This window comes from Schistocerca serialis, chromosome 6, assembly GCF_023864345.2.
Source record: "Schistocerca serialis cubense isolate TAMUIC-IGC-003099 chromosome 6, iqSchSeri2.2, whole genome shotgun sequence".
Taxonomy (NCBI): Eukaryota; Metazoa; Arthropoda; class Insecta; order Orthoptera; family Acrididae; genus Schistocerca; species Schistocerca serialis.
The window spans coordinates 310765934-310838022 of record NC_064643.1 but is presented as its reverse complement, the minus strand read 5'-3'; the positions used below and the strand labels follow the sequence as shown (position 1 = coordinate 310838022).

Genomic DNA, 72089 nt, shown 5'->3' with positions numbered 1-72089 from the left:
ATTGTTGGTTTGCCTTTATACTTTATATGGGGCGACTTATTTTTGTTTGTAAATACTACCACAATGCCACCTGGTGGCTGATTGTAACGTCTATGATATTTACTTGACAATCTCAGTCTTCATTCGGCTAAGTACGAACATGAGCTTGTATAATCTGTGCAATATGTACATTGTTTTATGTAATAGTTATTTTATGCTTGACTTGTTGAAATACTGTTATTCTTTTTGTGACTGTGGTTCCTGGCTGGATGAGGAAAGAGTGATATGATAGATGAGTGGCCAGTTTCCTCTCACTACAACACGGAAGTGCATACGCGGTTAAAATATACTTTATTACAGGAACCAATTGAGTACTTCAATGATGTTCAATCTGAAGTTCTGTGATTAAGAGCAATCAAATAATATGTACTAATGCTCGAATCTTGTCCGTGTCCACATCACAACTATATACGACGACTAACGGTCCCTCACAGCTAGCCAAGGTGCGAGGCGACGACTATCACTGTGGAAGACTAGAGCACAGTGCGACGTATTGAGGTGTAATGTGTGCTGATTCCCGATGCGACGTGGCGAGTTACTGAGGTTGAGAGATTGAGCCAGTTCGGTCAGTGGCGGTGACCAATATGCACGCTGCCCAGGGGGCGTTATAGGCGCATAGCCTGGGGGCGTGTGTTGGCCTTCTCTTGTCATGGGAGCGCTTGGTTCAGCGCGTGCTATACAATGTTTCCTAGTGCCGACCGATGTGCTGGCGAAGTCGTACGCCAGCACCGTTCTCATGTTCATGAAGTATCGTTCTGTGAAATGAGACGGTAAAATATGGATATGCTCAAAATTCAGTGAAATGTACGACTTCAGAAGGTACATTATATGCCATAGTACAGTCCATGTTTATGGAAAATTTTATTATGCTCCTTTACATCTGATCCCAATGTTCTTCAATACTTTGATCTATTCTTTATAAAATGCAAACTTATGGTAAGATCTTATGGGACCAACCTGCGGAGGTCATCGGTCCCTAAAGTTACACACTACTTAATCTAACTTACGCTAAGTAACACACACACACACACACACACACACACACACACACACACACACACACACACACCCATGCCCGAGGGAGGACTCGAACTTCCGACAGGGAGGAGCCGCGCCCGCCGTGACGAGACGCCTCAGACGGTGCGGCTACCCCCTCGGCTATACTTTATAGATTGAAGAGGAACTTATGTCCGGAAACGCACCTTTCCATGTTATAACCATTTTGAAAACATGTTTACTGGGTAGGCATGCAGCAAGATAGTCACGATGGGGGCTGCTTACGTCGGATTGGCTGATGTCATTTGATGTCTGTCCTGTCTTTCTGATCTAGTTAGAGCGTCGTTCCCGAGTCTGTGAGTGTTTTAGCAACATGGCTGAGTACAAGTTTGCGGAATAGACTGGCATGATCATTCTGTATTACGCAGCTCTTGAGAAATGGAAGAGCTGCTCGTCGCTTTTATCAAAATCGTTATGCACAACGTTCGACCCCGTCGTATACCTTTCCACCACAATTACGTAACGGTTTTGAGAGAGGTGTAACTTCGCCGTCAGCCGACATTCCAAGGAGACGCCGCACACCCGAATTGGAAGAGGCCGTATTACATAATGTTGAAGAGAATCTGTCAGTGAATACACTAGCAACTGCGCATGCAGGTGTTGTTGCTCCCAGCATACCTGTATGTTGTCGATGACAACTACGTCCATACTATCTCCAACACTCCATAGCATCTGTACCACACACAGACACGTAAATGAGGCTCGAACCAGGTGAGAGAGGTACGATGGATGTCAGATGATATCAATCAGTCCGACGTATGCACCCTTCCCCCCTCTCCGCCCCCTTCCATCCCCGTGACTGCCTGTTGCAAACCTAAATACCAGATATGTTTTCAAACGGCTGTAGCACGGAATAATACGTTCCCGGACTTGGCTCGTACTATGCACTCACTCAAAACACTCTGTACACTAAACAGCCAGAATATTATGATTACAGACTTACTGTCGGTATATATCCGTCCAGGCGACAGCAGCGTCATCTGGCGAGGAACGAGTGTTACTGAGGCACATGCATGGTGTACTTAGGAGCTCTCCGTGCGCAGAATAGGGAAGTTTGATTGAAGGCAGATTGTGATATCCTGGAGACTCGGCACGAGCATTTCGGAAACTGCATGACTTGTTGGGTGTTCGAGGAGTGCTGTGGTCATGAGTGTCTTGAATACGTGGCGAAGTGAAAAAACGTCCAGGCGTCATGGGGTTGGGGGGCCACCCCTCATTACAGATACTGGACGCAGTAGGCTGGTAAAACAGGTCAGGCGGCGAACTGTGGCTGAACTAACACTATACATTAATGCTGGGCAGAGCACAAGCGTGTCTGAACACGCAGAGCACCGAAAATTTTCGGTACGATGGGCCTCCACAACCGACGACCCATGCATATGCCAATGTTAACAACCCCACGTCGGCAACGACGACTGAAATGACAGTTGCCATAGGCGCTGGACATTGGCTGAGTGGGAGAGCGTTGAAGGATATGTTGAATCCCAATACCTTCTTCATAATGCAGATGGGAAGGCGTGAATTCGTCGTCTTCCAAGGGAACAGCACTTTAACACCTGTACAGAAGTCGGAGACAAGATGGCCGCGACTCCGTTATGGCCTAGTGAACTTTCACGTGGACATTCAAGGGTGCAGTGAAGCTTGTGCAATCCACCACGACGGCCAAGAAATATCGTACACTGGTTACAGACCACGTAAACCCCTTCATGACGATTATGTTTCCCGACGGCAGTCGCATTTTTCAACAACACAGTGCGCCATTTCACAAGGCCAGGAGTATGACGGAGTGGTTTGAGGAACGCAGTGGGGAGTTACAATTAATTTGCTGGCCGCTAAACTCGCCAGATCTGTACCAGATGGAACGCAACTGGAAAGTGATTGAAAAGGCGTGAAAGCTTATCGCCACCCTCCCTCGAAGTCACTGGAATTAGGTGACTTGTGTGTGCAGATGTGGCGCCAACTCCCTTCAGCCTCAAGGCCTCCTTGCTTCCATGCCACGACGCGTCGCCGCTGTTAACCGGATATTAGGTAGGTGGTCAAAATGTTCTGGCTGATCAATGTACCGGGTGATCAAAAGTCAATATAAATTTGAAAATTTAATAAACCACGGAATAATGTAGATAGAGAGGTAAAAATTGACACACGTTCTTGGAATGACATGGGGTTTTATTAGAACAAAAAAAATAACAGATTTCACAAAATGTCCGACAGATGGCGCTGGACAGCAAAACGTTAGAGACTGCGCATGACAATCGTGTATAAAAGGAGCTGTAATGAGAGAGATAATCAGATCACCCCTTCCCTGACACCCTTAGTAAGGCCAATCACTTTGCCGATATCTTTTCCATCCCCGACGATCCCCAGTTCGATTACTCCCTCTTCCCGGATATCCGTGATCGAACTGAGACCTCTGTCCCTCCCCTCGCACCTGGTTTCCAGTACTTGGACAACATTGCACACATGGAACTCAATGCCCCTATCACTACACAGGATCTCATTGCTACACTCCCGACTGCTACGGTCGCAGGTTCGCATCCTGCCTCGGGCATGGACGTGTGTGATGTCCTTAGGTTAGGTTTAGGTAGTTCTAAGTTCTAGGGGACTGATGACCACAGCAGTTGAGTCCCATAGTGCTCAGAGCCATTTGAACCATTTTTTGCTACACTCCGCACAAAACACAACATCGTTCCTGGTCACGATCGTGTCACCTAACGCCACCTTCGTGAAGCTCCTGTCTCTTTCCTCTCCACCCTGGCCAGGCTCTACAATGTAGTCCTGTCCACTGGCTACTACCCCGACCTGTGGAAAACCTCCAGTATCCTGATGTTCCTTAAACCGCCGTCCGCCGTCTCCTCCTACCGTCCCATCAGCCTTACCTCGGTCTTCAGCAAGGTCCTGGAATCCATCCTCACTCGACGCATCCACCAGCATCTCCACCAGCACCGCCTCCTTCCCGTTACCCAGTGTGGCTTTCGGCTGTCCTTCCCTTCTGATGACCTTCTCCTTCACCTCACTCATCTCCTTTCCGAACAGCTTAATTCCCGTCGCTCTGCAATCTTCCTCTCCCTGGACCTCGAACGAGCCTATGATCACGTATGGCATTCCGGTCTGCTCTTCAAGGTCCAAACCTTCGCCCTTCCCATTAACTACGTCCGTCTGATCGGCTCCTTTCTCTCCCACCGTCCTTCCTATGTCACCATCCATAACACGGATTCCTACACCTTTTTTCCCTCCGCCGGTGTGCCCCAAGGCTCCGTCTTCTCCCCCCTTCTGTACCTTTTGTATACGGCGGACATGCCACCGCCGTCACCCCTCGTCCACCTTCTACAGTTTGCCGATGACACCGCCTTCCTTGCCCTTGCCCCCACCCTGCAGCGTTCCCAACACCTTCTCCAATCCCATCTTGACCGGTTCACCGCTTGGTGCAACCACTGATTGCTTAAGCTCAATCCCTCCAAAACCCAGGTGATCATTGTAGGCAAAACCACCCCTTCCTTCCGCCTCCTCGATTTCTATCTAACCACCCTTAAATACCTTGGGGTCACCCTCGACCGTCGCCTCTCCTGGACCCCCCATCTCCGGACAATCCAAGCCAAGGCACGCTCCCGACTCCGTCTCTTCAAGCTCCTTTCTGGCCGTACGTGGGGTCTAGAACCCTCCACCATCCTCCACACCTATAAATCCCTCATCCGCCCTATCCTCTGTTACGCCCATCCGGCCTGGATCTCCGCCCCCCCTACCTTTTACAAATTCCTTCAGATCCTTGAACACCATGCTCTCCGCCTTGCATATCGCATCCATCTCCCCTACCCCACGTGGATCCTGTACGACCTAATTCCGTTCTCCCACCTCCTCCTTTTCCTCGAACAGATGTGGATCCTCTACACCTCCCATAAACTCGATCCTCCTCACCTGCCTGTCTCACCCATCCTCTCCCACCCCCACCCGCTGCCGCACCTGTATTCCCATGTCCCACCCAGTCTCCATCTCTCCACCCTCCTTACCCTCTCTCAAGGTGGCTTCCGCCAGCTCCTCCTCCCTGATGATGCCCTCTTCCCCTCCATCTACCCCTCCTACCAACTTTGACCCTCCCTCCCTCTTCCTGTGTTTGTTCCTTTGGGCACCCTCCCTCCCTTCTCTCCCCCCTCACTCCCTCCTCCCTTTCTCCCCACTCCTTCCCCGGGCTTCCCCTACCCCTGACCCTCTACTCCTTCTCCCATCTCCTCTGCCATTGGCATCTTTGCTCTCCCCTCTCCCTCCCCCTCACGCTTCTTCCCCTCTTGGGAGGTCCCTGGACTCGCACACATTACGTGGACATTCGCGCGCCAGAGACCATCGCCATCCGTTTCTCCTGTGTGCCGTCGTGTTTTTGTGTTTAGTGTTCACCGTCACACTCCATCGTTCACATGTGCCATCGACATCTTCAGTGTTTGTGCGTCGTGTCAAGAGTCTGTAGTGTGGATTATCATCGAGTGTGAATGGCTCTGTGGTTTTGTATTTATGTGTCTACCGTTTTATTACCCTCCATTATGTCACTTCTGTGTATTCCCTCTATATTTTTTATCATTGTATATTCTACGGCTGAAGAGCAGCGTAGAATGCTGCTGCCAGCCTGCCTGTTGTACAGGTATTAAAATAACAAAAAAATGGTTCAAATGCCTCTGAGCACTATGGGACTCAACTGCTGAGGTCATTAGTCCCCTAGAACTTAGAACTAGTTAAACCTAACTAACCTAAGGACATCACACACATCCATGCCCGAGGCAGGATTCGAACCTGCGACCGTAGCGGTCTCGCGGTTCCAGACTGCAGCGCCAGAACCGCGCGGCCACTTCGGCCGGCTATTAAAATAACAATAAAGAAAAAAAAAAAAAAAAAAAAGAGAGAATCAGATGCGCCAGCAGTCGCAGCATCTTGACGTTACTTGAAAAGGCGCTTTTAGTGAAGCTGTATTATCAGAATGGGGAATGCGCTAGTTCAGCGTTACGATCCTATCGCCATAGGAAGGGGATTAGAACGGATAATGGTCCGTTGACAAATGCAGCTGTGGCGAGAATGATTTCGAAGTTCGAAGCCACGGGTTGTTTAGACGATAGACCCCGTAGTGGCCGACCGAACACAAGGCGTAATGCTGCTGAGACAGGTCAGGAAGAAATGGAGACTGTAGCGGGTTCGTCTTTGCACGGGGAAGTCAGCGCTCGTGCAGTCGCACGTTGCACCGGCATTCCACACACTACTATCTGGTTGGCACTTTGTCGTACCCTCCTATGCTATCCGTACAAAATCCATCGGCATCATGAACTGTTATCTGGCGATTTAGTGAAGCGGAGGGCATTTGCGGTGTGAGCGTTTCAAAAGATGGCGAAAGATGACGATTAGTTGAGTAACGTGTTATGGACCGACGAAGCTTATTTCACGCTCCGAGGGTCTGTCAACGCCCACAACTGCAGAATTTGGGCTACCGAAAATCCTAGAACTGTAGTGGAAACTGGATTGCACGACGAGAAAGTCACGGTATGGGTTGGATTTACCACATCTACCGTCATCGGGCCTTTTTTTCTTCGAGGAAATGTGTGATTCTGGTTTTGTAACTGCTACCGTGACGTTTGAGAGGTACGCCGATATGTTACAGAATCGCATCATTCCCAGCCTGGCTGATAAACACCTGCTGGAACGTACGATGTTTATGCATATTGCTAGACGCGTGAAAGATCTCTTGCGCGCGTCGTTTGGTGATGATAGTGTGCTCAGCCGCCACTTTCGTCATGCTTGGCCTCCCAGGTCCCCTGACCTCAATCCGTGCGATCATTAGTTTTGGGGTTACCTGAAGTCGCAAGTGTATCGTGATCTACCGACATCTCTAGGGATGCCGAAAGACAACATCCGACGCCAATGTCTTACCATAACTCCGGACATGCTTTCAGTGCTGTTCACAACATTATTCCTCGACTACAGATATTGTTGAGGAGTGATGGTGGACATATTGAGCATTTCCTGTAAAGAACATCATCTTTGCTTTGTCTTACTTTGTTATGCTAATTATTGCTATTCTGATCAGATGAAGCGCCATCTGTCGGACATTTTTTGAACTTTTGTATTTTTTTGGTTCTAATAAAACCCCATGTCATTCCAAGGATGTGTGTCAATTTGTACCTCTCTATATACATTATTCCGTGATTTATTCAGTTTTCAAATTTATACTGACTTTTTGATCACCCAATATATAAAACATACACCGTAACTGTCGTACAAATTAACTCAGAATAGATAGTTTCGTAATGTATGGAATTACTACAGCCAAAATTTCTAATGTGCAAATTAACTTAGAGTAGATAGTTTCATAATATATCTAATGACTCAAGCCAAAATTCCCATGCATTAAGGACCAGTGGTCTGAGGGCGCGAAGCTGATACTCAGATGTGTTCCAACCGGCTCATATCAGGCGAATTTAGTGATCAAGACATCAGCGTGAGTTCCCTATTATGTTCCTCAAACCGGTGTATCACGATACTGGCCTTGTTATCCCGCTGAAAGATACCATCGCCATCGGGGAAGACACCAAGTGTGAAAGGGCGAAAATAGTCCCAAATATTGTTCATGTAGTCCACAGCAGTCACGGTGCCTTGGATTATTACCAGATGTTCCATATAAACAGAGGTGATTGTCCTCCATAACATAAACGGCCACCTCCTCCCCTTAACTCTGCCCTACCTCTCTTGAGTCCCGCAGTGCGGAGCGTGTTTCGGTCATCCGTTCACCTGGATGACGACGAATATGTACCTGACAATCGACGTGGTGTAAAAGGAAACGTCCAGACAGGTGACACATTTCCATTGGTTCACGGTCCACTCTCGATGGTGCAGTGCCCATTGTAATTGTAATTGACGGGGCTTCTGGGTCGACAGAGGAACCCGTAGGGGGCGTCTGGCACGGAATTGCGTATTTAAATGGTGAACGGTGGTCCCTGAAACGTGCCAGTACCAGAAATGTACTCTGTCATCAGATCGCCGCCTGTCCTGATTTACCTAACTGACGGAAACATCTTAAAGACATTTCTTAGCCTTGTTTACCTGCTTTGGACTACCTTAGCAGATATGACTTAATAATTGTCTAACAGCTTTTAATTTTGTACTTGATAATGGCATAAAATCCGAAATCTGGATAGTACAAAAGATAAATACAATGATACACAATCAAATGGCGGTGTATTCTTTTAAAAACATGCTGATTGCGCAAGTCTTGTCCACGGAAAACCAACCTGACGCGGAAGACCAACATTCGAGCACGGTGACCCCAATAACGCGTAGGAACCAAACCCATCCGAGAAATTAACTACATGCCCACATACGAAGATGGGGAACATCAGTACAAAAACAAAAATCTGGAATCACCGGGAATGAAAAACTGTATTCTTGACAAAAAATGTTAAGTATCTTGACACGTCAACAGTATCATATGCAGTTGTGCAAGTGTAAACTAATGCACCACGTTCCTGCTAGTAACTAAAAAGTAAAACATAAGAGCAAAATCTGTACAAAACTTCTTCAGCAAGTTATATATATGCCATCATTATGGCGTCGCGTCTTAAAAACCAACGAAACTTAAGAAAACGTAGAGGAATACAAAGGCGGAAAGCCACTTTTAAACACCAGGCAAGGACTGTATCCTAAAATGGAATAAGGCCATACGAGATCAAAAACCGAGCTAGCTGGTTCTTTGCGCAATACGCTTTAAAAAAAATATGTACTACTATGAACGGCGAATATGTGAACACTTCCTTTACGCCTAAATTGTTAAGTAGTAGAATTCAGTAGTGAAAATAGGTCAAAATTAACTTAAAAAGAATTTAACAAATTGGAAGTGAAAATTCGGGTGCTACTGAAAAGGACACGTAGCACAATATTTTTAAATCAAGAAAACATTGTATTATATTATAAGATCTATATAGTGCAAACATTCGAAAGGAAATCTAAAATGAATACTGCCATACCAATTCTGTGTCACAGCGTGCATATTAGCAAGTGGGGATCAGTAAAATGCTACGAACCGTGTAGGAAACGGATAACCTACATATTATGCGTCAAACTTCAATCACTCGTGTGTGTCATGTGCAGACAATCAAAATAAGCCAAAAGGACATGGTGGCGTAGTTCTATCTGCCCATTAAGGGTGAACTCCGGTCAAGTTTTAAGGCATTTCATTATTTAAACATCTTCTAAAATATTCACCTGATGGCCTTTAGGTTCCCTGCGTAATTTTTTAAAGATTTTTAGAAATATTCGTCCCAGATTGTCCCTCCGTTCGTAAATGTGCACTGAGTGCTATTTTTGCATTCGTCTTATCAGCGTACTGTTTAAATCGAAAATAAAAGCTTCTCCATGTCTGACCAACATATTTTACCGTGCAAAAATCATAACGAGTACTATAAACACTCACTCCCTTAAAAGGGTCTGACTCCGCCGTCTCTTTGTATCTGACGAAGGCCCCAAGATTCCAAGGTATGAAAAAGGCGGATATCACATTCTTTGCTCGCAGTGCTCTGCTAATTCCCTCAGAAATTCTACCCATATACACGACCCTATGGCACACTCTATGATCCAGCATACCTCTCCGGATGATTATGACGTATGATATTTGGTTTGTGGGGCGCTGAACTGCGAGGTATCAGTGCGTGTACAAATACCCAAACCTTTCACAGTCCAGTCTCACAGCTTTCCACAGTGTGGATGAAATGACGAGGACAACACAAACACTCAGTCCCCGGGTGGAGAAATTCCCTGACCCGGCCGGGAATCGAACTCGGGACTCCGTGATTCAGAGGCACTAACTTCCACTCCGAAGCTAAAATCATAAGTTCGTTAGATATAATAGTTCTTTCTGTGCAGGGTGGGGCAAGTAAAAGTGGCCTCAACGCGTGGATACGATTGGGTGTGAGTGTATGCATATAACCAGACCACGTGAACGCACACCACGTGATCCATACGTGCGGGCTGTATCAGGGACGATGGTACTCAAAGTGGAGCAGCGGGTCTTCGTTGTGGTAGGTTACGTGACAGCGAAGTCGTGGAAACAGTGTGGTCGGTTGTTTGCTGGGAAGTTTGATGGTGTCACAGTGCCACCAAAGAGTGACATGCAACACTTAGTCCGAAAGTGACGTCGTACAGGATCTGTTTTGAACAAATAAAAAAAAAAAAATACGAAACGTGCCTGCTTTCCAGAAACTGTGGCTGCAGTTCGCCAGAAAATGCTTCAGGGCTATCAAATCAACTGTATTTCCTTTTATCAGCTGTGTTTCTTTGTACCCTGGAACTGTGCTTTCCAGGCCATTTTTATTTTCCCCACTCCGTAACAATTCACAAACTCCATGCTGTAACCGTTGTCTTAAAAAATGTACTGGATCACTTTAAGTACCTTATTAGCAGCAGGGGATTGACGTTGGCATCAACTCCTGCGTCTTGTTTGGCTAATATTTTTATGACTAATTCTGAATGTAATTTTAAGACAAGAAACTGGAAGCTTTACGTGAATGACGTGTTACTGCTACATGGGGTTATTAACGATGAGTGTAATGTGTAAAGGTACTTAACACTGTTTGTCATTTATACTGTTTTTCATTCCGGTGATTTTGTTCACATGTTCCTTTAGTCTCCTGCGCGATCATGTATTTCATTTCTCGATTGTGTTTGTTTCGCACCGTTGATTACGAGTGTTTGTGGCCACCACGCTCGTATATTCGTCCTCTGGAACCGGACATGCGCGTCTGAGCTGTCTTTCGTGGACGTGACCCGCGCACTCAGTATGTGCTTTGACTGTATCGTGGTCGCTTCACCTGAGGTTGTTCACTCCATTTCATGACGTGTTGGATCTACTGGGAGATTCTTTTCCATTTTTTGGGTTCGGTTCTTGCCATAATTTTATTTTCAGAGTTTCGTCTTTTTTCTCATGAATATGTGACTTTATGGTTACATAACTAGTATTGGTCGTGTATTTACTAAACAAATTTCTGGCAGCTGTTTCATTAATTGAAATGGACTACCAGAGCTGTGTTTGCCCCATATACCAAGTGATGTGTAAAGTATACACATTCATGCTGAAACGTATAACAGACCTGAAGCAAGGCTGCAGTTTAAATAAAAAAAATCAAAATGGGTTGAAGGTCGATAACAGTGAGACGTTAAAAGCACATTGTGTACAGTTTATTTTCCAAAAATTGTATCTCGCAAACCGGCTTTATTACACATGTAGCTTCAAAGCCTATTTATCTTGTAGCCAAAGGTTTCATTTATCAGATATAATTAATGGTATTTTGGTATTCTCCAAAATTTCAAATTATTGCAAACTTCGATAATACAGATTTCCAAGAACGTTAATTATTATTAACTTTTATATGACGAACATTTTTATATATCATCGTTTCGAAGATATTCCCTTCAAATCTAATGTGCCAAATTTCATTTCAAGGTGAGTTTTACCCCGTAAAAGTGAAACTGGGCACAAAAAAAAAATTACGTATTGCATCACTGTATCCCCTCTCACACCCGCCAGGTTTCATCAAGACCGTTTATTGACGCTTGGGAGTGGATGAAACAGGAAGAGATAGAAGATTTCATCACACAAAACTTAGGACCTATGAATAAAGAGAAATGAAAATTGTCCCACACTAAAAATTATTTTACTTGTGAGCTTCTTGGCTTATTGTTATTGTGTACTGAACCGGGACTCGAACCTGGAAAGATCCATTTAGAGGACGATGTTCTTATCGAATGATCTGTCCAGGCGCTACTCACGGCCCGCCCTCACGGCTTCAGTTCTGCCAGTACCCCTTCCACAAGTTGTTGTCACTTGTCAGTGCAGGCTGGCTATCAGCTAAACCAAGATGAGCCTTCCCCTCAGTGGTTGGATGTGCGCTATTGGCCCTCCATATAATATACGGTGACATATTATGTCGAGATTCCTCTACACTACTAAGTTGCTATTGTTTACTCACTAATGAAAAGACCATTTTATGAGCGTCTGTGAGCAATTGCCGGCCGGGGTGGCCAAGCGGTTCTAGTCGCTACAGTCTGAAACCGCGTGACCACTACGTTCGCAGGTTCGAATCCTGCCTCGGGCATGGATGTGTGTGATATCCTAAGGTTAGTTAGGTTTACGTAGTTCTAAGTTCTAGAGGACTGATGACCTCAGAAGTTAAGTCCCATAGAGCCATTCGAACCATTTTGTGAGCAATTGAGGCCTTCTCTATTTGAAGGAATACCTTATAATGATAGACATGTCAACATGTATGTAATTTGGAGACTATTACCGCCCATGGCGCCAGTGGCAGTAAATGCCAGTTTTATAACATGAGGTAGATAGAGTAGAACTAAGTCATAGGGCTTAAGACGGGTTTCAGTGATTTTAATGGAAGTGTTTCCAGAAGGCCCTTCAGAATGAATTGAAGTCAATTTCACAAGAAAGTGTAGGCCATAGTTTTAAATGTAACGTCCGCAGCGACATTGCTGGTAGCGTTCTCGAATCTGTACTCAGTGCCCTTTTGCACAGTGTATAGATAAACAGTGTGAGAGCTGAATGTTATTTTGTCAGTTACAGTTTAAATGAGTGAAAAATGTCTGAAGCGTCACGAAGCTGTGCAAAAATGTGCAATATTTATCAAGAATACCTTCTAAGGTCCATTATGAAGCTATTCGGTTCGAACGGGGCAAACTGGGTGCTTCAAGAGGATATCGATTTGAATCATCGCAGCTGTCTCCGTACAGTGTGGAAACAACACAATGAGGTATCCTCTGTGGATTTCTCTGCAGTGTCTCCGAATGGAAATCCGATCGAAATGTTTGGTCGTATTTTAACATGAAGCCATTATATTCTTTGAAGCAGCTGTCGTGCGGAGATCGTTACCGAGAGAATATGCGGAAAATTTCGTTAAAATCGTGCCAGAAAGGTGCCAGGCTATAATCGATAATGGCGGCGGTTGGATTAACTATTAGTTAATTGCGCGTTTAGTAATAACATGTATTTTAAAGTAACCATCTATTTATAATAGTGTCTTTACTTCATACAGATAACAGCGTACACTTTCTTGTGGAACTGACTGTAATTCTGTTAGTATGTTTTCTTGACGATATTAATCACAAGACAGTGACCTTCTGACTAAGACTTTGTACATGTAATAAACACCTTAATAACGGATTCCAAACCGCCCTCCATCATCCCTTCAAAGACGACCTAGACCACGCTAAGATGGCCTCCGTATCAGCTGGGAGCAGCCATTGTCTTTGGTGCAAGAGGTGTTACCGTGCTATTATACAGCTAGCCCCATCTTATCTGTCCTCAATCTCTCACTACGAACTAGACACAGGAAATAAAGTACGCTGTGCATTTCCCACGCTTATGAAATCTCGAATTACTTATCTTTCATCATCTATCCTTGAAAAACTAACAACGTTTCTTGCATTCATCCTAAATGGCATACATCCTGTGACAAGACTAGAATCTAAAGTAGTCTTTATGGAAAGGTAGCGCAGTCCCCGTGAGTTCAACCAAATTCCTTTTCTTAACGTGAACAACAAACCGTTAGTTGAATAACCAATATAAAAGACCATTAAAAAGTTGTTTGAAGTAGCCAACTGATAGATTCTTACCCCAGTATCCATTACGAAAGTGGTAAGACTGACTTCTTAATTACAACATTATAAATGTTTAGGGAGCTATGTTCCGTAGACCGAATGTTTTCTAGACTTGTTGAGCTTAACATGCAGTAGATGTCTGTACTATGTCTAAGGTAGACAGTAGCTTGTATTCCTCTTTTATGCATATTATGCCGCCCAGAGTGGCCGAGCGGTTCCAGGCGCTTCAGTCTGAAACCGCGCGATCGCTACGGTCGCAGGTTCGAATCCTGCCTCGGGCATGGATGTGTGTGATGTCCTTAGGTTAGTTAGGTTTAAGTAGTTCTAAGTTCTAGGGGACTGATGACCTCAGAAGTTAAGTCCCATAGTGCTCAGAGCCATTTGAACCATTTTTTGGCATATTATTCTAATATATCTGAAATCGTTTCTGTAAAAAAATGAACAGTTTGTCTGCTAATTAATACCAAATCATTAGTTCTTAGAGAATACTTAAACGCTACGGGAAGGAAAAAAACGCTGGCGAATGAAACCTGCACCTCGCTAGTCTCTCCTCCTTCCCAGAGGAAAAGCAGTCATCAATAGGAGGAGGAGTAGCCATAGCATTCCTGAGTATCCCCAACTACTGCGCGTCAGGTACCGGGGTGCGTGAGGTGATATGACGTCTGGAAATTAACGAGTAGTAACTAGGCAGGAGCATTTTGAGTGCGTGTACCTGAAGGTTCCAGAAACGGCCTTTATCCAGATCGAAATGAGTAACTACACGTGAAAACTCAGCAGTACTGCAGGATACAGATCGAAATTTTGTTTCCGTCTTCTGAGGAATGGAGGCTATCGCTGCTGCATTGATCAGATTTACTGTAGATACTACGGCATCCCACTGAGAGGTCAAATGTACTACATTCTATGACTAGTCCAGTTTGCTTTTCTTACAATCCATTCCGATTCTGGTTCCTAGTAAACATTAGATACTGATGTTTCAATGGGAAGGTGATTGGGGCCTATTGAAAAACTTTCATTAAATGTCTTTTTTCTGTATTAAGGTACAATGATAACAATTCCCTATTTTATGGCTAGCGCGATTCCGCATTCATTGACTGGGCTTCGCTATAAGTCAAGCAACAAAGTTAACAAGTTTTTCAATAATATGCATTATGCTCGGCAATTTTGAAGAAGAAATGTTGCTTTTGTTTGTTTCGTTGTGACAAGGAAATTTATGATGTTGTGGGGAGTTGTGTGTGATTGTCTGAAATGGGTCATAATTGCAGTTCGCTTTGACGATGGACGACTGGGAATCGAAGTACAGTAGAAGTTACTGGAAGTTTTGTTTGTTGCTGGGGTTGCTTGCATGTTGTGGACCTGTGTTGGTGTTACGTAGACTGGGGTACGATTTACCGTCTTCTTTCGAGCACTGAACTGTCTCAAGTTTGCTAGTTGCTAAATTCTAAGCTTCAGTGTGTGGAATGTTGCGCCCAGCAGAAGATTTCTTTATTTGTCTCTGCTTTTGGTACTTTTGACATCTCTTATTGTTTACAATGGACACATGTGAGATTTGGATTTGGGCACCCATCTGCTGAATGATTATCACCACAATTTATACTATGCTCCTGAGAACATTGACTACTAACATGGTCGAATCTTAGGCAACTGAAATATGATCTGACTGTCGCTACATATGGTCGGACTTGACACTTCACCTCGTACACGCTTTACGTATTCCGGCAAATTATGGGAGTTAAAGGTCAAACGCAGGTTTCACATGAGAAAGATGACAAAGAATTACCATTTAAAAGACGCTTAGTTCAGACCAACATTACTGATTACACCCCACCAGTTTAATCTGTGAACTGTAATGTAGGCTAATAACTGTTTACTATGAAACAACGAATATACTACTAAACTGATTGCATATAGTGCGTAAGTTAGGTTTATTCTTATGCTACACTGAAGCGCCAAAGAAGCTGGTATAGGCATGCGTATTCAAATACAGAGATACACTATGTGATCAAAGTATCCGGACACCTGGCTGAAAATGACTTACAAGTTTGTGGCGCCCTCCATCGGTAATGCTGGAATTCAACATGGTATTGGCCCACCCTTAGCCTTGATGGTAGCTTCCACTCTCGCAGGCATACGTTCACTCAGTTGCTGGAAGGTTTCTTGGGCAACTGCAGCCTATTCTTCACGGAGTATCAGGGTTATCGATGTCGGTCGGTGAGGCTTGGCACGAATTCGGCGTTCCAAAACATCCCAAAGGTGTTCTATACGGTTCAGGTCAGGTCTCTGTGCAGGACAGTCCATTAGAGGGATTTTACTGTTGCGTAACCACTCCACCACAGGCCGTGCTTTATGAACAGGTAGTCGATCGTGTTGAAAGATGCAATCGCCATCCCCGAATTGCTCGTCAACAGTGGGAAGCAAGAAGGTGCTTAAAACATCAATGTAGGCCTGTTCTGTGATAGTGTCATGCGGAACAACAAGGGGTGTAAGACCCGTCCGAGAATAACACGGCCACATCATAAAACCAATGCCTCCGAATTTTACATTCGGCACTACATTTGTTGGCAGATGACGTTCACGGGTATTCGCCATATCCACGCCCTGCCATCGAATCGCCACGTAGTGTAGCGTGATTCGTCACTCCACACAACGTTTTTCCACCGTTAAATCATCCAATGTTTACGGTCGTTACACCAAGCGAGGCGTCGTTTTGCATTTATCGGCGTGAAGTGTGGCTTATGAGCAGGCGTTCGACCATGAAATCCAAGTTTTCTCATTCCCCGCCTAACTGTCATAGTACTCGCAGTGGATCCTGGTGCACTTTGAAATTCCTGTGCGTTGGTCTGGATAAATGTCTGCCTATTACACATCACGACCCATTTTCAACTGTCGGCCGTCTGTCAGTCAACAGATGATGTCGGCCTGTACGCTTTTATGCTGTAAATGTCCATTCACTTTCCCCCTTCACTATCACATCGGTAAAAGTAGACCTAAGGATTTTTAGCAGTGGGGAAATCTCGCTTACGGACGTATGACACAAGTGACACCCCACCACCTGACCACGTTCGAAGTCCGTGGTTTCCCCGGAGCGCCCCATGCTCTCTCACGATGTCTAATGACTGATAAGTTCGCCGATATGGAGTACCTGGCAGTAGGTGACAGCACAAAGCATCTAATATGTTTTTGGGGGTGTCCGGATACTTTTGATCACATAGTGTATGTAAACAGCCGGAGTACGGCGCTGCGCTCGGTAATGCCTATATAAGACAACAAGTGTCTGGCGCAGTTGCTACAATGGCAGATTATCAAGAATTAAGTAAGTTTGAACATGGTGTTGTAGTCGGAGCCGAAGGTCCACTCGTGTACTCTTGGTACAAAGGTTTACGCATCGCCTGGGCCTGTCAACCTCGACATTGGTCTGTTGATGACTGGAAACTTGTTACGTGGTTGGACGAGTCTCGTTTCAAATTGTGTCGAGCGGATGGACGTGTACGGATATGGAGAGAACCTCATGAATCCATGGACCCTGCATATCAGCAGATGACTGTTGAAGCTGGTGGAGGCTCTGTAATGGTGTGGAGCGTGTGCAGTTGTAGTGATATGGGACCGGATATACGTCTAGATACGAATCTGACAGTTGACACGTACGTAAGCATCCTATCTGATCACCTGTACCCACGCATGTCTAGTGGGCATTCCGACGGACTTGGACAATCCCAGCAAGACAATGCGACATCTGACACGTCCAGAATTGCTAAGAATGGCATAGGTTGCAAATGCTACTCTGAGATGAAAAAGTTGGCACAGGTGAGGAATTGATGGTGGGGCGCACCATTAAAAAAATCTCTCTGTCTCACCTTAAAAATCAACATAATGATACCTGATTTAAACAAAGAAAATTCCAATTTTGCTATTAATAGCGTTTATTTTTCTGTAACAGACCGGAGGATAACTATCTAGAACAAAAATGTTCCAAACGGTATGCGCCCCTCTAGTTATCCTCATTCACTTTCTACGCGGTTCACTGCTTCCAGTTTCTAGGGGATTCCAGTAGGACGCTGACCGCATACATCAAGAAAGCGATGGCTATAAGCTAAATCCTGACAGGTGTGCTACCCACGTATTGTACAGGTAATGCGGGTTCGAGTTTAACTGGTTACAGCTACTAGGATAACTACGTAATCTATGCTTTCCTCTGATTACGGTAGCCTGCGGTAGTTTTACAGCTCTACTCAGTGTAGCCCGTTACCTTGTGATGGCACTGCGCGGCGCTCAGTTCTTTGACGCTTGCCGTGCTCTGTGCCACGACGAGAACATATCAACAGCCTAGTGACAGCTGCCGAATGCGGCAGGACTTAACGTGTGCCGTGTGCCGCTGTATCGCCGCATATCCTTTACAACAGACAGTTCACACGAATGATTTTAAAATTAATTACTGTTGCGGAAGAATACCAAATGCATTGATAAAAGTTGCAAAAGTACTAAAGACATTTTGCACTGCGCTTCACTGAGCATCCATTTAGATAGCAATTATAATAGCAGAATTTTGCTGTCGCTGCTAATTATTGATATACTTGGTACTGCATTTTGTTTTCCAATTCCTTTACGTGTGTATTATGAATAACGTGCAACTATGCCATAAGAATGCGTAAGTAAATAAATCCTCTTTGATTATAATTTTCAATACAATTTCATGGACCTGGTGCTCAAATCGAAATGAAGTCGGCGACACTTCTCCTGGACGTGAGGTGCTCTAACTTGTACTGACATTCAAATGTGAGCGTCCGCAAGGAGTTCTAGAGATAAAACTGCAAGATTTCCATTTTTGATGTAAAAGAGTTGCCCAGTTTCGAGATGTGTTATTCTACAGCAACTAAATTTGGTCCTATAATTGGGTAAACGAGAGTTTTAGCAGAATAAAGTTGCGACAACGGCTTTCCGGTCTAGGCCAGCACTATTTCGTGCAATTATTTTTTCCACTATGTGGGCTGTTCGTATGTCATAGTCGGTAAGCGGCTTTTAGTACTGCGAAATATAGTACATGTTTTTGGAAAAGAGCCGGCCTATAACTCTAGACGATGGCTCGGATTCAGCGTGCAATTGGTTTAAGAAATTCGCGGGATAGAAAGAGAATTCTCCGACTGCGACGCATTTTCGGATGTTTCGACCGACGCACGTTTCACCTCGGATGTACACAGCTCATGAAGCAGGAAATGAAAGTTTACACTTTTCTCGTCATTGAAAGTTCACAGTTTTCCCTTTGGCTTCTGTATAATGCAGCCAGTGTATGCCAAGTTCAAGCGATGTAGACTTTTCAGCTTATTAAAATGAGCAAAGAAGTGAAACCTGAATTTATTTAGTATTATAGAAACAAGCCATGCCTGTATGATAAGCCAACAAAAGTATTTTTGGAGAAACGTTGAGTGATTCAGCAGCCCCTACCGATGCCGCTTCATGCAACTCGCAATGTTATAACTGGCGTTCATAAACACACACGATATTTTCATATTCTATTAGCCTACAGAAAAAATGAACAGAATCTTTTTGTATGAAATTTAATATAGTTAAATTTTGTACTCGGATAGCCTACAGAAAAAATAAACAGAATCTTTTGTATGAAATTTAATATAGTTAAATTTTGTACTCGGATACATTTTCACCAGAGGGCGTAGTTTTCGAGTTACTCAAGAGAAACGTACAAAATTAACCTTCAAACGTACCCCCACTCCCCCGCTGAGCCCCCATCGGTCAGGATTTTAGTATGTTGTTCGTGGCATTCGCTCCTAGCACTGTACAAACATTTGCGACTACACGAATTATTTCCCACATTCGACCTATTTCGGTCTCCACTGACTGGTCTTACTATGCCACCGGCTTGTCGAGCATTTACGATTTGTAAAACTGACGTTTGTGTAAAATTTTACCTAACAGTTTTGTGAATTGTAATAACTTGAAATATACGATTGCCTCATTGTATTCGTAAGTCCTTCTGACAACGAATCTACTGTACTCGTAAGGGCTAAGTTTGAATCGAATTCTCAACGTGATTAGTTTTAGCGTAACATTTACAGAAGTCGTCCTTCGTCCATTACCCTCACGGTAACGTGTATAATGGTCCTATGGCATTGGTAGCCTGGAGACTCCATATGGGGTAGTTCGGTCGCGTAGGTGTATGTCTTTTCAGGTGATACCACATTCGGCGACTTGCACGTCGATGAAATGATGAAGACAATACCCAGTCCCCGTGGAGAGAAAATCACTGACCCAGTAGAGAATCGAACCCGTGTCTGCTGCCTGGTTGTCAGACGCGCTGATCACTTAGCTAAGGAGGTGGACACGGTCACGCTTCAGTTACTCATGTGAACGAAATAGCCGTCTGTGCTGGTGGTGCAATAGCTCAATCAATAAAGTCAAAATAGGTCGAATTCGGAAATAGTTCGTGTGGTCGGAAATGTTTGTACAGTGGTCGGAGGAGTACTACGAACTTGTGATTTATCCTTAATGAACGCCTCGCCCACCAGACATTAAATTATGATCTTCTTCCGTCCTTTGTTTTTTCTTTATGTAAATCTGGGTTACTGGACAGGGATTTAAACTACTCACGAATCAAGTATAGTCATGCCCACTGACGTATAGGTTTTACGGAAAAGAAAAGTAATTCATTGCTTTAGCAGTGGTACGTTGTTTTATAATGAAAGTAATTTCGATAGATAGAGTATTCCTTTATTTTTACTGAAGATTATCTGATTGTAACTGCCAGTACATGAAGTACTTGTAGGCGTTTTATTTCTTGAGCATTACGTTTCGCTGGGCTGCCAATTTCACCGAGAGATAGCAGATGAAAGTGGGTCAAAGGGAACCATTAATTTAACGCACGTTGTAGAAGGTGACACCGACGCCATGTAGGACAGCATTCACCGAAGGCTGTTGTGTGTACTGGACAGGATGAGGGGACGCCCATCGTGAGTCGACACAGTGTGGACAGCAGTTAACGTCGCTGCCGTCCAAATGGCATCAGATGAGTCTTTGGAATTCTGCAAGAGATCACCACCACTCCCACCTTCGTAAAGCGTTTGCTGCGGCGGGGGTGATGTAATGTGCAGTAAAGGTTCCCAAAGGTGGGCTGCAATGAGCTTTGGGTGGAGAATGCAGAAAAGGCGGCGCCATTCTGCCGATAGGAGAGCAACATAACGTTGGGCAATATGTAACTCTGTGAAAGCCACAGGTATTTGTGGATCTGTGCTCTCGGCAGAGCATGGAGGGTGAGGTGTGAGGATTTCATAAGTGTGAGACCGCAAATTTCTCGTCCCAAAAAATCTGTAGCTGGCCCCTGATATATATAAGGCAGATAGAAATCTTAGGAGGCTCATAGGAACCAACACGCTAATGTGCTTCTTTGAGGCACCGATAGGGCAGAAAACAGCAGCACTGGCGGACAAGTCGACGACACTGTTAAAAGCAATAAATAAAAAAATAAAAAACTGATAAGATATGCAATCGTCTTCGTATAGATTGCAGTACTCAGTAAATGCTCGCATGTTAATGAGTAGGACCCTCTTCTCGCATGCATAATTTTACGAAATCAAATTTTGGCAATCACTGTCGCCGGATCGTTCAAACAGATCAGTATACTAATAATGTAGTAGTAAACTACATATCGGTTCCTTGTCTTGAATATCTGCCAACCTTAGTTACTAGTAACTGTTTCATTTTCTTATGACAATTTGTCAGTGAACAGGATGTTATTAAACATGTAAGTTTTATTTTTCAGTGCAACTACTGAAATCGTTTTCTGTGATGATTTGTAATAAACAATAGAACATATGGTAACTTTGACTTTCATTACATATGTATCTCACCTCATCACAAAATTAAATTACAGTGTCACTATTCCACAACCTTTTTGAAACTGTAGGGCCACAATTTAGGTTTAAAAAATTCTTGCGCAATAAATGATAGTTTCCAGTCTTTATTGGTCATCTACATACCATTGCAGATTAATTACCTAAAGGTGTAAGTAGTGGTAGGACAAGGGAATTGAAAAAAAACATGGATACTTTCGACGAATGACCATCAGGCTGTCACAAAAATACGCCTTAAATGAAAGAAAACGTGTCAATTCACTAAATTCAGTTTTAATGAGTTTCTAGGACTAAACACTATTGAGTTCCATTTTAAAAGACAGATTCAGTGTTTCGATACATAAACACTAAAGACACTGGGCGAATATCACGTCAGCCGCTCTTTGTCTTGCTCTGTAATCGATATTTACAACAGGTACAAAAAGATGGGAAATAGTTTACAAATAAATCAGAAGCTAGCTAAAGAGCGTGCGTAACTTTACGTTCTAGATGGCACTATTTCGACAGCAGCATTGTTCGCGTGTCCTGTGAAATGTAACAGCCCCGGAAAACCCTGTACAAACTACAAATGATATTCTACTGGTATACATTTACATGTCTGATATCGCTAGTACGCGTACCCACAGGAAATTACATTCTTGCATCACAGGAAAAGGAGTAGAGGACAATGGGAAGACGGTGTTGTACTCAAAGTTCTGCAAGCAGACACGACGAGGGTGGGAAAACTAGCGATGTAATAACAGCGGGAAAAACTGGGGGCTGTGTGTTTCTTACGTATTGCACCTTTGGGAAAAAGAAGAGCGCCATGGCGGCGTTTCTCTATATAAGGAGAGGCGGTGCTTCCACCTGCATCCTCAGTGTCCCCTGGAGAGCAGCAGACATGAAGTCCGCCCTGGCACTCGTAGCGGTGCTCGCCGTCATGGCGCTGACTGCCGCGGATGACGAGAAGTACACCACCAAGTACGACAACATCGACCTGGACGAGATCCTCGCCAACGACCGGTTGATGCACCAGTATGAACTCTGCCTCACTGAGGAAGACGACAGCAGCTGCACCCCGGAGGGCAAGGAGCTCAAGAGTAAGTTCCCTGGCACCAGCGACTGATGACTGCTTTTGCTATGTTTGTTGTAATCGTCACTGTTCTGTAAACAATATCCTCTGTATTACACTTAACATTAGCGGGTCAGATTTAATTAGACATGCAGCTGAGCCAAGTAGAATAGGCCGTAAGAGCACAATGATTGCAATTCCTAATAAAGAAAAATGTATCCGACCATCATTGCTGAAGCATTTGTGACATCTAATTCGATGCGCAAATGGGCGCATGGAGGAAATATAACAGTCAGAAATTTCATGTACAATCCAACTACAATAGATAAAACAAATTTAGTAGTATGAGTATTTAACAGAGGGGAAAGGAATGTGTCACATCATGAAGCACCAGTCCGATGTTTGTCAAACCATGTGGAAACGTTCATCACACAACCAATATTAAATGATTAATGTTGTGGCGTAACAAGATTGCTACGCCACACTGTGAAGGGAGCCGAAAGAAAGGCACGCGTACACACACGCCGACTGGCGTCAAGTCTGGAACAGGATAACTATTGAATGGTAGCAAGAAAAGTACGTAGCTGCTTTATACTTAACTTTTAATTATTGTTGTATACATCGTTCTTCTTGAGACATTAATACGATAACTCTCAAACTATGTAAGGCTAATGGCGCCTTGCTAGGTCGTAGCCATGGACTTAGCAGAAGGCTATTCTAACTGACTTTCGGCAAATGAGAGGAAGGCTTCGTCCGTATTGTCGCTAGCAATGTCGTCCATACAACTGGGGCGAGTGCTCTTCCGTATCTCGAGACCTGCCTTGTGGTGGCGCTAGGTCTGCGATCACACAGTGGCGACACGCGGGTCCGACATGTACTAAATGGACCGCGGCCGATTTAAGCTACCACCTAGCAAGTGTGGTGTCTGGCGGTGACACCACAATTAAATTTTCATTCCACTCGGAACTGCTGTCCATCGTCAGCATCTGTATGAGGCGTGACCCCCATAGGCACGAATACACTTTTAAATTCGTTATGGCATTGAAGCAAATGGCCTCAGAATGTCATAATTAGAAATTTGTTACCTTTTTATGAAGACCGTTGGCGTGATGCTGGCATGGAAGTGCATTTTTTACCTACCTCGTCCGAGGCATTCTCTATGGGTGACACAGTAAGGGGCTAGGAGCGCCAATCAAGGATTCGACTATTCCGCTGGGCGTTTGTCGTGTGAAATACAGTGTAGGTTCTTGTATCATCCTGCTGAAAAACCCTGGTCAAGCAGACTATGACGAATTCTTGCCATATAGGACTTTTGGCAAACATTCAACAATTACCAAATGAGTCTTACTGTCACATCCAATAGCTCCACACACCATAATTCCAGGATGTGTAGAAATGTGGGTCGAGATTCCCTGTTGTGTGTGACATCTCACTGTTCCCTGCAAAGACACTTTGGCGTCGATCTAACCACCAGAAACAAAAGCGACACTCACCACTGAACGCCATTCAATATCCTAGTCGACTCTGTTTCATGTAAGTCTCTGTTGTGTCTGTGCTATATCATCAGAGGCAAGCAACGCAAGACAACTCAATATTTCAACCCAGTTACATGCAGTCTTCTCTCGGAAGGTTCGCTGTAAGGACTGCCAATGGATAAGCTACCATCAACAGTGCCACATGTCATCCCTCCGTAAGACATTACGGAGAATTAAGCCAGAACATTGACGCAAAATATAGTGAGCGGGAACATTTCGGGCCACCACCTTTCCTCCACTTGTCATCCAAAAACTGATGCTGTAAATTTCTTCCAAGTACAGTGCATTAGTGACCTCGAGTAAGGAGCGAGTGGCGGGAGACCTAGAGTTTAGCTGCTGCATTATACCATTACTGACATTAAAAATCTCTTCCAAAAGGTATAGAAGACGGATAAACTCCTAAGGCGGACTGAGGACTTTTTTTCGAGTTATTAGCCTTCTAATTAGTTTGATGCATTCCCCTCTCTGCCGACTTCATCTCAGAAGAGCTTTTGCACCCAACGTCGTAATTCATTGTTGGATTATTCCTACATTCCTGCAGTTTTTACTCTCTATAATTCCCGAAATTATCGTGGAAGTTATTCCTTGATGTCTTAACACATATCCTATCTTCCTATCTCTTCTTATCAGTGTTTTCCACGTGTTCCTCTCTTCGCTGGTTTAGACAAATTTCGTATCCTCGCAAGATAATGTTGATGAAATGAAAAATGTGACACGAAATTACGAACAATTAGTTATATATGAATAAGTAGTTACCGAAGCAATCCATTATTAGTGCCAAGATTAAGCAGGCAGTCGTTAATTAACTTTTCACTGTCAATACCGTATTATAAAACTGGAGAAGTTATTTGAAATTTTTCAATGTAATGTTTGTTTCTCCTGTCTAGGAAAGTTAATGTGGTAGAAGCACAGCCCAATTGTCAGGCGTGAGAAAGTCACGTTTAACATATTCTTTGTGGATTTCGAGTGGCGATTATACACTATCTGATCAAGAGTACATAGACAACACTATGCCATGTGGAAGTGACCACCAGATGACACGGGAGGCGGAGCCGCCTGTATAAAAGCAGGCGAAATGTATTGTGCCGTCAGTAGAGAAGCAGTAAAAGCGGAATCGGTCGGTCGGGAGAGCTCAGGGACTTCGAGCTTGGTCTGTTCATTGGATGTCATCTGGGAAACAGATGTATCAGATACAGTTCAGCCTCACTAAAGCTGCCCAAATAAACTGTTCGTGTAGTGATTGTAAAATGAAAAAGCAAAGGACCAACCAAACCAAAACCATATAGACCTCATGTACTGAAAGACGAAGAATCTACTGTAGCATTGCGGATGGTGATTGTATAAAAATCGCATGAAATAGGCGAAATGAGTCTTTTGTGAAATCAAAAGTGCTACCAACAGTCCAGCTTGCACAATGACTGTGCGGAGGTAGTTAAAAGCATGGGGTACAATGAGCGAGGCACTCCTGGGCGACGCACTGCTATAGTTGCCGGTCAGAAACACTTGGGATGATGGGAAGAGCGACGCCACGGGAGAGTGGATGACTGGTAACGAGTGATTTGAACTTATCACCCTGATAATGCTGTGTCACGGTTTGGGTTAGTCGAATCACAGAGGAGGTAGTGGGTGTTTTTCATGGTTAGGGTGTGGTCCTAGTATTGCGTTTACAAATACTTTAATTGCTTAAGAATTTGAAGGCATTTTACAGCATTGTGTACCGGATACGGAACAGGAACTGTTAAGAGACGATGACTGGGTCAGGATGACAATGCACACTTGCATAAAGCACCACCTGTGTCAATGTTTTGTAAACAGTAACATTCTTCAAAATGGACTAGCTTACCCAGAATCCCGAGTTGAACCCAATGCAACACCTTCGAAATGAGTCAGAATTCCCACTTCACTCCAGATCCCAACGTCCAACATCTCTACTTCCTCTAGTTTCGACTTCCGAGGAAGAATGAGCTGCTATTTCCCCACAGACATTTAGGTACCTCGTTGAGAGTTCAAGCCGTCAAAAAGGCAACACACTTCATATTAGGGTCACCTCGTTGAGAGTTGAAGCCGTCAAAAAGGCAACACACCTCATATTAGGGTCCACTAGTATGTGTGCGGATATGTTTGATGATGTAGTGTAATTCGTTTCTAAGCGCTATTTATGCCAAGACAATTATTTTCGTTACTAGTAGTATTTCTTCCTAAAATTGAAACACCTTGAAGAGTGGCAAGCTATAACGAGAGGTATTTCTTTGTGTCCATGTTGTCTAACACTGTATTATCACATTTAATGTTTTTGTAAAGAAACTTACCAAAGAATTTGTGTAATAAGCTTTTATTTTCTCTTCCTCTATTGTATGTCTCTAAATGTGTGACACTATTGTTATTGAGAATTAAAGTGTATATGAACGACAACTGGCTCCGCAAATGGTATGTCCTGTAATATTTTATAGGCTACAAACTTGGCTGCTTAGAGCAATAAGGTTGAATCAAGAATATTTAAGGAGTTAAAGGAAGTTTAAAACCTGTCCACAAGAATACCATTTACCACATTTACATTTGACAAATTAATACATGAATAGGTTACAATTTTACACTGTAATTTCCGATATTCAAAGGCACCGGAGTTTATTTGGATTTATTTTGGCCCAAGTAGCTAATGACAACTTTATTGATAAACTCTTAAGAATGAAGGACTGAATTGAATCATTCTGAAATTGAAGGTGCCATTATGTAATAAATATTGATAGCAAGAGTGATCGTTGTTTCGTATAACATTATTCGAAATTATCCTTTAATAATTAATTTTATCATAAATAGTTCCATTCCGCTGAAGATGTCGATGTTTTTTTTTTTTGCAGAAGACATCCCAGACGCCCTAGAAACTGAGTGTGCAAAATGTAACGACAAACAGAAGGAAGCCATCAGGAAAGTTATCAAGTTCTTGATCAACAAGAAGCCAGAAACATGGGAGAACCTGAAGGAGCATTACGATAAAGATGGAAAATACAGTGAGAAATATAAGAAGCTTGAGGACGAACTCAAAGAATAAACACCGTGTTAACATGTACAGCAGATATAACGAATAAATTGTTAATAGCATATTTATTTTTTGCATTGTATCTGTCGCGCACTCAGAGGTACAGGAAGTCGTAAGAAAGTCGGTTGACAGCAGGTTCCCACGAAGACTGTTTCAATTTTGGTGCGGTTCTTAGTATATAAATAGAAACAACACGAGAATGCATCTTATAGTTTCAGAAAGAATGGACAAAATTTTATAGGCTTATTGGCACCACATATATTTATGAGCATCTGCAGAGAGAAAAATTCCCTCTAAAATAATTTGGTGGTTAACTAGTTCAGCGTCATCTAATTGTTGGCACCTATTAATCCTTCCTTCGCCCTAAACCCATTTAATGTTATTTTGCGTAGATTTCCATCCCATTCATCAAAAGTATTTAGGAAAGAAGCCAACTAAATTGCTAAGAAGAACTGTGACAAAAGCTATAACCAACACAAGAAACCTACAACTTATCCCGCAGATTGGAAAAAAATGTAATTTTGTAATCTTTGATTTCGAATTGCAATCAGAGCGAAATTAGGAGGTTCGAATCTTGCCTCGGGCATGGACGTGTGTGATGTCCTTAGGTTAGTTAGGTTTAAGTAGTTCTAAGTTCTACGGGACTGATGACCTCAGAAGTTAAGTCCCATAATGCTCAGAGGCATTTAATTTCGAAATTAGGAATTAGACTCAAGACCAAGCAGAAAGCAACAAAACTGATAGCATTATATGCACGAGCTGAAGAAGGAGGAGTCTATCCGAAACGCTTTGTAAACATTAAAAACGAATTCAACAGTGATTGGTTTCAAGGTTTTATTTTGGCCCAAAACGATAAAACCTTCAGTACCTTCAGTCACGAAAAGGACCGCCCCATCATTGTTAGATATTTCATAATACCACTAACAAGGTAAGTCTTTACTATACAAGTGAGAATGAAATGGAAGTGGTGTTAATGAGTATCAAAGGATATTATGACCTCACCACATTTGTAATATGTAGCACCATTATTACAGAGAGAATAGTAAAATGTCGAATCACAGATTGTTATATCACTGTCCTCCTCATTCATCGTCATCATAATCATCTTCTTACCCTTATTATTTATCAAGTGTCTATCCGTTAACTGCTGACCTTGATCCACAAGGCAGTATGGTCTGAGTTCATTACCTTTCAAGAAAGGTAATTAGGAAAATTTGAAATGAGCGTTCCAATTTTTTTAAGGTTTTACATTCTTTTCATTCCACACTCACTTCGTCCGAATAGCATTCTTTGTACCATTCGCCGCAGAAGCTTGTTTTTTTTGTGAGAGATTCAAGTTTTCCATTCTTTACTTCTCACATTACCTAACCCTCCTTATGATTTCCTAGATTGTGTTCATTGTGGCAGTTTCCGAGTTTTCTGAGTAGGTCCATATTTAATAGACGCTCAGTTTCTCCGTTTTTGAAAGACAACGCTTCAGTCCTGTATAAAATAACTCTATTTAAATAGCCTTACGTTTGTCAGAATGCTCAGGTGATTTTGGAAGACGTAGAATCGTCTGTTATGAATGCTATGTGTGCTGTTCAACAGTATCTTTGATTGCAATAGGTTCACAGGTATATCAAGCTATTCATAAAAGAGTATCCTGCTCGATTTTGCTCTTCTTGTCTACAACAAATTTTCTCTCTGTTGTATACTTGTGTAAACTGCAATAATCAGTATAGCAGTTACCGCGTTTGATATTTCTGAACGATCTTCGAATGAATCTAATAACACTACAACGTCCACAGCGTACCTTCCACTGTTCAAACATCAAAATAAAGAAGAACCCCTTGATTATTAAAAATATATCACTGCATATTTTCCAAAGTGTTCGCGTTAACAGTACTTCATTCGAGAACAAAACATTAAACCTAATAATCAGCAATGGATTCCACGTTTCCGTGTGACGTAAAAAATATGAGAGCAACATAAAATCAGACTGGCTAGTACAACAGCAATGATTGTCCAAAAAAATTCATTACTAAGGCGATGGATGGAGTTACAGACAATATTAGTAAGAGAGTGTAGACTTGTCATTTCTTCGAGGATTAAAGCTAAGGAAGAAGAACACTAACTCAGTACCTAGTAGTTACACAATGAGCAAAAGCTTCTGTCAAGAGTGAAACATACACGCATCAAAGCTTGACTTAATTGACCAGGAAATCTATGCTAATAATAGGAGTAAATCTGTAAAACTGTCACGTCGGTATATCTATTTTACACGGTTCTCCAAAACTGCTACACGAAATTTCGTGAGGTTTTCGCAGTTAACATGAGCGTAGCTTGGGGTACCCTATACGCTTTAGTTCATCAAAATCTAAGCCCGAAAATAAAGTTTTGCTAAAACCGTCTTATCTCTTTGTTTGTCTGTTTGAACATGATAATCTCCAAAACTACGAGCAACATTTAAATGGGATTTTCTCATGTAACTTAAGTGTAACTTGGGGCACAGTATAGGCGTTATTTAATCATAATCGGATCGCGAAAAGAAAAGGTGTCATTTAAACTTTTATCTAAAACAGTTGGATCTGTCTGTTCGAAAACTAAAGTCTTTCATGAGGTTTCCACAGTTAACTTGAGCATAGCTTCGGGCGCCATATGGGCTTCATTTCGTCAAAATTGGACAATGGCAAAAAAGATAACTTAATTGAAAGTACTAACATCATAACTGCTACTGTAACTCTGTCACGTTTCACGACTAGCCTGCTGAACTAATTTCGACGAAATTTGGTTGGGAGATAGTTTTCACCATCAGGATGAACAGAGATGCTTTAAAAAGTGTGTAGTACAAGGTACTCATTGATTTCAAGAATATTACTCTTTATTTACTCTTTGAAAAAGCTATTTGCTCTTTGACTATTGGTCTTTATCACATTTGTGAAAATAATTTTATTTTTTTGATGTTTGTCATGTGATATGATTCAAAGTAATGAATACAGTGCTAAATGTATACATCCACTTAATTTGTCGCATAATGTATGCATTATATAATGATAGCTACTTCAGTAGCTCGATTCATAGACGCAACTCGTGCCTGTGCTCCTCTGTAAGCATTCCTCGGCAGCGATGCTTGACCCATCGTGCGTTACGACAGCTTAGAAGGGGGGGGGGGGGGGGAGCGTGGAGCACATCACTCGAACAGGCAGACAGCTACGTACAGTAGCAGACTTACTCCCCATTACTCATAACAAAACTACTGACATGTGAGCGCCGCTGTGGATAACAGCTAGTGATTAATCTTTGAAAATAACTTGTTAAATGTGGTGACGATCTTTACCAGTTAGCGGCGTACACTGCAACAATTCCTTAGTTACTGACTTCAGACTTTATGAAGCAACTAAGACAGGCAACCCAAAAAAGCAGATAGAGTAAATATGACAGGGTACAATTTTCGCTGCGTTGTAGTGGATAATGTTTTCTGAATATCTTTGTACCGTTTGTAGATGTAGATTTATGACGAAACCTCTGTATTTTTGAAATGTAACTATGTTGTACTGCTATATGCAGCACTGAAAGAGCCTTCAGAGAGGACCGCAACTCAGTACCTCATCGTCAGGAGAACAACTCCCTCACTCGTTCGCTCTACAGCGCTAAATGTGAGCAAATACATATCTCAGGGATGGTTGGCTTGTTTGTTACTATAACAGTCATATCAAGTGCTCTAAAGATTGTCTCTGAGCTTTGATATACACTATCAAACGATTACAGGCGGACAATATCGCAAGTTGGATGCCACAGCACGGCCCCATGTTACGTCGCATTACATTTGATCGAGATACGTCGGTCTTACCTTGCACAACTCTTTTTTCAGTTTACTCTAGAGATAAAAGCCCAGAAGTGTTAAATGTTATAAGCGGGTAGCCCACTTCGTGGATTTCGATCGATTAATCTAACACTATTTTTTTTTGTTAAACAGATCTGTAATTGTGTGTGCAGAAAGGGTGTGTCTTCCGTCAATTTGGTACCACATGGGCTGACTCACGTCCAGTCAGAGGACTCCCATCAACTGAGGAAGTATGGCTATTATGGACTGTGGACGCTTGTGGCTATTGAGAGTCACATCAGTGAAGTAGACTTTACCTGACTAACACGTTTGCCTGCATTTGGTACAATAAGGCACACTGTCTATGCGGCGCTGTTATCTTTTTGCTACTTGTTCAACTTCTGCACGTGTTATGTCTTTGAGTTCCTCTTAGCTGCTACAGAAAAAATGTACAGCTTCCATTAAAGAAAAGTAGGTGTCAGAATTCAGCAGCTGTAAATGTGTAGTACTTGCATTTGTCGGGATATCCGCCGCACACTCCAATGTAAACTAGCGAAAACTGCACGTCGGTACATTTTGTCATATTTGGGGTAGTCAGGTTACTTATTGTGACGATATTGACACCAAAGCCTACTGTAAGTTGCTGGTTAGGGAAAAGGGGTAGACACGCAACCTAAATTCGAACAATTTATTTTTTAAAAACGGTGAAATTTACATTTATTATTTTGAAACACAATAGCCTCTGCAGAATTTACCATTGCAACTTGACAACTCCCAAATATTTTTTAAATTAACGAGACTTGCTATTATCACAAATTTACCAGATCTGATTTAAAAAGACAAGAAATCCTGCTGAAATTTTCGTTTTTACATTAACAAATGACATCTTTATAATCAACGGTTTACCAGGGGTTACGCTTTTTTAAGGAAATGAAAAAGGTCTGCCATATACAAACAATATAATCAAAATATTTATGCTGACCAATGTCTTTAACTCACCTTTTAGTTAAAACTGAAACACTCTAAAAGGAATTAAAACTCACAGCAGTTACAGGATAGTATACAAAATGAGTAACAGCATAGCAAACAAATCCGTAGGAAGTCTTATTGAAATGTAAATTCTCTGAAATGTAAGTACTTTAGGAGCAATTCATATGGTTCTTGGTAGTACTGCTAAGGTTCTAATTCACATACAGAGTACTCCTTTTCCAGTGGGTTCAACGTTAATGACGTGTAAGCAATCACGCTTCACCGTGGTTTACTCTCCTCACCCCTATCGTAGGGACGTCCATGTGTAGGATAAATGGTTTATTAAAATCCAGGAGAGCCAGAGCCGGTGCTGTTATTAATGCTTACTTTAGCGAAATCCAAGATGCATCCCCACTCACACTTACATCCTCCTCTCCACAATTCATTCAACGGTTCGGAACCCTCAGCAAACCTTGCGATGAACCTGCGGAAAACATTCATAATGCCTAGGAACTGAACTACTAATTTTACATTTTTAGTAGCCGGCAGCTGACAATGTCCTGCACCTTATCAGGATCAATGGTTACCCCTTTCGGAACAACTATTTGCTTTTAGAACCACGTCTACTTACAAGTAAATTTGACCTTACATAGCTTGACAGTTAACCCTGCTGTCCTCAGTCTCTCAAAAACTTATTTGCTGAAAGTTCTCATCTACCAAACTACTGTAAGTGACCAAATCATCCAAAGAGCACTACACAAATTTGAAATTTACATCTGAGAAAATCACATCCAGTAAATGGGAGAGTACCACAGCACCCGTAGACAAACCAAAAGGAACCCTGTTAAATTCATTGACATTCCAGTTGGCCGTAAATACAGTAATGGGCTTAGAACTTTTTGCCAGAAGACTTTGATTATAGGCCTGCTAAAGTCAAATATGGTGAACACCCTTACCCCATGAAACCATACGAAGCAAGAATGTACATCAGGCAGCCGTATGAACGTGATATAAGTGTTTATTTAATGCCCAGTAATCAATCACTAGTCGATATGCTACATTTCACTTGGGTACTGAAACTGTGGGAGCCTTGTACGGAGACTTGGAAGGCCAAATAATTTCCTGTTCCAGAACCTATCCAGTTAATCCCTTCACTATCTACATTCTGGGAGGGGCCCATTGATATGATGGCCTTTTAACCGGAATGATATCTGATAACTGAATATTATATTCCACCAAATAATTCAGGTGTCAAAAAGTCTAGGAATTCCAATCATAAGCTTTTTACTTCTTCCTGCGTCTCAGGATTCAAGTGCCTCAACTGTGTGCCTGAGCTCTCGTCTGCCCCTCTTGCAACTCGTCCACCACTTACTTTACAGTAGTACACCAGTCCTTACGATTGCAAAAGGAAAAATTTTCCTGTGGTTTGTAGTTGGGCGGAAACCTTCTTGCTTCCCCGATCAGTAACCAGACCAGTCCTAACAAAAATCTCTGCCTCTATAATTACAGCAGTAGCATATTTGTCAACAACTCGCATCTTCACTTTCCAAGTAAAATCTGTTATCTTAAGATTCACGAACACCACTCCTTTTACCTTGACGTTAGTCTTTTTAACAACTTTGTACTCTAAGCTGTCTTCTTTCTTTTTTCCTAATTACAAATGTCCTTATTTGCGCAAAACTAATCATTTATCGCCGAAATGGCACTCCCTGAATCTAGCAAAGCGCGAACGCGTTAACGGTGCAACACACAAATATTAACTTTTGTATTTCCGCTGTCATTGCCGCACAAATGGCCTTGCACTCCACTCATGTTCCTTGCAGCAATTCCTTTTCTCACAGTTCCTCCCTATGTGCCGCAAATTATTATAGTATCAGCACCTTACCCTGTTGTCCTTTTCCTGATCATACTTTTCGCCCCCTACCTTCCTGTTACTTCTCTCGCTATCTCATAATACAGAAACCTGTCACCTCGATACCCTTATATTCCCCACTCCAATATCCCTTTACACCTACTCAAATCCACATATTTGGTAGCCTGAATACTGCGCAGTAAGTCCTTGAACTGTGCAAATGTTATAGGTATTTTACAACAGACAGCTCTTTCCCTATCCACGGACCGTAACACATGGATAATACGCTGGGCTATTTCTCCTTCAATATACAGTGAACATAATGCTAGCACCCTTCTCCTCACGTCTTCCGCATATTTAATAACAGTTTCCAGATTTCCTGCTCCTCTTCATATCGATTAGAAATCAATTTCTGCAGTGATCGTTGCGAAATAAGTCTACATCTCCCGTCTCCAAAGTGACTTTTCCAGTATAGATCCAATCGCCCTTAACCTTTCCCGTTAGAAACTTTAAGGTCTTCACAGCAGTCATATCGACCACTCTAGATTTCTGTTGGAACTCCACAACCAAATACAGAAATCTAATAACTTCCTCAACCGAATCTAATGACAAATTCCTACACTGTGCCAAACATCCCTGCAATGGGTCAGTAGCTTGGAAAATGCCTTACCTGACACTGAACGCTCCCCCAGCTGCCACTGCTCACCCAGCCCCGCGGGAATTACATACTGTGTTCATAGTAAACAAATCAGCCACAGTTGTAGAACATTGACCGAATTATTGCACGACAGAAATCACTGTACAGTACCACTGTTTCGGAGTCGTAGCTCTATCATCAGACGTATCTGAAATCTAGTAGTAGTCGGACGTCGTGTCCATGCCCTAACAATTAATAGCAAACATCTAGCGTAATTGGACTGTCAAATAAAATCCCAAATTGTGGCTGTAATATCGTTCGGCCGTCCACCTACTCTAGATGTTCGCCTATTAGTTGTTAGGGCATGGACGTGACGTCCTACTACTGTTAGATTTCAGGTACCCTCATGATGGGACTAAAATCCCGGAACCGTAGCAGTGCCTAGCGACTTCTGTCGTGTAAGACTTTGGTCAGTAAAGTATTTTCCAACTGTGGTGTATTTGTTTACCATGAGCTTGGTGCAGAACAGTTGTGGACATTCCACAAACAAAAATTTATTACATAATATGTGTACGAGGAAGGATTGTGACGCAGGAACGACGATTTATGGGAGTTCAGGTGTGACCAAAGCAGTGAAGGCGACGGCTCTCATAAAGCACGATATCCTGGTTCGAAACCCGACGTGTCACAAATTTTCGTTGTCATCACTCCCTTATGCAGATGATGGTTGTTCATATTCGCAACAGCGAATACATTTGATTAATTACATCTCGAATACGATTCCTCAGTATAGGCAACAAGCAAGGTGACGCTGTGGCAATACATCGGACTTGTATTCTGAAGGACGTCAGTTCAAATCCCCGTCGGAAATTGCAATTGGGATGGGTCTTTTGACCAGTCGATTTCCTTCCTCAGTTCGAGCTTGCTCCCCATTTCTAAAGACGTCATAGTCGACGGGACGTTAAATCCTCCTCCTTCCTTCTTGTGTTTTGGATCAAGGCGGCCGCTAGACTTTTCGTTTCGATCTCGAGCTTTACTCATCCATGTGGCTCCAGCATGTTTTCTAATGCCATGTACTGACCTTAGATTACGCTATTTTCTTTATTTTCGTATCTTTCGAAATCCAGCAAAGAACTTCCTTGGCCCTTCGATCGTTAATTCGCCAGGTTACATGTCCCTACAATTTTTATTTCATTTTCGTTATTCATAACTGCATGTTCTACTCCAGTTCAAACAAGTGTTTTATTGTTTCTCCTAGTATTTCCCAAAACACATCATTTCACATCTAACGGAATATATTTAGGATTTGAAAGGTTTTCGCATTAAAAGTCGGTGTCGTACTACTATAAGACAAAACTGGATAACATTCTTTTTTGTATGTGTCAGAAGCTCTGTTGAGAAAGCTCCATGAAAGCACTCGACGAAAACGCTTTTACTTATTTACGTTATCCACCCAGTCGTTGGTTTCAAATGCAGTAAATAACAAAATAATGTCTGTTGGTTACATGACTTCGTTAAGTGAGTGAGTTTTCGGTCTGCTTTCAGAATTTCTGTTTTAACTTCTTACATTCTATTAATTTCTTACACTCGTTTATGAAAACAAACTGCACTGCTGCAAACAGTACAATTCATAAGCAAAGACATGTTTCATTTCCCCATATATTGCTACTAACTTTTATCATCTGACGAGTCTGAAAAGTTGTTGTACGGCTTTTGAAAACAATTTTAGTGAAGTGGAATATCTTTGCCGAACTGATTTTTGAAATCCGAATGTCCCAATGTCTTCATGGTGTGTAACAGATGCTGTGGCATTGACGTTTACTGATATAAGTTAGACCCGTGTCTGGTTTGCGAGGACGGAGAGCACAGATATTGCGAAAAACACGCGAAAAGTTTTTTTTTGTTTTTTTTTTTTTAACCCGCAGTCGCATAGAAATGGGGACTTAATACACAATGTTCAGGTTTGTAATTTACTTCACGAAATGCAGTCTGTCAATTGTGCTTGTCCTATACCCATTCCGAAAGCCACTTTCCTTCTTGGCTTGCTTCACTTCCAGGAATTTCCCATGCTGTTGGTGATAATCGTTTGCTACGGTAGTGTGCAGAAGACAGTAACAGTGTTGTTCCTAATCTGTGCTACTGTCTTCCCCCGTAGATATTCTGTAAATAACTTTACACGTTCCGTTTGATTTATTTTCTTCCATCTTTAACCACTTCCAATGAAGTACCACCATACCCAGCGCGACTTTATTTTCTTTATCCAGCGAATACCGTTACACTACGTATCTGAGATTACTTCCAGGGCTGTGATATTTTCATTATTATTTGTCTGACATGCATAACTATGATGTGTTTTGCCGATAAAGCAGGTTCTTATATGCAGAATGAATATCACATTGACACATATAGTGCATATGTTTGATGATGTTATGTAAGAAAGGCTCGAGGACTAACACAGAGCCCTTGTTCACGTATAAACTACTCTTAATATTAAACGTTAGCCGATGTTTGTCGACGAAGCTTTCGATTTCTTATTGTAATGATGTAATGGAAACGTAAAATAGGAATAAAATTAAAAATTTTTCACTGAAGTAAACTATACGCATTTTTGTGGTTTCTCTTTTGTCTATAGCTTAGTTGGAAGGACATGCAAACCGAGTAAGAATTTAGATACTCTAAAGGCAAATGCTAATGTCATTTCGCTTCTGTTGTGTTATTCCACGGGTCAACTGAGCAATGATCCTCTAGCGTAAAATATTAGGTTTTCTTTAGACTGGTTATACTTGCACTCCAATGGTTATCGGTTCTAGGCGCTCAGTCCGGAACCGCGCGACTGCTACGGTCGCAGGTTCGAATCCTGCCTCGGGCATGGATGTGTGTGATGTCCTTAGGTTAGTTAGGTTTAACTAGTTCTAAGTTCTAGGGAACTGATGACCACAGATGTTAAGTCCCATAGTGCTCAGAGCCATTGGAACCAATCCAATGGTTATACTTCCTGATGGAGATTTTTTTTTTCAAAGAAGTTTGTTTATTCGTCTATATCAATATTATACCGTTCAGTATAATTCCATTATATATTATAAACTTCACCCAGTGTGTTTTCAGTCCCCGAAACGCTTCAGAAACTAAATCTCCAGGATAATTCTTAGCTTTCTTAGCAACGTATTTTTAATCTTATTCATGTTTTTAAAGCTAAGCTCTGTAAGGTTATTATTATTTCTCGGAACAGAGGAAAATCACATGGGCTGGCGAGTATGTGAGCTAGGCCATCATTATAGTATTTTCTTACGTCAAAAATTCTCTAACAAGGAGAGAAGTGTGAACAAGTTCAGCATAGTGATGCGAAAGCCACGAATTGATGCGTCACAAAGCTGGGTTTAGTTCTTCGGATTGCTTTACTCAAATGCCGTTGATCTTCTAAGTAGTACTCCTTGTTTTGCTTTCAGCCTCGAAACAAGAACTCAAGTGACATTATGCCGTTAACCTTCACATTTGATTGAACTTGTCAAGCGTTTTCGGTTTGGGCTATCCAAAATGCTTGCACTGAGACAATTCAGCGCTTGTTAGGACGTGAAATCCGCTAACCCAGGTTTCTTCACCTATTAGACACGTTTTACCGTCAATGGCTTCATCTGGCGACTCCTGTGGAACTTGAATTCGCCTCTGTTTTTGTTGGAAGTTCAACGATTTAGGAACAAATTTTGGCGTCACACATGTTATATCCAAAATACCAGAATAATTTTAAACTGATACTGCAGCGGCATCAGTGACTTTTCTGTGATTTCATCGACTGACGATGTTTACGTAATTGTATATATATATATATATATATATATATATATATATATATATATATATATATATGTGTGTGTGTGTGTGTGTGTGTGTGTGTGTGTGTGTGTGTGTGTGTGTGTGTGCGTGTATACAACATTACTAAAACTTCAGACAATAGAAAATCCAGGATGGAATGTAACAATGTTAGACAAGGGAAGTTGCTACTCACCATATAGAGGAGATGCTGAGTCGCGATAGGCACAACAAAAAGATTCACACAATTATAGCTTTCCGCCATTAAGGCCTTTGTCAACAATAGACACACATACACACACGCAGGGTGGTTACAGTTGTCTGAGACTGCAGACGTGTGTGCAAGTTGCGTTTGCGTGAGTGCGTGTGTGAGCGTGTGTGTATGTGTATGTGTGTCTATTGCTGATAAAGGTGTTAATGGCCGAAAAATATAATTGTGTGAATCTTTTTGATGTGGCTATCGCGACTCAGCATCTCCGCTATATGGTGAGTTTCAACTTTCCCTATCTAATATTATTACTCAAACTTCGCTGCTCTTTATTCCTTTTATTACTGCAGAATTTAATACAAATTATCTGATCCATTTTTATATTAAATAAATAATCGCCGATGCTACAGAAACACATGTAAACTTTTTGACAGCTGACAACACACTAAATGTCCAATATGGATGACACTGTACAAATACATTTCAGACCTGCTCATCAACACAACGACAACAAAATTGTGCTAATTGATCTAATACAATACGCGAAATTGCAAAATTGTCTTTGCTTTTTGCATTCAACTTGTACAGTGACGCCTTCCTTTTCTGATGGCTATGAAGCAATTTTTGTTTTAAGTAGCTAAATAGTCTACGTATCAAATTTTACCCAGCACGAAACGTGCATTAGAATTTTATGACCTGCCCATTTTCTGTGTAAAGCCCGATACCATTTCTAGCGAAGTACTCCTCTGCTAATAACTATGAAGTGAACCGAAATGTTAGGAAGAACTATAGCACGTAAGTTGTAGAATTGCAGACACAAAAAGCGGTCGTTGTTTCATTTCTTATCCTTGTGATTTTATACATTAAGTAGACACTAGTTTACTAGGGATGTACCATTTTGCTGAAGACTGTGTTCGGTTTGTTGCAGAAGACATCCCCGACGCACTAGAAAATGATTGTGCCAAATGCAACGACAAACAGAAGGAAGCCACTAGGAAAGTTAACAAGTTCCTAATCAACCAAAAACCCGAAACATGGCACAAATTGAAGGAACATTATGACAAAGATGGACAATACAGCGAGAAATATAAGAAGCTTGCGGATGAGCTCAAAGAATAAACACCATTGTAACATGTAATGCTGATATATCTAATAAACTGTTACTTGCAAGCGCAATTTATTATTTTATTTACGTCGTGCACTCGGCGATAGAGATAAACAATAATTAGTTGACGGCTTCTTCCCATGAACATTGTTTAATTCTGATTGACTCCAGTCGATTATCGCTGCACAATTACAATGGTTAAAACACAGAATTATAATTTTGAAATGTATCCTGCTATTCTGTTACAGATCTTCGTAAGTGTGAAATTACATTTGACACATATCGTCATATTACAACTCTTCACTCATTAATTCTCTTCAAAAAAGAGAAAACACTGTGCTGCCGAATATAGGTCTCACTCACTTGTGCACTCTAAACTGGAATCATTGGTACGAACAAAGCAATCAGAGTTTATCTTCTAAATGAAGCTCATGGCCTTACAATCAACAGACGAAGAGACAACTCGTATATCTGAGTAGTTACGACATTAGCACGGAAACTAATAGTAGTTATCAAAACAAGAAAGATGCTTGGGCATACGGGTAACTTAAAGTTATAAATTGGACAGTATCTTAAATGAAGAGTGAATCTTATGATAAACACAAATAACTAAGTCATAAGAGCCTAATTTAAACAGATTGTGAGCTGCCACTCCAAACTAAACTATACATGAGTATTTATTCAAGCTTATGAACACCGTTCGTGCGCTGAAATATACCCACAGAAAACACGGTCTGACTTTTAACTTCAAACTGGAGACGGAAAGCTATATAAAGCGCAACAAAACAGGGGGAAGTGAGATGGAAGTAAGTCAACTGAATATTGAACAAGTACGTGAACTGTTATCCACACACTACACAGCCTCAAAGTATAGTAAATTGCACCTTATACGTCTGTTATCTACATTGCCAAATAACCTGGTAACATTGAGTTTGTGTGGAGGTGATGTTGGCCGGTGGGGACACGCTGTACAGTTGTACCACGAGACAAAGTTGGTGAGGCGCAATGCAACTGCTTGCCAGCGTACCATTAGTTCGCGATCAGAGCTAGTTAGTAGTCCCAATTCGTTGTACCGTACTCTTTACTAATGGTGATGTCTGTCCCACGTGTCTCGTAAGCAAAATTCCTTGCACTGCCGTGTTTTACGATGAATAGTGCTTTTGTTCTCCGGTTTCAATAGCTGTGATTAGCACCCATTTTTTCTTTAGCTCTGCTCTTGCTTGTGCATACTGGTTAAGAAAGTTTCAAGTTTATCAGACCGCGAATTTCTGTGAATGAGTAATAACAACTTTCGCTCTTGATCTTTCCCCTCAGCAGTGCTTGTCTCTTTTGCAGCATGTTGGACCACGCACAAGCTTATAAAATCTTTTCCTTTGTTCCCGTAGAAGCACCCCACCATCCTGATCACTTCGCCTGCTAAGTTAGTGTCATGTCTGCATTTCGCATGGGACAGTAGCACCTAAGAACATGAATTGTTACTTAGTTAAACTTCCTCCATGTAAAAAGAAACTATAATAAATGCAAAGATATAATTCAGTCTTTAACTGCAAGTCTCCCACTTCATTTTCACATGTCACGAATTGGATTAAAGTACTGTATATATGTGTACGTGAGGTAAGGCTAAACGTTGGGTTCGTCTCCATAATGCCATACTGTGCTGCTTCTTTCCGTTGCGCCGTGGTAAAGAAATTGTTTCACTTGTTTTCGGAGCAGAAATTTCTCCTACTATAATTAACCAAAGTGTAGCCATTACACTTATGGGGTACGACACCTTCATCAGTTGATGTGATAAAAAGACAATAGTTAATGTACTCGAGTCCGTAGATCACTAGTTTACAACAGGTCACTGCACGCGGTCACACTTAAAGCCACAGGCAGCACCTTATAAAATGTAGTAACATTGAAAGTTTTTAGTGGCAGATAGTAATTACATATTGGATATTTGATTTGTCAGTCATAACGTCACTTGAATCATTCACAACAGATATGTATCGACAGTTAGTTGTCAGTAGCGCTGTTAGGTCGACTACACGTACAGGATTTTTTGTAACTACCTCCGTTGTTGCAGCAAACGACCGCGTGGAAAGTACATGTCTTACAGAAAACTGACACGTATCAGTGCATATAGAATCTCTCCAGTTTTTACTTCTAATATGCGCTGTAGCCGCTAGGCGGCACGGGTATGGACAAATTACGTGCTCTGTATCGTGTATGAAAATACACACAGCAAAAAAAAAATTTGCATCACCGCAGTTCCCAGAACTCCTGAAGACAGACGTTGACTATGAATATTGTAACACAGACACAGTCCCTCTGACTGTTCATAGATGCCACTAAACCCTCCCGAACATGTATACGACCATGCATGAGCAGCGCGTATGAGACGTGGGGCGGGGGAGGGGGGGAGGTCCGACAGCCGATCAGTGACAGTAATTCCTCCAGGGAGGGGGTACGCGGCTCGTGTTGTCTGTGGTTCAATCATGCCTAGAAGGTTAATACCACGGTTCGATCGCGTCCGCTTTCTTACTTTGTTCCAGGAAGGGCTCTCAACAAGGGAAGTGTCCAGGCGACTCGGAGAGAACCAAAGCGATGTTGTTCGGACACGGAGGAGACACAGACAGACAGTAACTGTCGATGACATGCCTCACTCAGGCCGCCCAAGGGCTACTTTTGCAGTGGATGACCGCTACCAACGGATTATGGATCGGACGGACCCTGACAACAACGCCACAATGTTGAATAATGCTTATCGTGCAGCCACAGGACGTTGTGCTGCGGCACAAACTGTGCGCAGTAGTCTGCATGATGGCAACTTCACTCCCTATGTCCATGGTGGGGGCCATCTTTGCAACCACGACAGCGTGCAGCGCGGTACACATGGGCCCAACAACATGCCGAATGGACCACTCAGGATTGGCATCACGTTCTCTTCATATGCTTCAACCAGACAATCATCGCAGACGTTTTTGGAGGCAACCAGGTCAGGCTGAACGCCTTAGGCACACTGTCTAGTGAGTGCAGCAAGGTGGAGGTGCCCGCTGTCTTGGGGTGGTATTATAGGGGGGCAACGTAGGCTGCTGGTGGTCATGGAAGGCACCGTAATGGTTGTGCGATACGTGAATGCCATCCTCCGACCGATAGTGCAACCGTATCGGCACCATATTGGCGAGGCATTCGTCTCCATGGACGAAATTCGCTCCCCCATCGTGCACATCTTCTGAATGACTTCCTTCAGGATAACTACATCGCTCGACTAGAATGGCCAGCGTGTTCTCCAGACATGAACCCTATCGAACATGCCTGGGTTTATGAACGACGTGACCCACCAACCACTCTGAGGGATTTACGCCGACTCGCCGTTGAGGGGTGGGACAATCTGGAACAACAGTGCATTGATGAACTCGTGGGTAATATGCCACGACGAATAAAGGCATGCATCAGTGCAACTGCCTATTAGAAGTACAGATGTGTACTGCAATCTGGACCACCACCTCTGAAGGTCTCGCTGTATGGTGGTACAACATGCAATGTGTGGTTTGCATGAGCAATAAAAAATGCGGAAATGATGTTTGTGTTGATCTCTATTCCAATTATCTTTACAGGTTCCGGAACTCTCGGAACCGAGGTGATGCAAAACTTTTTTGATGTGTGTAGTTCGCGCCTATAGACAGACAACATAATGAATTGACTTCCAAAGCGGACTACTGTCGCGCCTCCTCAAGCCGCAAACAGCAGAGATTTCAATGAATTGCACGCAAGTACCGACGGCTTCTTCGTCAGAAATTCTACGTATATTCAGCACCTGTAATGTGAGTTAAGAACTTGGAGAGATCCTCTGTGGACTGATGCGTGTGTCTGTTTGCTGTATGTCCTGTAGTTTTCGTGCAGTCGTCTTCTGAAGCCACAGAGGTGACGTGTAGTTCATCCACGAATGGTGTGCCTTACAAATCTCGCAGTAACCGTGTTGTATTAACAGGAGGAAGTCAGAAAATTAAAAAAAAAGTAAATGTGCAGTTAGTGGCCCATTCTCCAGGCTACTGCAAGCACATCACAAATTATGTGAGTGCATGGTGTCTGCTCTTTCGGACATGTCCGACAGAACAGACAACAGGAATTCATATAATTCATCCGCCTCGCCGGGCAATGGATCCACCTTCTTCAGTGCGGATGCACAGATACGTCCGACCACCTGTGCGGGTTTCAAAGCAGCGAACATGGAGGAAATGGAGAAGGACTACGGATAGATGCTGCTCGATGGGAGTGTGAATCGGCCGTGAGGAGTGCCGACATTATTCGCGTAATGCGATAGCGCTGTGTCAGGGATGGTGCAATGGTTAACGCACCTGCCAAGCAGGAGACCCCGGGTTCGAAACCCGATGCGGCATATATTTACCGAGTCGCCGCTGATTCTCCAGATTGTACCGATGCAGCAGGCAGCAGTGATCCCCTAACTTTCCTTTCTTCCCCTCTCAACTCTCAATTTACATATAACGCCACAAATTTTGCCAAACTTCCGTTGCCAAAGTTGTCGGGTACCACGTAATGGCTTACTTTCATATTTCTGAAAACACACGTTCCAAGAGTAAATAGAATTAGTTCATGGTCTTGCGGTAGCGTTCTCGCTTCCTGCGCACGGGGTCCCGGGTTCGATTCCCGGTGGGGTCAGGGATTTTTCCTGCCTCGACATGACTGGGTGTTATTGTGTCGTCTTTATCATCATCATTCATCCCCATTACGGTCGGAGGAAGGCAAGGCAAACCACCTCCACTAAGACCTTGCTTAGTACAGCGGTTTGGGTCTCCCGCATCGTCCCAAACACTCCTCGGAGTATGGGACTTCATCATCACCATCAATTATTAGTTCCTCCTAAGTAAATGTCTCAATGTGAACATAGGAGAAAAGTTGAAGGACCATCTATGGATAGGATAGAACTGACTTACAATGATATTGTGGTTAGCGAAATACATATGAAAAATGTTAGTAATTGAGGCCATACGTGGGACCATTACTATTTTGACACAAAAATGTGGATAGCAACCTACGAAAACCAGCATCATTCAAGCTACAGAGAGATACCTGGACCTTGACAGAGGATTTGAGGAGACATGTTAGTTCACATGGAAGAAGTGTCATTGCAGAAGTCAGCATTTCCTTGCACTGCCCATTCTGAACGAGAAGCATTTAGGCCCTTAACATAACGTGTGCGAGCTATAGGCCCAAATGATTTTGAGTACAGAACAGAACTGCTTAAGTTTTATATAAAACTTTTTATTATAGTAACTTGTGGAATCCACTTTACTTAGTGACTAGGTTCAGCTAGTTAGATCACTTTAACCTAGTAAACAGAGTGATGATCTAACTCACAGAAGTCGGCCATTAAACAGAACACTGACATCAAAAACAGTATTGGATTAAACAATCGGTGGCTGTTGTCTTCAGTGTGATCTTGTCACGCTTCATTTTATTACAATATCTAGATCTCTATACTTTCTATATGTAAGGCGACCAGTTTGAACACCAATCACAATCTTCAGTCCATACAGTCATTACCAGCAGTTGCTACGTATAACGAAAATTTAGAGATCTATACACTATAAGAAAAATATTTTTTGATTACTGAGATCACACGTCCCACAATTTAACTATGTTAAGTTTCATGACTACAGATTTGCTCGTCCACAGAGGAAGTGACTATCGGTCGTGATGGTATTTTCGAGTCCCATAATGGCCATATCCTGAGTGATGGAAATTCATACCCCATACACGTCTGGGATAACCAGTAAGGGTTCTCTGTAATCTGTGACTTCGAATCAACAGGACCTTATTTCCTATCACCCATCTGAACGATGCAGAATACCTGATGTTCATTCGCAACGTTGTTGGACAAAGTTAGTCCTGTCCGCGAATGAATATGGTTTCACCACAGACCTGTAACATTCCATTTCGATAATTATTTTCATGAGCACATGGACAAGATATAACTTCCGTATTGAATCCGGAGGTCTTGTCCCATATAAACCACGCTCGTTGGATGTCACTCCTATGGTGTTTTTTAATATCTCACTACAAACTGAAGAAGACTTGGGTGAGTCCTAGCTGACTGTCTCCTTGTCCCATTGTACGGAAGACAACCATGATCTTTCAGAAAGTGCGGCAAAATTTTATGCCCGACTCTGAAGCCCGTACTGGGACTGGCCGTCGTCTTTCAATAGAGTTGCTATGAACTTCGAGTGTTTCTCTCAGGAGTACATTGTTTGCAGATATGACACTTACCTCAAAGTACTCTGTTCAAATCATCTGCCATTTTTGTGACTGAAACTATACTTTTGGGAAAGCACATAGCTCAAGTAGTTACTGAAGCAAGAAACGTCCGAAGTACTTTCTTTGTGTAAAGCTTCTCGTGTCCATCTGGGAGGTGAAGAGAAGCTTTCTAACTTGAGATTGGATAGGACTGTCATCGATCTATCACAGTTCTACAAATATCGAGAGCAACACAAACTCGTCTAAGGTAGGTCTTCGTGGCGTCAAACAGCGTGTACTACAAACACTAAGTATAAGTAAATGTAATGTGTTCCACGTAGTTAGGTGAGTAAGGCTACTGCTCTTCGATTAGAGATTCATTGGAAGAATCTTAAGCAAATGCAATATGTCGACAAAGGATGTGAGTTACGACAAACTCGTTGAACCGATTTTTGGGTACTATTCATTCAATTTTGACCTTCACAGTGTAGGATTAATAAAACACATAGAGAAGGTACAAAGAAGAACAGGATCTTTAAGTTGGCTCAAGTGCTTTGGGGAGGCCGCTCAACAAACATCAAAGGTAGAGGTAAAAAAAGATACATTTCGTATCACGCTGAGATCTGCAGTTGAAATCTCGACAGCGTATGTCCCAAGAAGGGTCGGACAACACAAGACTAATCCCACATACGTATCGCGACCTGGCCGAGACAAGAAAATCTCAGAACTGAGACCGCATACGGATCGTTAGAGACAGTCATTCTGCCCAAGCCCCATTCATGAATGCAGCGTATAAATTTGCTTGCGACGTATAAAGGATGAAAATTCTGTAAGCGAACAAGTCTGGAAGTTTGCACGGGACCTAAAACAAACACTTCTCTCCAATTTCATAATTATCGTTCTTGGCAAACGTGCAATTGTGTATAACATGAGAACGGATCAGACGACTGTAAGAAACGTCCTTCATGAGCAATAATTGTTAGTACATTTCACTTACAGAGGGTGCACAAACTGCACAGTTATCGCAGTGATATCTGGAGCAGTGTCAAATGCATCCTACAGTTCCGTCCTTTGTGCTGTTTACAGATGAAACAATATGATGGGGTCTTCAACATCCATGTTCTCAGTGACATTAATCCATATGCCACATTTACACGTGCGTATCAATTGCGGTTCTACGTGAATACGTGGACATACGTAGTTGGTGACTGTTTAATTGGGTCATATCTTCTATATAGGCTGTTAAATGACAGGCTGAGCATTGCTAGAGTTGTTGGTTGACGTGCCACTCGCTAGAAGACAGTTCTTATTGTTCCAGCATGACGGGACGGCACATTCCAGTCGTTCTGTGCGTCGATTCTTATACCAACCGTTTTCAGAAAAGTGGATTAGCTGTGGTTGTCCTACACCGTGGCCTTTTCGATCCTCTTGTTTGACCCCTCTGGACTTTTTTCGTGTTAAGAGATGTGTGCAACACTGTTTCCAAAATCCCTGTTGAATGAGAAAAGGATGTGGTTGCACGTATAGTAGCAGCAGCAGTAGTACTAAGGACACCGTTGCAGACTTTGAGACAGAACATGACCAACCGGTATAATCTATTTTTACGAATCTCTGAAAACACTCACGTACAGAGTCTTGTGTTAATGTTTTTGTCGCTTGTTAATAAATAATTAAAACTCGTTTGGCCCATTTGAGAGGTGAGCTAACCTGCGAAATTAGGAGAAAAGGTGTGGAACTAAAAGAAAACGTAACGGAATTGGTAGATCAGTTGAGACAAAACTTGCAATTCCCGATAGTATGGAAGATCACAGAGAAGGAGATAAGTTCCGGTCACTGATATTTTGTCTGCTTTGGAAGAAACGCTAGAAAATATTTAAGGATTAGTCAGTGTCCTGCTTTGAGATAATCCGATTATGAGACTAAAAGCTAGCTATGCGTATTATGTTGATCGCTCTAGAGAGGCTCGAGCAGAGACACCTTTGCATGGAGTCTGGACCGCAATTGAGAACCTGCGAAGCGTCAACGACATTCTGTCCCGACTGAATACACTATTTACACTTTCCATTTGCATTACTTATTGCCGGCCGCGGTGGCCGTGCGGTTCTGGCGTTGCAGTCCGGAACCGCGGGACTGCTACGGTCGCAGATTCGAACCCTGCCGCGGGCATGGCTGTGTGTGATGTCCTTAGGTTAGTTAGGTTTAAGTAGTTCTATGATCTAGGGGACTTATGACCTAAGATGTTGAGTCCCATAGTGCTCAGAGCCATTTGAACCATTAGTTATTGCTAGTTTGTATACACTCCGCAGGGGTCCGATAGGTGGTGGCCTCTTTTCAATGAGATATCCTACGCCTTACATAGAAGTAAGTTGTACAAATGAAAGCTAGAACCAATATTAGGCTCATCGTTCATACACTACAAATAATCGTATTTTGTCAACGTTTCTAATATCGCATGTTGTTTTACTAGATTAACTCAAATTTGTCCTTTTTCTGAAGTTAATAATTCGTTCGGGGATTGAAGCACAGTGGAATCTAAAGTATCGCTAACAAAGGTTAGGTTTCTTTAAGGTAATATGTGTGATGGTTCTTCTGGCCAATACAATCTTGGTCGGAACACGTTAATCATTGCTGTGTCCATGATGGTAACTGGAAGGTGAAATTATCTTCCTACTATTTCACATATAGTTCCATTAATTAATAATCCAATGTCCTGCAATCCTAGGGTCATTACCCCGTTTGGTTTACATTTCTTATAGCAAGTGATAATAACTTTTTCAGGTGTAAATGTGGATTAATCCAGTGATCTCCAATTTTCTGTAATTTTCGCTAAGAAGCAAAAACTTTTTTCTTGCACTCTGTTGCTTCCATTTTCCCTAAGAATAACTGCTTTTAAGTGACTGGTTGTTCGTTTGCATTATCGTCGTTGGACAAATAACCACATTTTCTCTAATACAATCTTTTAAGTCTGCTACAGACATAATGACGTGAGACTGGTAACCCTGCACTTTAGTCCCTTTAATACACAAACCAAGCAACCATAACGACATGAGCATTTCTCCGTCTAGAAACTAATAATACCTCGTGAGTTTGTATCTATGTACATTTTCCAGTTGTATTCAATATAATGGGATATGGATGCACAGGGTAACACTGGTACTGCGCGTTTATACCTACTACTGGAAATTGTATTTCAATTTTCATTCCGTTCTTACAACAAACATGCAATAAAATAAAGCAACGTTCTTACTGGTTGTAGGTATGAAATGTTGCAGTCCCTCTGCAAACTCTCTTTGTGCTTTCTGTAATGCCATCAAAATGTGCGTTGGTTTTAATAACGCTGCATTAAATTTTCCATGAGAAGCATGATGGATTGCTTCATGCAATGTTTAGTCGTCAACCCTTGCAACGCCTAATTTGTCTGCTAAGGTTCGTAACAGCGTAGCTGTTACCGCTTTCTCATCTAATTTGCTTAGCCGGGTTTATTTCTTCGCTAAATCAATAATTAACACATTCTTGGTTATCTGCACATATTATTCTAACTGTATCGTTAAATTTCGTATTGTTATCGTAAAGTTAAGCAATTCCTGCTCCACTTTTCCTATGCGTGTTGTGTGCCAATCTATCTTTGCTTTTGTATCTTCCGCTAACTCTTGTACAGTTTCAAGCGCGTTGCGTAAATTTTTGATATCTTCAATATTCGCTGTTCGAAACACTGTTTTTAACAGTTTCCCCTCCTGCATCTACATACTGGCTTTCTTGGTACTATTTCTGTTAACTGTTGCAACTGAGTCCTCAATTTCTCATACGAGAGGTTTAATTCCTGATATCGGTTCCGAATATCTTCTAATAAGCTTTATTTTACTGTTTCGTGTTGTAACAATGTGGACCTATCCTGTAGTATTTGTACGTCATTCCTTACTTCGCGAATAATAGCTAAAAACTAAAACTAAACTCCACCCATACAGACCATGAAGGGCCAACGGTACCGACCGGCCTCCGTGTCATCCTCAGCCCGCAGGTGTCATTGGATGCGGATGTGGAGGGACATAGGATCGGCACACCGCTCTCCTGGCCTTATGTCAGTTTAAGAGACCGGAGCCGCTACTCCCCCCAAGTAGCTCCTCAGTTTGCCTCACAAGTTCTGAGTGCACTCCGCTTGCCAACAGCGCTTGGCCGACCGGATGGTTACACACCCGAGCGCTACTCCAGCCTGACAACGCTTAACTGCGGTGATCTGACGGGAATCGGTGTTACCATTGGGACAAGTTACTTCGCAAATATTGAATTTAAATGCGACTGTCCATCTGTGACTATTTACTAGAACATCTGATTGCCTAGTAAAATAAATCCATCGTTCAGAGGCTGATTCCGTTTCACATCTACTCTGCTGTAGTATAGAAGTACTATACTCAGAAAAAGTATTTCGAGGAACATCTTGCTATGTCTCCAGAGCAAAAAATAAGTACCGTCACCCTTACTGAGCGTGAAGGAAGAGGAAGAACTGCGAATGAAAGGCTACGTAAAAAGGGTTGGCGGCTGGCTTGCTAACATAGGTCGGGAGGGAGTGGTACTGGAATTGTGGCGGGGCAGGGTGAGCAGTGGCAGCTGGGGGAGCGTTCAGTGTCAGGTAAGGCATTTGCCAAGCTACTGACCCATTGCAGGGATGTTTGGCACAGTGTAGGAATTTGTCATTAGATTCGGTTGAGGAAGTTATTAGATTTCTGTATTTGGTTGTGGAGTTCCAACAGAAATCTAGAGTGGTCGATATGACTGCTGTGAAGACCTTAAAGTTTCTAGCGGAAAGGTTAAGGGCGATTGGGAGCTATACTGGAAAAGTCACTTTGGAGACGGGAGATGTAGACTTATTTCGCAACGATCACTGCAGAAATTGATTATTAAATATGCGGAAAACGTGAGGAGAAGGGTGCTAGCATTATGTTCACTGTATATTGAAGGAGAAGTAGTCCAGCGTATTATCCATGTGTTACGGTCCGTGGATAGGGAAAGAGCTGTCTGTTGTAAAATACCTATAACATTTGCACAGTTCAAGGACTTACTGCGCATTATTCAGGCTACCAAATATGTGGATTTGAGTAGGTGTAAAGGGATATTGGAGTGGGGAATATAAGGGTATCGAGGTGACAGGTCTCTGTATTATGAGGTAGCGAGAGAAGTAACAGGAAGGTAGGGGGCGAAAAGTATGATCAGGAAAAGGACAACAGGGTAAGGTGCTGATACTGTAATAATTTGCGTCACATAGGGAGGAACTGGAGAAAAGGAATTGCTGCAAGGAACATGAGTGGAGCGCAAGGCCATTTGTGCGGCAATGACAGCGGAAATACAAAAGTTAATATTTGTGTGTTGCACCGTTAACGAGTTCGCGCTTTGCTAGAATCAGGGAGTGCCATTTCGGCGATAAATGATTAGTTTTGCGCAAATAAGGAAATTTGTAATTAGGAAAAAAGAAAGAAGACAGCTTAGAGTACAAAGTTGTTAAAAAGACTAACGTCAAGGTAAAAGGTAACCATTGATCCTGATAAGGTGCAGGACATTGTCAGCTGCCGGCTACTAAAAATGTAAAATTAGTAGTTCAGTTCCTAGGCATTATGAATTTTTTCCGCAGGTTCATCGCAAGCCTTGCTGAGGGTTCCGAACCGTTGAATGAATTGTGGAGAGGAGGATGTAAGTTTGAGTGGTGATGCATCTTGGATTTCGCTAAAGTAAGCATTAGTAACAGCACCGGCTCTGGCTCTCCTGGATTTTAATAAACCATTTATCCTACACATGGACGTCCCTACGATAGGTGTGAGGAGAGTAAACCACGGTGAAGCGTGATTGCTTACACGTCATTACCGCTGAACCCACTGGAAAAGGAGTACTCTGTATGTGAATTAGAACCTTATCGGTACTACCAGGAACCATATGAATTGCTCCTAAAGTACTTACATTTCAGAGAATTAACATTTCAATAAGACTTACTACGGATTTGTTTGCTATGTTGTTACTCAGTTTGTATCCTATGCTGTAACTGCTGTGAGTTTTAATTCCTTTTGGAGTGTTTCAGTTTTAATTAAAAGGTGAGTTAAAGCATAAATATTTTGATTATATTGTTTGTATATGGCAGACCTATTTCATTTCCTTAAAAAAGCGTAACCCCTGGTAAACCGTTGAGTATAAAGCTGTCATTTGTTAATGTACAAACTAAAATTTCAGCAGGATTTCTTGTCTTTTTAAATCAGATCTGGTAAATTTGTGATAATAGCAAGTCTCGTTAATTTAAAAAAAATATTTGGGAGTTGTCAAGTTGCAATGGTAAATTCTGCAGAGGCTATTGTGTTTCAAAATAATAAATGTAAATTTCACTGTTTTAAAAAAATAAATTGTTCGAATTTAGGTTGCGTGTCTACCCCTTTTCCCTAACCAGCAACTTACAGTAGGCTTTGGTGTCAATATCGTCACAATAAGTAACCTGACTACCCCAAATGTGACAAAATGTACCGACGTGCAGTTTTCGCTAGTTTACATTGGAGTGTGCGGCGGATATCCCGACAAATGCAAGTACTACACATTTACAGCTGCTGAATTCTGACACCTACTTTTCTTTAATGGAAGATGTACATTTTTTCTGTAGCAGCTAAGAGGAACTCAAAGACATAACACGTGCAGAAGTTGAACAAGTAGTAAAAAGATAACAGCGCCGCATAGACAGTGTGCCTTATTGTACCAAATGCAGGCAAACGTGTTAGTCAGGTAAAGTCTACTTCACTGATGTGACTCTCAATAGCCACAAGCGTCCACAGTCCATAATAGCCATACTTCCTCAGTTGATGGGAGTCATCTGACTGGACGTGAGTCAGCCCATGTGGTACCAAATTAACGGAAGACACACCCTTTCTGCACACACAATTACAGACCTGTTTAACAAAAAAAATAGTGTTAGATTAGTCGATCGAAATCCACGAAGTGGGCTACCCGCTTATAACATTTAACACTTCTGGGCTTTTATCTCTAGAGTAAACTGAAAAAAGAGTTGTGCAAGGTAAGACCGACGTATCTCGATCAAATGTAATGCGACGTAACATGGGGCTGTGCTGTGGCATCCAACTTGCGATATTGTCCGCCTGTAATCGTTTGATAGTGTATATCAATGCTCAGAGACAATCTTTAGACCACTTGATATGACTGTTATAGTAATATACAAGCCAACCATCCCTGAGATATGTATTTGCTCACATTCAGCGCTGTAGAGCGAACGAGTGAGGGAGTTGTTCTCCTGACGATGAGGTACTGAGTTGCGGTCCTCTCTGAAGGCTCTTTCTGTGCTGCATATAGCAGTACAACATAGTTACATTTCAAAAATACAGAGGTTTCGTCATAAATCTACATCTACAAACGGTACAAAGATATTCGGAAAACATTATCCACTACAACGCAGCGAAAATTGTACCCTGTCACATTTACTCTATCTGCTCTTTTGGGTTGCCTGTCTTAGTTGCTTCATAAAGTCTGAAGTCAGTAACTAAGAAATTGTTGCAGTGTAGGCCACTAACTGGTAAAGATCGTCACCACATTTAACAAGTTATTTTCAAAGATTAATCACTATCTGTTATCCACAGCGGCGCTCACATGTCAGTAGTTTTGTTATGAGTAATGGGGAGTAAGTCTGCTACTGCACGTAGCTGTCTGCCTGTTCGAGTGATGTGCTCCACGCTCTCCCCCCCCCCCCCCCCCCCCTTCTAAGCTGTCGTAACGCACGATGGGTCAAGCATCGCTGCCGAGGAATGCTTACAGAGGAGCACAGGCACGAGTTGCGTCTATGAATCGAGCTACTGAAGTAGCTATCGTTATATAATGCATACATTATGCGACAAATTAAGTGGATATACGGATTCAGCAGAATCATATCACATGACACACATCAAAAAAATAAAATCATTTTCACAAACGTGATAAAGACCAATAGTCAAAGAGCAAATAGCTTTTTCAAAGAGTAAATAAAGAGTAATATTCTTGAAATCAATGAGTACCTTGTACTACACACTTTTTAAAGCATCTCCGTTCATCGTGATGGTGAATACTATCTCCCAACCAAATTTCGTCGAAATTAGTTCAGCAGGCTAGTCGTGAAACGTGACAGAGTTACAGTAGCAGTTATGATGTTAGTACTTTCAATTAAGTTATCTTTTTTGCCATTGTCCAATTTTGACGAAACGAAGCTTATATGGCGCCCGAAGCTATGCTCAAGTTAACTGTGGAAACCTCATGAAAGACTTTAGTTTTCGAACAGACAGATCCAACTGTTTTAGATAAAAGTTTAAATGACACCTTTTCTTTTCGCGATCCGATTATGATTAAATAACGCCTATACTGTCCCCCAAGTTACACTTCAGTTACATGAGAAAATCCCATTTAAATGTTGCTCGTAGATTTGGAGATTATCGTGTTCAATCAGGCAAACAAGGACATAAGACGGTTTTAGCAAAACTTTATTTTCGGGCTTAGATTTTGATGAACTAAAGCGTATAGGGTACCCCAAGCTACGCTCATGTTAACTGCAAAAACCTCACGAAATTTCGTGTAGCAGTTTTGGAGAACCGTGTAAAATAGATATACCGACGTGACAGTTTTACAGATTTACTCCTATTATTAGCATAGATTTCCTGGTCAATTAAGTCAAGCTTTGATGATGTAGTAGATGCGTGTATGTTTCACTCTTGACAGAAGCTTTTGCTCATTGTGTAACTACTAGGTATTGCGTTAGTGTTCTTCTTCCTTAGCTTCAATCCTCGAAGAAATGACAAGTCTACGCTCTCTTACTAATATTGATTGTAACTCCATCCATCGCCTTAGTAATGAATTTTTTTGGTCAATCATTGCTGTTGTACTAGCCAGTCTGATTTTATGTTGCTCTCATATTTTTTACGTCACACGGAAACGTGGAATCCATTGCTGATTATTAAGTAAATGTTTTGTTCTCGAATGAAGTACTGTTAACGCGAACACTTTGGAAAATATGCAGTGATATATTTTTAATAATCAAGGGATTCTTCTTTATTTTGATGTTTGAACAGTGGAAGGTACGCTGTGGACGTTGTAGTGTTATTAGATTCATTCGAAGATCGTTCAGAAATATCAAACGCGGTAACTGCTATACTGATTATTGCAGTTTACACAAGTATACAACAGAGAGAAAATTTGTTGTAGACAAGAAGAGCAAAATCGAGCAGGATACTCTTTTATGACTAGCTTGATATACCTGTGAACCTATTGCAATCAAACATACTGTTGAACGGCACACATAGCATTCATAACAGGCGAATCTACGTCTTCCAAAATCACCTGAGCATTCTGACAAATGTAAGGCTATTTAAATAGAGTTATTTTATACAGGACTGAAGCGTTGTCCTTCAGAAACGGAGAAACTGAGCGTCTATTAAATATGGACCTACTCAGAAAACTCGGAAACTGCCACAATGAACACAATCTAGGAAATCATAAGGAGGGTTAGGTAATGTGAGAAGTAAAGAATGGAAAACTTGAATCTCTCACAAAAAAAACAAGCTTCTGCGGCGAATGGTACAAAGAATGCTATTCGGACGAAGTGAGTGTGGAATGAAAAGAATGTAAAACCTTAAAAAAATTGGAACGCTCATTTCAAATTTTCCTAATTACCTTTCTTGAAAGGTAATGAACTCAGACCATACTGCCTTGTGGATCAAGGTCAGCAGTTAACGGATAGACACTTGATAAATAATAAGGGTAAGAAGATGATTATGATGACGATGAATGAGGAGGACAGTGATATAACAATCTGTGATTCGACATTTTACTATTCTCTCTGTAATAATGGTGCTACATATTACAAATGTGGTGATGTCATAATATCCTTTGATACTCATTAACACCACTTCCATTTCATTCTCACTTGTATAGTAAAGACTTACCTTGTTAGTGGTATTATGAAATATCTAACAATGATGGGGCGGTCCTTTTCGTGACTGAAGGTACTGAAGGTTTTATCGTTTTGGGCCAAATTAAAACCTTGAAACCAATCACTGTTGAATTCGTTTTTATTGTTTACAAAGCGTTTCGGATAGACTCCTCCTTCTTCAGCTCGTGCATATAATGCTATCAGTTTTGTTGCTTTCTGCTTGGTCTTGAGTCTAATTCCTAATTTCGAAATAAAATGGCTCTGAGCATTATGGGACTTAACTTCTGAGGTCATCAGTCCCGTAGAACTTAGAACTACTTAAACCTAACTAACCTAAGGACATCACACACGTCCATGCCCGAGGCAAGATTCGAACCTCCTAATTTCGCTCTGATTGCAATTCGAAATCAAAGATTACAAAATTACATTTTTTTCCAATCTGCGGGATAAGTTGTAGGTTTCTTGTGTTGGTTATAGCTTTTGTCACAGTTCTTCTTAGCAATTTAGTTGGCTTCTTTCCTAAATACTTTTGATGAATGGGATGGAAATCTACGCAAAATAACATTAAATGGGTTTAGGGCGAAGGAAGGATTAATAGGTGCCAACAATTAGATGACGCTGAACTAGTTAACCACCATATTATTTTAGAGGAAATTTTTTCCCCCTGCAGATGCTCATAAATATATGTGGTGCCAATAAGCCTATAAAATTTTGTCCATTCTTTCTGAAACTATAAGATGTATTCTCGTGTTGTTTCTGTTTATATACTAAGAACCGCACCAAAATTGAAACAGTCTTCGTGGGAACCTGCTGTCAACCGACTTTCTTACGACTCCCTGTACCTCTGAGTGCGTGACAGATACAATGCCAAAAATAAATATGCTATTAACAATTTATTCGTTATATCTGCTGTACATGTTAACACGGTGTTTATTCTTTGAGTTCGTCCTCAAGCTTCTTATATTTCTCACTGTATTTTCCATCTTTATCGTAATGCTCCTTCAGGTTCTCCCATGTTTCTGGCTTCTTGTTGATCAAGAACTTGATAACTTTCCTGATGGCTTCCTTCTGTTTGTCGTTACATTTTGCACACTCAGTTTCTAGGGCGTCTGGGATGTCTTCTGCAAAAAAACAAACATCGACATCTTCAGTGGAATGGAACTATTTATGATAAAATTAATTATTAAAAGATAATTTCGAATAATGTTATACGAAACAACGATCACTTTTGCTATCAATATTTATTACATAATGGCACCTTCAACTTCAGAATGATTCAGTTCAGTCCTTCATTCTTAAGAGTTTATCAATAAAGTTGTCATTAGCTACTTGTACCAAAATAAATCCGAATAAACTCCGGTGCCTTTGAATATCGGAAATTACAGTGTAAAATTGTAACCTATTCATGTATTAATTTGTCAAATGTAAATGTGGACAGGTTTTAAACTTCCTTTAACTCCTTAAATATTCTTCATTCAACCTTATTGCTCTAAGCAGCCAAGTTTGTAGCCTATAAAATATTTATAGGACATACCATTTACGGAGCCAGTTGTCGTTCATATACACTTTAATTCTCAATAACAATAGTGTCACACATTTAGAGACATACAATAGAGGAAGAGACCATAAAAGCTTATTACACAAATTCTTTGGTAAGTTTCTCTACAAAAACATTAAATTTGATAATACAGTGTTAGATAAGATGGACACAAAGAAATACCTCTCGTTATAGCTTGCCACTCTTCAAGGTATATCAGTTTTAGGAAGAAATACTACCAGTAACGAAAATAATTGTCTTGGCATAAATAGCGCTTAGAAACGAATTACACTACATCATCAGACATATCCGCACACATACTAGTGGACCCTAATATGAGGTGTGTTGCCTTTTTGACGGCTTCAACTCTCAACGAGGTGACCCTAATATGAGGTGTGTTGCCTTTTTGACGGCTTGAACTCTCAACGAGGTACCTAAATGTCTGTGGGGAAATGGCAGCTCATTCTTCCTCGGAGGTCGAAACTAGAGCAAGTAGAGATGTTGGACGTTGGGATCTGGAGTGAAGTCGGCATTCTGACTCATTTCGAAGGTGTTGCATTGGGTTCAACTCGGGATTCTGGGTAAGCTAGTCCATTTTGAGGAATGTTACTGTTTACAAACCATTGACTCACAGGTGGTGCTTTATGCAAGTGTGCATTGTCATCCTGACCCAGTCATCGTCTCTGAACAGTTCCTGTTCCGTATCCGGTACACAATGCTGTAAAATGCCTTCAAATTCTTAAGCAATTAAAGTATTTGTAAACGCAATACTAGGACCACACCCTAACCATGAAAAACACCCACTACCTCCTCTGTGATTCGACTAACCCAAACCGTGACACAGCATTATCAGGGTGTATAGTGTGAGTGATAAGTTCAAATCACTCGTTACCAGTCATCCACTCTCCCGTGGCGTCGCTCTTCCCATCATCCTAAGCGTTGCTGACCGGCAACTATAGCAGTGCGTCGCCCAGGAGTGCCTCGCTCATTGTACCCCATGCTTTTAACTACCTCCGCACAGTCATTGTGCAAGCTGGACTGTTGGTAGCACTTTTGATCTCACAAAAGACTCATTTCGCCTATTTCATGCGATTTTTATACAATCACCATCCGCAATGCTACAGTAGATTCTTCGTCTTTCAGTACATGAGGTCTATATGGTTTTGGTTTGGTTGGTCCTTTGCTTTTTCATTTTACAATCACTACACGAACAGTTTATTTGGGCAGCTTTAGTGAGGCTGAACTGTATCTGATACATCTGTTTCCCAGATGACATCCAATGAACAGACCAAGCTCGAAGTCCCTGAGCTCTCCCGACCGACCCATTCCGCTTTTACTGCTTCTCTACTGAAGGCACAATACATTTCGCCTGCTTTTATACAGGCAGGTCCGCCTCCCGTGTCATCTGGTGGTCACTTCCACATGGCATAGTGTTGTCTATGTACTCTTGATCAGATAGTGTATACTCGCCACTCGAAATCCACAAAGAATATGTTAAACGTGACTTTCTCACGCCTGACAATTGGGCTGTGCTTCTACCACATTAACTTTCCTAGACAGGAGAAACAAACATTACATTGAAAGATTTCAAATAACTTCTCCAGTTTTATAATACGGTATTGACAGTGAAAAGTTAATTAACGACTACCTGCTTAATCTTGGCACTGATAATGGATTGCTTCGGTAACTACTTATTCATATATAACTAATTGTTCGTAATTTCGTGTCACATTTTTCATTTCATCAACATTATCTTGCGAGGACACGAAATTTGTCTGAACCAGCGAAGAGAGGAACACGTGGAAAATACTGATAAGAAGAGATAGGAAGATAGGATATGTGTTAAGACATCAAGGAATAACTTCCACGATAATTTCGGGAATTATAGAGAGGAAAAACTCCAGGAATGTAGGAATAATCCAACAATGAATTACGACGTTGGGTGCAAAAGCTCTTCTGAGATGAAGTCGGCAGAGAGGGGAATACATCAAACTAGTTAGAAGGCTAATAACTCGAAAAAAAGTCCTCAGTCCGCCTTAGGAGTTTATCCGTCTCCTATACCTTTTGGAAGAGATTTTTAATGTCAGTAATGGTATAATGCAGCAGCTAAACTCTAGGTCTCCCGCCACTCGCTCCTTACTCGAGGTCGCTAATGCACTGTACTTGGAAGAAATTTACAGCATCAGTATTTGGATGACAAGTGGATGAAAGGTGGTAGCCCGAAATGTTCTCGCTCACTATATTTTGCGTCAAGGTTCTGGCTTAATTTCTGAAGCTCTCCGTAATGTCTTACGGAGGGATGACATGTGGCACTGTTGATGGTAGCTTATCCATTGGCAGTCCTTACAGCGAACCTTCCGAGAGAAGATTGCATGTAACTGGGTTGAAATATTGAGTTGTCTTGCGTTGCTTGCCTCTGATGGTATAGCACGGACACAACAGAGACTTACATGAAGCAGAGTCGACTAGGATATTGAATGGCGTTCAGTGGTGAGTGTCGCTTTTGTTTCTGGTGGTTAGATCGACGCCAAAGTGTCTTTGCAGGGAACAGTGAGATGTCACACACAACAGCGAATCTCGAGACCCACATTTCTACACATCCTGGAATTATCGTGTGTAGAGCTATTGGATGTGACAGCAAGACTCATTTGGTAATTGTTGAATGTTTGCCAGTAGGCCTAAATGGCAAGAATTCGTCATACTCTGCTTGACCAGGGTTTTTCAGCAGGATGATACAAGAACCTACACTGTATTTCACACGACAAACGCCCAGCGGAATAGTCGAATCCTTGATTGGCGCTCCTAGCCCCTTACTGTGTCACCCATAGAGAATGCCTCGGACGAGGTAGGTAAAAAATGCACTTCCATGCCAGCATCACGCCAACGGTCTTCATAAAAAGGTAACAAATTTCTAATTATGACATTCTGAGGCCATTTGCTTCAATGCCATAACGAATTTAAAAGTGTATTCGTGCCTATGGGGGTCACGCCTCATACAGATGCTGACGATGGACAGCAGTTCCGAGTGGAATGAAAATTTAATTGTGGTGTCACCGCCAGACACCACACGGTCCATTTAGTACATGTCGGACCCGCGTGTCGCCACTGTGTGATCGCAGACCTAGCGCCACCACAAGGCAGGTCTCGAGATACGGAAGAGCACTCGCCCCAGTTGTACGGACGACATTGCTAGCGACAATACGGACGAAGCCTTCCTCTCATTTGCCGAGAGTCAGTTAGAATAGCCTTCTGCTAAGTCCATGGCTACGACCTAGCAAGGCGCCATTAGCCTTACATAGTTTGAGAGTTATCGTATAAATGTCTCAAGAAGAACGATGTATACAACAATAATTAAAAGTTAAGTATAAAGCAGCTACGTACTTTTCTTGCTACCATTCAATAGTTATCCTGTTCCAGACTTGACGCCAGTCGGCGTGTGTGTACGCGTGCCTGTCTTTCGGCTCCCTTCACAGTGTGGCGTAGCAATCTTGTTACGCCACAACATTAATCATTTAATATTGGTTCTGTGATGAACGTTTCCACATGGTTTGACAAACATCGGACTGGTGCTTCATGATGTGACACATTCCTTTCCCCTCTGTTAAATACTCATACTACTAAATTTGTTTTATCTATTGTAGTTGGATTGTACACGAAATTTCTGACTGTTATATTTCCTCCATGCGCCCATTTGCGCATCGCATTAGATGTCTCAAAAGCTTCAGCAATGATGGTCGGATACATTTTTCTTTATTACGAATTGCAATCATTGTTCTCTTACGGCCTACTCTACTTGGCTCAGCTGCATGTCTAATTAAATCTGACCCGCTAATGTTAAGTGTAATACAGAGGATATTGTTTACAGAACAGTGACGATTACAACAAACATAGCAAAAGCAGTCATCAGTCGCTGGTGCCAGGGAACATACTCTTGAGCTCCTTGCCCTCCGGGGTGCAGCTGCTGTCGTCTTCCTCGGTGAGGCAGAGTTCATACTGGTGCATCAGGCGGTCGTTGGCGAGGATCTCGTCCAGGTCGATGTTGTCGTACTTGGTGGTGTACTTCTCGTCATCCGCGGCAGCCACCGCCATGACGGCGAGCACCGCTACGAGCGCCAGGGTGGCCTTCATGTCAGCTACTCTCCAGTGGACACTGAGGATGCAGGCGGAAGCACACTGACACCTTATATACAGACATTCCCAGCGCGGTCCCACCACGGTACTCTCGTTTTTCCCAAAGCTGGAATACGTAAGAAATACACGGCGCCGTGTTTTTCCCACTGTTATTGCGTCTCAAATTATCCTTTTCCATTGTTGTTTTTCCGTGTAAAAATTAGCCACCTCCCTGTTCTGTCTTCATCCTTCGTGACGCATCTTTCTCATGCTGGAAGAAACTGTCCATATGCCTAGAGTAGTGGTGGCCATAGATTGAAATCGAAGGTTGAGAAATTTAGTACGATATGTTTTCAATAGGAACAGTAAAGCAGCTTAATAAACGGAGTATAGCTACTGCATACTTTTCAAAAGACACCGAAACAGCAAATCTCTATAAATAAAAGGCAATGTCCTGACTGACTGACAGCCCAACTGTTAAGAATAGAAATATGAAATTTGGAGAAGGTGTGGGTATTACACTCTAGCCATCGTTTATGAAGGGACTGTTCGAAATTGCAACCTTAAGGGGGTGAAATAGGAGATGGAAAGCTTTTTGAAAGTTTGTCGCTAGTAACGGAAGTTTGAACCTAGAACTACGGAAATTAGTATTTGGTTTCTCAGTCAGAAAATTTAACATATGTATTTCAGCATTTTTGGAAATTCAACCACCAAGGGGATAAAACAATGAGTGAAAGTTTTTTGAAACTAAATAATTACTTAACAACTACCTAAGGATTTTAAGGATACATCTATGACAACTGGTATTTGAATTCTCGGATGGAAATAAAAAAATAAAAAAAAATGTGTTTCAGTGTTTCTGGAAATTCAACCCCTAATGGAGTGCAATAGGGGATGAAAAATCTTATGAAAATATTTCGTTACATTAAAAAAATTAAAATTAAATTTATGAAAATTGTTATTTCACTTGTCAATTATATGTAAAGAAATACTTGTTACCGGATGAAATTTGCTATGGCAGTATCTCCGCAAGAACGCAAAAGAAATGATTAACAAAAGTTTTGGACTCCAGCTACCAGAAACGCTTTTTGGTCAGATGTATATTCGGAAAAGACCTTCTTATACGGCCTTAAGTAGCGTTAAAAGGTTAGAAGGTGGTGCAATTTGTGAACAACATAAAAATTCGATTACATATACATAAAAAAATCTCTCAGGCCATACAGTCAACGTGAGAGAAGAAGTGGGCGCTAAGCTCGTAAAAAATAAAAATAAAAGCATACAGTTTCAATTTAGAAAATACCCGAGCTGTATCTTTAATATAAACTGCCCAAGAAAAAAAAGTGAAGGTCTCAGAAGACATGGTTGGATGCCAGTGTAACTTCGTACGCGTACACATCAACGACGGATTTGTAAATGATTAGATTTGCATTTTTCTGTGACAGGTGGTACAGCCACCAGAGTGCAGCAATGTTTTTCGTGTGTAGTTTCGTTAACGTGCCAGGTGGGGTACACAAAAGGTATGACTTGCGTCAGACGAGTGATCACTGCTTAGGTCATGGAGATGCCGCGTAGTCGTGTGAGACAGCGTCATCCTTACAGAGTTTGAAAGGGGTCTAATCGTGGGTCTACATTTTGCCGGCTGTTCAAACCATGAAAGATTCACATTTCAAGAGTATTCTCATGTGGTAGTAGCCCAATCTCGGACTGCCTGCTTGTCGTCGAGGTTCCGGTCGACCAAGCACGATAATCAAAAGATAGAATCAGCCTAATGTGCATCAAGCACGATATAATCACACCTGCGCCTGCCGGACAACGGGTAGCGGACTCCCAGCAACAATCTGGGTCACCTCACACCTTGGTCGGACACTAGCAGAAATCAGATTGCAGAATCGCCGTCCGATGCATAGAGCACTGTCAACACCACAACGCAAACGGTTGCGTTTCTAGCGTTGCCTTGACCGAAGAGCAGGGACTGCCGACGAATGGCGTCACGTTGTGTGCAACAATGAGTCGCTGTTCTGCTGTATCCCTGATGACAACTGTCAGCGAGTATCGCGGGCACCTCGGGTGAATTCCCTTGCGTCCAAAATTTTTGAGAGGCTTGTCTGTGTTACTCCTGTGTGGAGAGTCATAGGGCATGAATTCCGGTCATGGCTGGCAGTGGTCGAAGGTACGTTAATGGCAAAAAGGTACGTCATGGACATCCTACTTCCTGATGCGACAATATTGTGGTGCTATTACTGAACAGAACCATACTCTTCCACACATGGTCCATGTCTCTATGAACTGTTTGTATGATGCTGAGCTACTACCGTTGTCAACAAATTTGCTAGATCCGTCACAAATAGGCAATGAGAGTATGTGACACTACGTCGGACAGCACATTCTTCCCAGAGCTAGTATCCGAAATGTGGAGTACCAATTACGACAGTTATGGGCCATCTTGGATCAAGAGAAGATACAACGGCTTTATGCCACACTACCGAGCCAAATCAATGCATCAATCCTGTCCAGGGGTGGGGGTTGGGTGGGGGGAAGGAATGCAGCGCCCTACTGACAAGTGGGCTCATGCTTCTAAGTTCTTTGTAATCAGTGAAATAACATTACATATCCTATCAATCTCTCAAGTTCTTCTTGGCCGTCTGTGGCATCACATTCTTTGCCAGGTGGTGTATTCAACGATACAGCAAATGAGCGCTGGTCTTTTCTGATTTAAAACTGCATACTGCGTACGTTCTGTTTTAGTGTCGCTGCCCTTTGTTGTCAGGTTTAGCTTTCGCAATGTAAAAGGATTATTTACTACCGAACAGTAATATTTTACCTCATCTCTCTCTTATATGAATCGCTGCAGGTCGTAACAAGCAACAGCCACTGCTGGTCTCTGATCTCGATTTCTCGAACGATGTTCCAAAGAGAGGTGGATCAGACATAAGACACTGAAATCCCGCACGGGGAACTGGGACTCAGATACCTGCTTAACCATCCAGATATACGTTTAACGCAATTTCCCTAGATAGTTTAAGGAAAACGCTGATATCGTTCATTTAAAAAGAATACTGTCTAGTCGCTATCCTATCTCTACCCAATCTGTACTTGTAGACCGCCTCTAATAACTCATCTTCGACGTCCCCTCAGTCATAACGAGCCGACACCTGAAGTCGTACCTGATGGGCCCCCAAACCGTGACGCCAGGCTTAACACCTATAAACCTGTCCAAAAAGTTTGAAAGAAGGGGACACCACCTCAGGTGCCGGCCATATTCACTGACGCTGGTCGTCTACGGTAGTACAGAGTAGCAATCATTGCTGAACACAATGCGGTACCATTCATTATTTCTTAACTTTTTAAAGTCGTGTTCCACACATGCATATATATTACAAATGCTCCATTGTTCGCACTTCAGTGATTGACAGAGGATGCAGTATTTTCATACTACAGTGCCTGGCAAAAAGAGTAAAAAAAATGGTTGTATGGAATCTTTAGCTGGGATACCCCATCTACGCTGTTTGGCTGTCTTGTGATAACGAAATGATGATGAGACAACACAGCACCCAGACCCCGAGCCGGTTAATTCACCGATTCGACGGGAGAACGAACCTGGGCCCCCTACATAGCAGCTCTCCTGACCACTCAACTTCGGAGGTAGACGACAAAATGATTGCAGTTCCCAGACGACATGGTTTGGTGTCAATGTAACTTGGTACATGTATATACCGTTGGTGGGTAGTCTATGTAAATTATTAGAGCTCCAGTTCTGTGTGACAGGTAGTACGGCCACCATAGTGCATTACTGTTGTTTGTATACAGTGTCGTTTACAAGCTTTGTTCGGTATATAAAGGACGTGAACAGCGTCAGATGCAGAGTGATCACTGTGATGGACACGGTAGTGCCGTGTACTCATGTGAGCAAGGGTTATCAGCACATGAAAGAGTTTGGAAGCTGGCCTCATTGTGGATTTCCACCTGTCCGAATGGTCGAACCGTGTAAACGCTATATTTGTTTGGTACTCGGCTGTGGCAATGGCCTGGTGTTGGACTGCATCGGAATGTGACGGCAGGCGTATTTATCCTCAAGGTTCTGATCAGTCGCACCACCACAAGGGAGGATCGCTGTATCGTGCACCGAGTAGATCATAAATTCATTCTCATGTGACCCAGCGATTTGATGACAAGTAATGGCCTTCCTACAACATTGTGTCATCCCACACGGTTAGTCAGAGTTTAGCAGTAGCACTATAGGAACATTAACGTCCCAAGCGTAGGCTGCCATTAACACACATGCGTTATGAGTGGTACTGTGAAAAGAAATGATGGCCTGCAGATGAATAGAGTAGAATTTGTATTCACCGATGAACCATGAATCGCGGTTCAAGACTACACCACATGACCATTGTCGTCGAGTTCGTAGAGAGTTAAAAGAGGTCCCACTCTTCCAGTAGTTTCTAGAGAGGTAGCGGTGTTATTCCTGGCCTCATGGTATGGGGAGTCATCGGGTATGACTTACCGTTATGGCTCGTAGTGATTGAGGGAAAGCCTACGGCACCATTACAATTAAATCGGGCGGCCTCATGTGGTACCTTATTCTGACAGCATAGAAGCGTCATTTACCAACAGAAAAATGCTCGTTCAAACATGGTAGGTGTCTCTATGAACTTTCTGCATGATGCAGAGATCCTCAGGTGGTCAGAAAGCCCTCCCAGTTCTGTGTCCAGTAAACAACTCCATCCCAGTGCTTGTGTCTATGGTACCAAGGATTAGTTACAACAAATGCAGACCAGGTTGCCTCTGGAGAGAGAACGACAGTTCTATGATAACCTTCACAAAAAAAAGTAGTGTGGCTAGGGCCTCACGTGGAGTAGTCCTGCCGCCTGGTGCAAGTCTTTTTTTAGTTGACGCCACTCCGACGACTTGCGCGTCGATGGGGATGAGATGATGAATACAACACCTAGTCCCTGTGCGGACAAAATGTCACCCCCAGCCAGGAATCGAACCCGGGCCCCTTGGCAAAGCATTCCGTCGCGCTGACCACTCAACTATCGAGGCGGACATAACTTCCCAAACCTAACCTGAATTCAGTTGCAATGTTCTTCTTTTTCTCTCTGGTTGGTGAGTGGGAAGACGTGAATTGTTTCTCCTGTGATCCCAGGTGTGTCACTTCACATCCTATCTTGAAGGTCGGTTGCATCTATTACATTTGGTCTTAGATGTACGCAATGGTTCAAACTAACGAGGGTTGCAAACACAAACGCATCAGTACATAGCAACATTAAAGGATTGCCATCAGATATCGTTTGGAAATATTATCTGCTACTCTACTAACGATGGGCTGGATAATATAACAATAATTCAATTATTCTATTTCACCGTCCCACGTGGCTGAGTAATCTTGGCTAAACAATACGTAACGATGTAATAACAACTTGGCAGATATCCATAACTGTAATTCAAGAACTAATGTTACAATATGTATAGAAAATTACATGAACTCATCGTAAAACATCCGTGATTCACTTCGTACCAAACCTGCTTTACCGACAGACGATCACCAAGTGTACAATTAGAAGTAAGTCTGCTCTTCAGCCTGGTCTGTAATGAAGTGGCCGAGATGTGCATCGTCTGTCCATTCGCCTAACAGCGATAGAAAGTGAAACGTTATGGCCAATGCCTAGCCTAGTCTTGAAGTTCGAGAATGGTGCCTCATTTGAGTGATTGAGAAACTGGCGCGCCAACGTTTGAGTTCGAAGTACAGTTGAGTCCTGTTACGCGGAAGCGTCATGCCTCTGAGAATATTTACAAGGTTGGGCAGCTGACTTATCTTGGGGTTTCGAATGGGGGAGGTAGCTAGCCCCAGCCAGACCGATACGTTATGCCGGGTCGTCTGAATAACGCCTATTCTCACCAACTTGGCGGAGGTTTTCCTTCACCTGCAAAATTCCATGTCGACGAATAGAGGGAGGCTCAAAGCTCGCTTGCATCTAGTAATAAGCTTACGCCTTTCATCATCACATCCTGTGTCCAATCTATACTGTTTAATGCTAATTTAATTAAGTAAGCTATGTGTTCCCTCCCAGAGGGCAGAACCGTCGCAACGTGATATTTATAAGTGGACTCATACGCCTAAATTGTAATTTTGACTCGATTTTGTTATCAATGAAATGGAGGTGCACCCCCCTCAACCTGTGAAGTTTCATTTCATTTCCGCCTCCGGTTTTGGATGCTTTATTTTCTGCCGTCAGGAAGTGTATCTACACTCCTGGAAATGGAAAAAAACACATTGACACCGGTGTGTCAGACACACCATACTTGCTCCGGACACTGCGAGAGGGCTGTACAAGCAATGATCACACACACGGCACAGCGGACACACCAGGAACCGCGGTGTTGGCCGTCGAATGGCGCTAGCTGCGCAGCATTTGTGCACCGCCGCCGTCAGTGTCAGCCAGTTTGCCGTGGCATACGGAGCTCCATCGCAGTCTTTTAACACTGGTAGCATGCCGCGACAGCGTGGACGTGAACCGTATGTGCAGTTGACGGACTTTGAGCGAGGGCGTATAGTGGGCATGCGGGAGGCCGGGTGGACGTACCGCCGAATTGCTCAACACGTGGGGCCTGAGGTCTCCACAGTACATCGATGTTGTCGCCAGTGGTCGGCGGAAGGTGCACGTGCCCGTCGACCTGGGACCGGACCGCAGCGACGCACGGATGCACGCCAAGACCGTAGGATCCTACGCAGTGCCGTAGGGGATCGCACCGCCACTTCCCAGCAAATTAGGGACACTGTTGCTCCTGGGGTATCGGCGAGGACCATTCGCAACCGTCTCCATGAAGCTGGGCTACAGACCCGCACACCGTTAGGCCGTCTTCCGCTCACGCCCCAACATCGTGCAGCCCGCCTCCAGTGGTGTCGCGACAGGCGTGAATGGAGGGACGAATGGAGACGTGTCGTCTTCAGCGATGAGAGTCGCTTCTGCCTTGGTGCCAATGATGGTCGTATGCGTGTTTGGCGCCGTGCAGGTGAGCGCCACAATCAGGACTGCATACGACCGAGGCACACAGGGCCAACACCCGGCATCATGGTGTGGGGAGCGATCTCCTACACTGGCCGTACACCACTGGTGATCGTCGAGGGGACACTGAATAGTGCACGGTACATCCAAACCGTCATCGAACCCATCGTTCTACCATTCCTAGACCGGCAAGGGAACTTGCTGTTCCAACAGGACAATGCACGTCCGCATGTATCCCGTGCCACCCAACGTGCTCTAGAAGGTGTAAGTCAACTACCCTGGCTAGCAAGATCTCCGGATCCGTCCCCCATTGAGCATGTTTGGGACTGGATGAAGCGTCGTCTCACGCGGTCTGCACGTCCAGCACGAATGCTGGTCCAACCGAGGCGCCAGGTGGAAATGGCATGGCAAGCCGTTCCACAGGACTACATCCAGCACCTCTACGATCGTCTCCGTGGGAGAATAGCAGCCTGCATTGCTGCGAAAGGTGGATATACACTGTACTAGTGCCGACATTGTGCATGCTCTGTTGCCTGTGTCTATGTGTCTGTGGTTCTGTCAGTGTGATCATGTGATGTATCTGACCCCAGGAATGTGTCAATAAAGTTTCCCCTTCCTGGGACAATGAATTCACGGTGTTCTTATTTCAATTTCCAGGAGTGTATCTGCCGTTGCAGTCTCGAATAGCATTTGAGAAAATAAACGAGTAAATCTATCCGTGTTATCTGTGGTACATCTTGTTTTACCATGATAGTCATTCCTCCCTATGTAAATGGGAGAAGGTATCCTTCACTCTACCAAACAAGCAATTCTATGGCTTGATAGTATAGGAAGACTTGTACAACTTTTACATTGATGATTATTCACTTTGGTAAATGTTACTGCAGCTGAAGTTTAATTACCAACAAAATAAGATTCAATTATTGTCTTCATATAATAGAATAAGGAATCAGTTGACATAATGAATTTCTTTGTCGTAATGGCTCATGTATTACATTGGAAACACCATCATAGTGAGAACACAGTTCAGTGAGCTAGAACTCTCTGAAGATATATTTCATTATTTGAAAAAGGTCTCATCATAACTTTGTGGGAGAAAATGATGGAGTAAGAAAAAGTTATCTTATAAATATTTATTTGTCCTCTGTCAATATTTCACAGGTTAATGTTGGGTAAGCTTGCAATTACTTTTCTCAGGGGTGATTATCAATATGTATATAATATCAGACTTTTACTGAACCACCAATACGATAATATTCAAATTCAGATATTCAGATTCAGGAAACACTATGCCTGTGCAGAAGGCACCTGAATGCTATCAGAAAGACCGTAATCAGAGAGGCAAATCACTTTCCAAAGCCTGGGCAACTCACAAAGGCGAAAATGGTGGTTAGATTCGACTCCTAATCGCAGCATGACAGAAAACTATATATAAAAAGCAATTACAAGTTTTGAAACAGACTCCAAAATTGTGAGGTGTGCAGGGTGAAGGCGACCCAAATGCTGTACACAACACTTACTCCAGCCAAAGAAGTGCCAGGCTGCAGCCGGAGAGTGAGACCCGAACACTGACTCTAAACTCGAGCCAGAGTGACAACTGACTGATTCCTCAACGGTACTGGAAGATGGGAGGACACAGGAGGTTTGCCACAGTGACATTTCAAAATTTCCCCTCTACGCTCCTGAAAGCATGGGATACCTGCAGAAATTTCTCTTAAGGTGCTTGTTGTATTTCCTATTAAATAACTTTAAGTTGGCGCTGCATGGTTCATCGCCTTATGATTCGCGGAAAAATGTCTGGGCATGAAAATACAGCCCACAGCTTTCTTCTTAAGGAAACATACTAGTGGCTCTTTCCTGGAGGGAAACTTTCCAAATTTTTGCTATTGACCGTCCCAGGTCTAGTGCTTGTATGTGTCCGTTCTAACCATGTTCCACCAGCTGAGAAAAATAGTGCTAAAACGACATAATTCAACACCCCTGCTCCTCAATCTCGATAGTTTATGAGAATACAGCATAAAATGATTATATGTATTGTCACTTCGTCAGTACTGACACAAAGTAGGAGACTGAATAGCTTAGTCGGTAAGGGAAATGCCGTGCGAAAGGCTAGATTTCGAGTTCGTATCCAGGTCCCACACATAGTTTTAACCTTCTAACTAGCTTCAAGACCCTTTACTTTAATAGTTGCCACTCATACTTTCTCATGACGTCAGTGACAGTCTTTGACCTATTTCGTGATGACACAAAATAATCTGCTCCTTTTTAGAACTTTTCAATATCTTCTCTCAACTGAATATGGTAGGTATTCCCATACAACGTAGCAATACTATGGAGGAGTGTAATTAAGTGTAGTTACATCAGATTGTTAGAGGATTTGTTAAAATTTCTAGATGGTGTGATAATCTTAAATACTGTGTAATTTGTGTGAATCAGGAACAGCCAAATACCCCTCAGATATTGAAACTTCTTAATATAATTTTACTTAAACTGCTGAGTGCTTACTCAATGTTCTTAAGCTGCTGAGTGAAACTGAACGCACTGTCTCTTTGCTTGTATTTATCATTTCAACACTGACCCACAATATTCTAGCACAACGCAATCTGATTGCTCAAAAAATGATGATCTTACTTCAAATAATTAATACAAAAGAATGGCGCTGAATTATAAGAAATCCTAACAATAACCCATACATAAGTCACTTACCTCACAGAAAATCTTCATTACACGAACTACTTCAATGCAGCAAACACTAATACAGAGTGCGTCTCCTACAGAGTGCGCACAGCGCTGCCAGAGTTATTAATGCAGAGTGCTACATAGCGCTGCCAACATACAAACTCATAAACAGGCTACTTACAATGTACATGTGGAATGTCATATATCACGTCCGTGTCAGTAGACGAGCCTCACCATTTAATTTGTACTGTGACGTTTGTGAAAGGAAATCACGAGTCCTTTCGAATACTGGAGGCGAAATGCCATATGTCTGGAATTTCATTAATTGCCGCTTGTGTGAAACGACGTCAATAGCCTTTCAGAAATCTAGGAATATGAAATCAGACTGGGACCTCCTAAGATAACACTTAGCAGACAGCTAGCTTTGTTCCGCAAGAATAATAATTTCTAAATCCTGGGTATGTGTTCATGCACCTCTTTCTCCACGGTATCCCATAATATATACTGATCAGCCAGAACATTATGACCATCGACATATTATCGATAGAAGCCCCTTCAGGCGATAGCAGTGTCACTTGGTGAGGAATGACTGCTATTCAGACACACGCACGGTGCAAGTGCGAGTAGTATTAGCGAGTTTTCTGTTCGCGTGGGGAATGGGGAAAGCGCGCTATCTATCTGAGTTTGCCAGAGGGCGGATTGTAATGGCCTGGAGAGCAGACACGAGCATTTCGCAAACTGCACTACTAGTCGGGCGTTAGAGGTGTGCTGTGGTGAGTGTCTTCAACACGTGGTGAAACCAAGGTGAAACCACGTCCAGGCGTCGTGGGTTGGGCTGAGCAACCCTCATGACAGTCCGCAGCTCGTGGTCGTGCGGTAGCGTTCTTGCTTCCCACGCCCGGGTTCCCGGGTTCGATTCCCGGCGGGGTCAGGGATTTTCTCTGCCTCGTGATGACTGGGTGTTGTGTGATGTCCTTAGGTTAGTTAGGTTTAAGTAGTTC

The 72089-nt window shown here is 42.5% G+C and overlaps 2 protein-coding genes across 3 annotated transcripts; one reads left to right on the top strand and one right to left on the bottom strand.

The window, feature by feature from the left end:
• Positions 1-22446: 22446 nt before the first annotated feature.
• Positions 22447-39655, top strand: LOC126484014 (ejaculatory bulb-specific protein 3-like). 2 transcript variants are annotated; one of them, XM_050107338.1, is made up of 2 exons: positions 22447-22657; positions 39408-39655. In XM_050107338.1, exons 1-2 carry the CDS (start codon positions 22459-22461, stop codon positions 39596-39598), a joined length of 390 nt encoding a protein of 129 aa, XP_049963295.1. In that variant the 5' UTR covers positions 22447-22458; the 3' UTR covers positions 39599-39655. The 2 variants fall into 2 exon arrangements, with proteins under 2 accessions (XP_049963295.1, XP_049963294.1); XM_050107337.1 differs by lacking the exon at positions 39408-39655 and adding an exon at positions 27023-27265.
• A 16978-nt stretch (positions 39656-56633) lies between these two features.
• On the bottom strand, positions 56634-61443 carry LOC126484013 (ejaculatory bulb-specific protein 3-like). The gene is made up of 2 exons (XM_050107336.1): positions 61222-61443; positions 56634-56876 (listed from the first exon to the last, which is right to left on the bottom strand). The coding sequence occupies exons 1-2, from the start codon at positions 61418-61420 to the stop codon at positions 56686-56688; spliced, it is 390 nt and encodes a 129-aa protein (XP_049963293.1). The 5' UTR covers positions 61421-61443; the 3' UTR covers positions 56634-56685.
• Between the last annotated feature and the right edge of the window lie 10646 nt (positions 61444-72089).

Bases quoted from the DNA above. Each gene is read 5' to 3' on its own strand.
- LOC126484013 (XM_050107336.1), bottom strand. From the start codon at position 61,420: ATGAAGGCCACCCTGGCGCTCGTAGCGGTGCTCGCCGTCATGGCGGTG. The intron at 56,877-61,221 runs GTATGTTCCCTG...GTTTTTTTGCAG, and splicing joins GGAGGGCAAGGAGCTCAAGA to AAGACATCCCAGACGCCCTA.
- LOC126484014 (XM_050107338.1), top strand. From the start codon at position 22,459: ATGAAGTCCGCCCTGGCACTCGTAGCGGTGCTCGCCGTCATGGCGCTG. The intron at 22,658-39,407 runs GTAAGTTCCCTG...GGTTTGTTGCAG, and splicing joins GGAGGGCAAGGAGCTCAAGA to AAGACATCCCCGACGCACTA.